This window comes from Photinus pyralis, unplaced genomic scaffold (genome assembly GCF_008802855.1).
Source record: "Photinus pyralis isolate 1611_PpyrPB1 unplaced genomic scaffold, Ppyr1.3 Ppyr1.4_LG6, whole genome shotgun sequence".
NCBI classification, from domain to species: domain Eukaryota; kingdom Metazoa; phylum Arthropoda; class Insecta; order Coleoptera; family Lampyridae; genus Photinus; species Photinus pyralis.
Genome location: NW_022170663.1, coordinates 41971372 through 42043271, shown reverse-complemented (window position 1 = coordinate 42043271; position 71900 = coordinate 41971372). Strand labels below are relative to the sequence as shown.

General features: G+C 35.8%; 6 protein-coding genes and 1 long non-coding RNA gene across 8 annotated transcripts in view; 4 read left to right on the top strand and 3 right to left on the bottom strand.

Moving 5' to 3' along the window:
* The window catches only part of LOC116173264 (dosage compensation regulator), an 18008-nt gene extending 17762 nt beyond the window's left edge, over positions 1–246 (bottom strand). Inside the window, exon 1 of the mRNA XM_031490619.1 lies at positions 1–246. This exon is cut by the window's left edge and continues 164 nt beyond it. Coding sequence (XP_031346479.1) covers positions 1–125 — 125 coding nt within the window. The 5' untranslated portion in view covers positions 126–246.
* Positions 247–5773: 5527 nt separating this feature from the next.
* LOC116174386 lies at positions 5774–7905 on the top strand. The gene is made up of 5 exons (XM_031492304.1): positions 5774–6094; positions 6145–6290; positions 6337–6555; positions 7185–7472; positions 7523–7905. The coding sequence occupies exons 1-5, from the start codon at positions 5902–5904 to the stop codon at positions 7610–7612; spliced, it is 936 nt and encodes a 311-aa protein (XP_031348164.1). The 5' UTR covers positions 5774–5901; the 3' UTR covers positions 7613–7905.
* A 5140-nt stretch (positions 7906–13045) lies between these two features.
* On the bottom strand, positions 13046–14358 carry LOC116174802 (ubiquitin carboxyl-terminal hydrolase isozyme L5). The gene is made up of 4 exons (XM_031492793.1): positions 14154–14358; positions 14040–14103; positions 13499–13990; positions 13046–13448 (listed from the first exon to the last, which is right to left on the bottom strand). The coding sequence occupies exons 1-4, from the start codon at positions 14227–14229 to the stop codon at positions 13112–13114; spliced, it is 969 nt and encodes a 322-aa protein (XP_031348653.1). The 5' UTR covers positions 14230–14358; the 3' UTR covers positions 13046–13111.
* Positions 14359–17788: 3430 nt separating this feature from the next.
* Positions 17789–18204, top strand: LOC116173738. The gene is made up of 2 exons (XR_004145979.1): positions 17789–18060; positions 18113–18204. It is a non-coding gene; the product is annotated as an uncharacterized LOC116173738 (long non-coding RNA).
* Positions 18205–22091: 3887 nt separating this feature from the next.
* LOC116173210 lies at positions 22092–36722 on the bottom strand. 2 transcript variants are annotated; one of them, XM_031490545.1, is made up of 8 exons: positions 36290–36722; positions 36129–36237; positions 29710–29861; positions 28772–29001; positions 23499–23658; positions 23317–23445; positions 23128–23241; positions 22092–23080 (listed from the first exon to the last, which is right to left on the bottom strand). In XM_031490545.1, exons 1-8 carry the CDS (start codon positions 36355–36357, stop codon positions 22867–22869), a joined length of 1176 nt encoding a protein of 391 aa, XP_031346405.1. In that variant the 5' UTR covers positions 36358–36722; the 3' UTR covers positions 22092–22866. The 2 variants fall into 2 exon arrangements, with proteins under 2 accessions (XP_031346405.1, XP_031346407.1); XM_031490547.1 differs by lacking the exons at positions 29710–29861; positions 36129–36237; positions 36290–36722 and adding an exon at positions 29271–29632.
* Positions 36723–42653: 5931 nt separating this feature from the next.
* LOC116173909 lies at positions 42654–45376 on the top strand. The gene is made up of 5 exons (XM_031491651.1): positions 42654–44458; positions 44570–44818; positions 44879–45050; positions 45108–45168; positions 45227–45376. The coding sequence occupies exons 1-5, from the start codon at positions 44441–44443 to the stop codon at positions 45279–45281; spliced, it is 555 nt and encodes a 184-aa protein (XP_031347511.1). The 5' UTR covers positions 42654–44440; the 3' UTR covers positions 45282–45376.
* Positions 45377–64404: 19028 nt separating this feature from the next.
* Positions 64405–67646, top strand: LOC116173908. Its single transcript, XM_031491650.1, has 5 exons — positions 64405–64510; positions 65046–65308; positions 66517–67190; positions 67300–67459; positions 67523–67646. Exons 2-5 carry the CDS (start codon positions 65140–65142, stop codon positions 67636–67638), a joined length of 1119 nt encoding a protein of 372 aa, XP_031347510.1. The 5' UTR covers positions 64405–64510; positions 65046–65139; the 3' UTR covers positions 67639–67646.
* Positions 67647–71900: the final 4254 nt, after the last annotated feature.

The window sequence follows — 71900 nt, the reverse complement described above, 5'->3', positions numbered from 1 at the left end:
CCGGCAACGCGAACCTCGCATAAAAACCGTTGCCGATGTTTTGGTCCTGTAGGTCGAACTTCGAATTGCGGTTCAACTTTATTTTTTTGACAAAACTGATGTAGAAACGATTTAATTTCACTCATTGCGGTTGATTAAATAATTCGCACACTTGTAAATTGTAATTTGTTATTAATATTTGTAACACAAATGATGGCGACGAACGCGTCTTCAGTGTCTCCGCTACGTCTGCCCACCTCTGCGCGCGCTGTTGCTGTGGCTATGTTACCAAATGAGAATTTGTATATCACTACTAAAGTCACTAGATATAGAAAGTACCGCAATCATCCGCCATTTTATTTATTTATTTTATTTAGTGACTTTAATCACTACGAGCAGTACAACCTTTGATTATAGTATGTACAACGGTCTACACTAAACTGAGGTTGCAGTTGCAAACAAATCTTTTGAAGTTAAGCTGACGGAACTTTGGGCGATCCTGACGTGAACAACTCAACGACTGCGTACAGATCGCGAGCGCCGGTGGAAACGCACCTTTAGAAGTAGAACCCTTTTTAAGCCCGCTTGACATGGAGCAAAAGAATTGCAATTGAATGCAAGTTGCAAAGCCAGACCAGCTAATCAATTGCTGTAAGAGACTTGTTTACAATTTTTATGTATCTTTCTTGCATGAACGCGCAATTCCAGGAATAAATCTAGTTGTTATTGCGTCATCTAACGAGTAAAATACAGCGGGGGCAACTACGATGCTGAAGGACGCACTGATTACTGATTAGGATGAATCATTAGACGATGCAATTTATATTGCAATTCTTGAAGCAATTAGTTGCCGCAAGAAATTGCACGAAAAATTGCTTCGCCTATTATCAAAATTGAACGTGCAAGCTCTTGCTCCAAGACATTCTGCAATTTTCTTGTTTAGAACTTGCTATTTTTCTTGTAATTTAGTAATTATTTTAGTAACATATAATTTTTAAATTAATTAAAGTGGTTCCTATGCACTGGAAAACATTTTCTCCCTAGCTATGATCAGGTTTGTTATTTAAAACTGAAATAGATTGTAGTCTACAAAAGGTAAGTTCATAGCTCTCCGTTCATACGTTTCCGTTTGTCCGTTAGCCAATCAGAAGACGGCAAATTTTTAAATCGTATTTCGTCCGTTTACGACGGAATAGTTGATTGAAGTTCAACATTTGCGTTTCCGTTCACACTACAAGAACACGGAAATAAAGTCAACCCGGCAACGTTTAAAATGGCCACCCGAATGACTATTCCCCCTAAAACTAAACAAGATCCCGCTTAAATTTGAAAAGTGGCACACGATAAAACATCTAAGGCAGGGCCCCCTTACGTTAATTGTAAACAACGCTTTGACCTGAAGCACGGTAGGGAAGGAACGTAAAATAAAACATTGAAATTGTGAAAAGTTTGTTTAACAATTATCGTGATGATTGTAAAAGCTCGGAAATTTAAGTCGAAATAAATTACATTGCAAAAATAAACTTTGAAAATGGTAGTTCACCGAATAAAATTGTAAAAAAGAACTTACCAATAAAAAACCAGCCGTCAAAATAATATCAAATTGTGCTGTAAAATTAATTGTTTGTAAATTGTAATGATGTGAATGCGTAACATAAAATTATAACATCACAAAAAGAAGCAAGTTTTGGGAATTATGGGTCAGGTAACCATCAGGTACCAAGATTCTAAGAAAGTGTGAAATACACAGGATGTGACTCATCATTGGTGCAATAAAGTCCTTTTGTTAAAAGCAAGATTGAAAATTACATGGTCTTGTAGGCAAATTTAACTAAAAACAAGATATATGGGAATTATTGAATCGCCACTCATTTATCGCACATAGATTCTAAACTGAAGAGCTTTGATTAGCGTAATCCCGCTCTTGCTAGATAGGTAACCCGCCCTTGGTTTCGGGGTTTCGAGCCTACAGTTGGATGTCGAAATGGTTACAGTTACCACCCCCGTGACTGCTTCATTCACGGAGAAAAATTGTTAATTTCAAACAAGTCAATACATACATCAAACGAATCGGTAATTAATAATTACACCCAAAACGTAAACAATTACAAACACAAGGATAACGGTATAAATTAACATATCATTCTCCATTGCGGTTATACCAAGTAAATTTCAAAAACAAAAATTGCACACAAAAAATATAAAATGTGGCATACAAACCACAAATACGATATAAAGAAATGCAAAAATTACTACCTGCATTAAATAACACAAAATAACAACAAACATTTATGGAGCGACGCGTTCACGACCGCGATTCAAGACAAGATGCTAAACGTAACCCCCTTTCTCACATTGCGCAACGTGTTTTCTTTACCTAAAAGAGAGAAAGAACGTATACCAGTTCTTGGGCATTAATAACAAAGACTATCCTCCTCCAATAGTCTTTGCTAATGATAACGGTTCTAGTATTGATTCCGATTATCATAACGTCTTAAATAACGGTTCCGGTTCCTAGTTGGGGCTTAAATTCAATGGGTTCCGGTACCGGTAAATTCTAATTTGTGATTTGTTAATAAATTTGGTAAGCATTAGTTAAATGTTTACGTTATAACAATAGTATATTTTAGAATATTAGTTTTATGTAAACTATTACATTTATTAGTTTAGATTTTAGAATACTAGAAACATATGGTTTACGGTCAGTCTCTGTGAATCACCCTGTACAACATACGCCTACTGTCAGCATATTACTGGAATTTGACATCAATTTNCCAAAAGTGCAAAATCTTTGACAAATCTTCTAAAGTAAGACACTAGTCCTACAAATCTGTGAACTTCGTGACAATTTTTCGGCAATGGGTAGTTAATTACCGCTTGCACATTTTCAGGGTTAGGACGAATGCCCTCACCGTCTACCAAATATCCTAGATATACTATCTGTTTTTGCATGAACTTACATTTATCCAATCTAATCTCTAACAAATTTCTCACCATCAAGTCAAACACCTCTTTTAAAATTTGAAGATGTTCTTCAATTTCATTAGTGGCTATGAGCAAGTCATCAAAATAAATCAGAATTTTACCTTCACGTAACATATTGGCAAATATTATATTAATAAATCTTTGAAATACATGAGGTGCAGTGCAAATACCAAATGGCATACGTAAAAATTCATATTGGCCAAATGGCGTAACAAAAGAAGTATAACGTACACAGTCTGGGGCAATTTTCACATGGTAAAATCCATTTTTAAGATCTAACGAAGTAAAATAACGTTTGTCCCTCAACGCATCCAAATGATCGTCAATCAGTGGTAAGGGAAAATGATCCCGTACAATTAACTTATTTAACTCTCTGTAATCTACACACATGCGGATCTCGCCCGATTTTTTCTTTACTAATACAATAGGACTACAAAAATCAGAGTGACTAGGTTGAATCACATTCTTGTTCAATAAATCATCAATAATGTTTCTAACTTCACCCTTCTCTACGTGAGACAATCTACGTGGATTAAAATAAAATGGTTGCTCACTTTTCAAAGTAATACGCATCTCATAATCGGTCTCAGGAGAAGATGGTATGAGTGCATTTTTGTAACAATTATTGTACAGTGAAACAACGTCCTCTTTAATCTTATGATCTATGGTGTCATCAATAATAATATCAGGTTCTAACAGTAAAGTAGTTTGTTTGTTACAGGGAATGTCAGGTTTTACATTTGAATCACATTCACTTACATTATCACTTATATCAATTTGTAGAATCTCATTACATGCATCATCTACCATTTTACTTTCCTTTGCAGAGCCTTCAAAATTATTAATCAAACGAATTGGGGTTTTAGATAGCGTAATAAAATCTCTACCAACAATAGCAGGCACATTCATAGTATCATCACCTACGACATAAATCTTAAGGGGCAATTTCTCTTGGTTTACAATCACGGTTTGAGTAAATACTCCTACAATGGTTACTTTTGAATTGTTAATTCCAAAGTAATTATCACATTCAATATCAGTTGTATAACAATAAGCAGGTAAGTACATACTTTTTACAAAACTAATAGGGCTACCTGTATCTAACATGGCGTCCAAAGACAATGATGATTGAGTTGCATCCTCTCCATACTTCAATTCCAGCTGAACCATGATGGGTTGCCCTGGACCCATAACGATTGCAGTAGTAGTGCTGTCCGCAGCTGATTTCGTAACTCGCCTCACTGGAGTAGTCTGCGTGCAATTTTCTATTTTATGGTCTGTGCTGCCACAACGATAACAGGAACCTCTATTCCGTTTTGGTTTGTCGCAATTGATGGATAAATGCCCATATGTGCTACAATTAAAACAACGTACAGTTTTTGTTGATGACTCACCTTCGGATCGCGAGACAGAAGGTGTCGAAGTCACATTTGTTTTTCCTGCAACTGCAACGATACTCGTTCCTTTCACTTGTTGAAGACCCCTGTCACACTGCGTTATTCTGTTCATCTTATTGTAGAATTCGGACAATGATTCAAAATCTTGCAACCGCGCTTGAGATTGTAGCATAGGATTATTGAAACCGTCAATAATATAGTCAATTATATCAGCATCACTTAAATTTAACTTATTTCCCAGTAGCACTTTAGCATGATAATACTCAGAGAATTTTTCATTTCGTCTCCAAATCCGCGATTCAAACTTTTTCATTAAGGCAATCTTGTCCTCCCTCACTTGGAACATGGATTGCAATTTTTGTTTAAAGGCATCGTACGATAGTCCAGCATATTCCGGCTTGGAGTAATACCACTTCAAAGCATTTCCTGTTAATTTACCTATGGAAATGACATGCAATACATCATCTGGAACACGGTACGTATTGCGTACGATTTCAATGCGGTTAAACCAATTTTCGACAGTCTCCTCATCACCACCTCCGAAGTTCGGTATTAAAGCACCAATTTCCGAGTTTTTAAATTTGTGTAAATTTGTTCGTTCGTTTGATACAACAGCTGATTGTAACCCGGCTTGCGATGGCTGTGACTGAGTAACGGCTCGAATGGTAGCTTCAATAACATCTTGCAATGTAATTTGCGATCCCCCTTCTAATGACACAGAATCCCCAGGCAAATTCGATAGATTCTCGTTGGACATGTTGGATATTACAATGTCAATCGGATCAAAAACGTGGTCTTCAAATAATCAAAGTTTATCTCACCAATCGTGTAACAAAACTTGAATCTTTCATGCTTTCATCCCACTTCTGACGCTGTAGGGGGTCCTGCTTACTAATACAATAATCAATAACAATATTCAATAATGTTTATTAAATAAAATGCGGGGAACTGAACCACACAATGTGACTAATACAACACAATTCCATCAAACTGAATATAGTCAACCTCCTGCATGCAACTTAAAAATACATTCTACCAACTATACATAAGTACCAACTTAAACTAAAGGCGCGTAATTTCAAAATTCAAATCTTAGTTTACTAAATAGTATATTTTAGAATATTAGTTTTATGTAAACTATTACATTTATTAGTTTAGATTTTAGAATACTAGAAACATATGGTTTACGGTCAGTCTCTGTGAATCACCCTGTACAACATACGCCTACTGTCAGCATATTACTGGAATTTGACATCAATTTTGCTTAAATTGTTGCTTTATTTTTTCCCACGTCCAACAGTAAAATCAATTTGTTCATTACATTTAGCTAAATAATCTCGCAATTAAATTAATGAACAATTTTTGTCATAAAAGAATTTTCCAGTAACGCACTTGCGCATGCGTCCGCATTCATTTATTTTAGTTCCAAATGCCGTAGAGGAAACGGCGGTAGTGAAAATCCCAAGAGGACGCCAACCGCCATTACTAATTTTAGTAATATTTCTTACTTTTGGTAACTTTAATTTATTTGGCGGGTGAAATGGAAAATCAGGAAGACGAAGAATCTCACCAAAGTTCCCACGGTATAGACGTAATTCAAGTACACTTCAGTCCGACGTACCAAACCACTTTGTCCACATCGCATCAGCAAGCGGAAACTATCGGAAATATTAAAGGAAAGTATTACAAGCAAACGTACAGAACAGCATGGGAAAATATGCCGGATTTTAGAGGTAAATTACTAGGGGGGTTAAAGGTGGGAATGTTAACTTGATGTTACTAGGATGGCTCCGAGGTGTACAAGGAGAACCTACCCGAGCTTACTGTATGTACTGTCAGAAAACGTTACACGCCCATCGTCTCAGTCTTCTTAAACACACCTGCACGATAAGACATCAGAAGGCCGCACAAATACACAACATCCGAAAGGTAAGGTTGCGTATACATTCCTGATTTTATATCGAAGCTTGTGTAGAATAAGGAGATGTCGCAGTCTCAAGAAATTCATATAAGCGGTGCCAACACCACTGGCGAGCACGACGGGCTTAACGCCGAAGAGGAGGCAGAGACCATAGTCGAGTACGCCGAGTTTGAGGACAGCCTTGCCGACGACGAGGAAGGCGAACACGATGAGGATGTGGAAGATGAAGAAGAGAGCATGCCTTTGGATGCTATGTCGACCGAAGTATCAAAAGTGAGTATGTTTAAAAATAAGTGCTTACGGTAAACAAGCAGATAACATTGACCTGTTAATACATTACTCAGTGATATGAACGACATTGACGTGGTTAAGTTTAATAACAGATTGTCTGTTATTGAAAATCATTTGAACGCTTCAACTGTAAGTTTTTATTACTATTTCCATTGACTTTGCGTCTATTTGATTTAGAATTGTGAAGTTTTTTTAATGCCTACTCAATACAGGGTGTTGGTATCTGATGAATAAATAATTTAAGATTTTGGCAGTTGGCATTATCATTGAGTTGTCAAATCCAATAAATATAAGCGACCTCTATTAGAAAGATTGCAAATTACATAAGGAGATTACTTATATACAATTGTTTTTCCTGTAATCACAATCTAATAATAAGGCAACACAAATCGGTACTTATACCTCGACTTTATACACTAAGTTAAGGCTCTCCCCTTGATGAGAATGCGACAAGTACCAAAAGATATGTTCTGTACAGCATCCAAAGACCAGGAGATTTGGAAAACACTTTTAGATGTAGATGTGTTATATTTCCAATTAAACCTACTTTCCTTATGTAATGTACATAAAATTATACTAGCACTAAACTAACGGAATTAATACAATTTCAGCAATTCCGTCAAAATATACCCATTACAATGGCTTCGGCCAAACCGCCAATAACAACTCACGTATTGGATACTTCAAGAGGTACACCTGTAACTGGTCTACAAGTGAGCTTATACAAGTTAATTGACGGCCGGTGGACGTACATCAACGAAGGCGTCACCAATTCTGATGGTAGATTTGGAAACTTCTTGGAGAGGTCGGATTTTACGCCGGGGCGCTACAAGTTGCACTATGATGTTGATAGATTTTTTGAGGCGAGAAAACAGGACACTTTGTACCCGTTTATTGAGGTGCATTGACTTTGTAAGTTTAGGACAGTTAACCTTTATGAATTTTTCAGATTGTCTTTGACTGTAGAGCGCCGAACGACCATTACCATGTGCCTCTTCTGCTGAGTCCGTTCGGGTACACCACATACAGAGGAACTTAACCGCCTTCAGCAATACACTTTAAGTTAGATTAAGTATTGTACTGACTCACTTATCTTTCAGTTTAGTTTAAGTAATGGGATGGGATGATCGCTGTGGTTATTTCACTAATTCTTGAATAGTCTGGAAACCCTTTATTCGCCATTTCAATTAGAGAAAAATGTAGGATTCCTCAATGTTTAATTGGTTGTAATACATTTTATACCTTAAAACTATAGTATTTATGATTTTGTACGATGTAATACCAATGATGAATTAATTATAGAAGTAAAATAAAAAATGTTCTTATTGAAAATTCAAATCGTTAATCTGGGTGGAAACAAATATAGAGAAGCAGGAAAAAGTGAGGTTATATATCTCGTTCAATCACAACTTTATTTTAAAGCCTATGTAATCCTATCAGAATGAGGCAGAATACTTTCATAAAGTATTTGAACACATAACTACTTTTGCGTCCAGCACGAGGAAATACTTCGAAAATAAATACTTTAAAAGATCCATTATCGTGAATATGTAGCTTACAAAGCTGGTCAGTATTGATTGTAAATCAATTACTATACTTTGTAATTTAATACTTGCGACGAACTTCCCCCTTAGCTCGTGCACGAACGGTATTCTAAATGATGGAAAGCACAATTATTTCAAGTTCATTTAATTGTCGAACAATAATATAATTGTACAATTCAATTATTACACCGGGGACGGTCGGTCGGTCACTCGGGCGCCACCAAGACTTAATCTGCACCCCCTAAGTCTTGGGAAAGGGGCGGTCTTGTCGGACGGGGTGGAAAGCCTCCGGGTATCCTCTAGTGGAGAACGGAATCTACCAGGGATCGGTAAGAGTTCACCACAAAATGGCGGCGGTCACTTCCGGATTTTCTAAAACAAAATATGGCCGACGGTAAATTTCCTAAAGGGAATAAAACAATAAATCAATTAGCGGTGTCTAGGGGAAATAAAAGCGGAAAAGCAAGGAGAACAGAATATAATGAAGTTTAACGGAACGGTGGCAAAAGGTTACGGTTGTGCAAAAAAGGGAAACTCAAAACGGTAGTGAAAAGGAAAGGACAACGGCTTGACTTACGGTCGCTCAAACGGTAAAGCGGTAAAACAAAAGGGTTTCGGTGGATTCGGAATGATACGGTTTCGCAAACTAGAGAAATCAAAAGGCGTACTTACAACTCGAAAGTATGAAGCAGAAAAGATCCCTCCCAAATTGAGCATTTTCCTTTTAAAGGAAACCAATTTTGGTAGAAGTGGAACAGTGAATTTCCAAAATAGGGCGGTGCTCGCACCGAGCGCGGTAGAAAATAATTCGGTTTTTAATTAATTGAGGCTCCTGTGATTACCTTAAAAATCTGGGACAACTTGCAAACAACTAGAAAAATTAGAGCGGCTCTGTGGACACCTCTCTCGACGATTTCTGACAAGGTTTACTACTGCCCATTAACATGGCATTAATTAACAGCGCTTACCTAATTAAGCGTAATCAAACCTAAGTACTCATCACTCCAATCTGCAACTAGCTCCTTTGGACTTTTTCTTCTCAAACGGCGCTATCGCTTTAACACTCTTATCGCAACATGCAGGCATACGGACGGGACTGCAAAACTTGTAAACAACTCGATTTGAACTCGTTCTATCCTTGATTTTACTTATTATGGGAATCTAAAACATCTTATAAATAATTAACGGCGCTGAAACCAAAGAATATTAATTGCCCCTCATTTTCGCCAGGACAACATCCTTCGGTGGTTACAAAAAATAACGCGGTCTCCTTGCGTAACGAAGCCCAAACCAATCGTTACATACAGGGTGGTCTTTGTAAACGGCAAACTTAATGGAGAAATTCCGGGTGCTTCGTTACATACTTTAGGGACGAAGTATTTGTAATAATATATTTATTATGCGAAAAAATACCTACAGACTTTCAACAATGGATTCAACATAGCATAACATCATTCAAAAACCAAACGTAAAAAATTCGTCGGAGGGGTGAACCACTGGTGAAGTGTGGTGTACAAGTGTGATGAAGTCCGTGAAGTTCATATGAAGTTTTGGTGAAGTCCATGGAATATTGGTGAAGTACTGATGAAGTTCGTGAAGTACTGATGAAGTCCATGAAGTATTGGTGAAGTTTAAGCGAACTATTGGAAAAATGCATGAAGTTGTGGGGAAGTTTATAATCAAATCCGTTAACAAAAATGTAGTAATTCAATTCTCGGTTGTAACTACTATGCAAAATTAAATTTCTGCGAAATAAAACTGAAAGGTAAAAGTATGTCTATATTTATGAATGACTATGTCCATTTCTACAAAATAAAAGGACAGTTACACAGGCGACAGACGCCCTGATGAGACAGCAACTCGTAAGACGTATTTTTGTGTGCAAAGATCGTAAATTGTTACCTTTTTAAAAATTTAATAAATCCTTTCCCTTATTTCCATCAGGTTCAGGTAGCTAAATAACACTTCCATAACACTTTTATTAGGTATATTTATTAAAATAAAATCGACAGACGGAAAATTTGTCACGCGGATAGCGGCTTTTGTTTTCCTTAAAATTTCAGCACCCTCCACAACTTAGTAGGTACATCAGCCCCTCCCAAATCAAGTTCCTGGCCATTGTATAATGTCAATCCGGAGGTCAATACTATCCCACAAAGAACTTTCTTGAAAATAATCCCCTAAAAAGGATTAAGAGTTGTGGGGGAAGTACTTATTGTGTTCAGCCTGGTAATATGTTACAATACCTTTTACAAGACCTAAGCAATATTTTCCCGCTTATTTTGTTTGTTGAAATGAAATTTTTAAAAGAAGAATTGGACACCTTTACTTATATGGTATAAAAAGCCAGATATCGAATCTGTTAATAAACGTTATATTTTAACAGGACCCATTAGAATTAATTAGGAAGTGAACCATTTCGAAATTCAGAAATTTGATAAGAAAATCTTATACAATCTTAACAAGTAGAAAAGGTGCAAAACTCCTGTCTAGATAAAGATAAAGGGCAATTTTTAAACCGAAATTGCTTAGTTATCGATATTAACTTTCTTAGTAGATGATTAATATGGGGAGGACATTCAAAATCCTTCGACAACCCCGATTGATTTTGCCTTTGAGAGTACTTTTCTCCGATAAACCGTTTTCGAGGATATTCGCTCCACAATGGATATATTTCTTTAAGACGTCCCAATCGCCCTTTGTGGGTACCCTCTTTCGACATTATATTTGTGGAGCTATATGGGAATGTATCCAATTACGGTAAGGAGTTGAAGAGGAGGACTATGGTTTGTAGAAATTAATTCCTTTCATTAGAGTACCATATAGCATTGATAAGGGGCGAGAAAGATGAGCGATAGTTGGCAGAGAACGGTTCCTGTCGTTGAGAACTTTAAATAGAATATCATGACACCCCCCCCCCCCACGTACTGAACTCGAAAAACAGTCGCGTGGTAACGTTATATTTTGTACAAACCAATTTATTTCGATGAGACAATAAAGGGTGGAACGTGTGTACTCCCCCTCCCCCATTTTCAAATTTTTTACTATACCACTAAAGTCATGCGTATGCAAAATCTGAGACCAATTGATGGCTGTATGTAAAAGTAATGTACGTTTTACTTTTACTTTCAAAAACAGCATCTCAGGAAATAATTGATGGGAGGCTACCTCCCTTAAGACGGCGAAATTTGATGGCCGTCTGGCACACCTTCAAGGTTATACCTTTAGGGCTCCCTACTGCACAAAATTCCAGGACTCTAGGACCATTCCCCTAAAAGTAGTTCACAACCGCAGAAGTGGGTCCGGACGAACGGGCAAAACGCAAACAATACCACATTTTTTTAAATTTCTTAAAAACTTGAGTCAATTCAATTTCGTATATGTACTTACCTCGATGTATAAACAAAATATATATATTTGTACTTTGTACTATACCGTTTCGTTTTTTGTTATGCCTCTATTATCAATATTATTATTAGTAATATTATTATCAATACATTCTACATCTTTTACTGCTTTGTTTTAATTGCAAGAACGCTAGAAAAAGGGTAGGATGATGGGATTTTGCCCAGTGCAAAATATCAGTGGAATTCATAAAGTATCAGAGAAGTCCGTGAAGTTTTGGGTGGAATATATGAAGTATCGTGAAGTCCGTGAAGTTCGGTGAAGTATTGGTGAAGTCCTTGAAGTAGGTATTGGTGAAATACGTGAAGTATGAAATTTGGTGTACACGATTTGGCCTAGCGATTTACCCCTCGAAATTGTCTAAATCATACAACTATCCACGCACGCGATTGTTCCTGAATTGGTTTCACATTCAAGTGGAAATCAATTCTCATGTTTTCACTTGGACAAAAATTGTTTGCGGTAGCAAGACCAGAAATTTCGCAGTCTACTGTGTACTGTTGAGAAAATCTAATTTCATTTTTCAGTAAAAGGAGGCTATTGAGAGGTTCCACCCTGTATATAGAACCTACGCTGATGCACACATTTTTGAAAGCTGGCCACCACGCAATTTTTATGAGGGGAAAACTTAGACCATATAGTACATGGACTGCTAATTGTAACTAAAATATGGTCAAGGACATCGCCTGGGTATGTGAGTTTCAGGGTAAACGAGTCTGTCCGAAAAGACGATTTGAGACTGTCAACCTATAAATTAACAAACGTCAATTAATTAATCGCCTAGATATCCCAAAAAAAGCAAACTTATTCTTATTTGTGGACGTATAGCAAATAATGAAGAGCATTTAAAGCTTCCCGTACTAGGCGGTTACTATAAAGCTGCTCTTTAAGCGATCCTAGTGGTGTTTACACTTTAGTTTACCCTGAGATTCACATACCCACGACTACAGTGCCCTCTATCCGTGACCATCCATTTTGTATTGAAAGCATAGGGCGAATAGCAGTCCATGTACTATATGGTCTAAGGGGTAAAAGCTCTCTGCGCCAGTTGGAGAGCACTAACGCGGGTTGCACTTGGTACAATCACGAAAGTATCGCTTGTAAAAGTTTGTTATTTAATCCAGGTAGTAATCTTTGCATTTGTTTATAATGTACCTATTTGCGTTTTGTATGCAGCATTTTATCATTTTGTGTTTCAATCTTTGATTTTGAAGTTGACCTGATTTAACCTAAATGCAGATTCATGTATTTGATACCGTTAACTTTTTGTATAGAATCGAGTTCATTTTTGGTGTAATGTTTGCTTACACAATCTTCATAATAATAACAAAAATTATAAAACATTATTAATTTAAACCAGGTTGTGTCCCTATTTAGACGAGATTTTCGGGAAAAATGAAAATTTACCGATTTCATATCTGGCAAACACTCTAATTTTTCCTATTATGTATGTATTTAGGTGTTTTTCTTTGACAAAGCTGTTACTTTTGCTAATTACATAAGCCCCAAAAGGACCCCCGAAATTCAGGTTCTGCCTTTGGGCTACAGCAACGTTTTATTAGGCACAATAACAATTCAAGACATTTTTTTTAAGACATTTTACTTTTTTGCTTCTTTAAAGTTCTCTCCTTAGCTTTCTCATACAATGGCATAAGTTTCCCTTCCTTAGCTAAAAGTTTCAAAATTTCAACAATTAAAGGTAAATAATTATGCTTTCTTCTTATATTTTCAATTTGGTATTGGCGCTGCTTGTTTTCCTCTTCTTCAATTAGCAACCTTAAGCGCGCCAATTCAGTCTGCTGGCCGTCCGTCTCCATGCCACTATCTTCGACCTGCTTTTGTAATTGTTGAATTTGTCTGTCGTACAGCATTTTTTTATCAGACACTATCGCCATTAAATTAAAATGAATTTCTCCTTCACTATACCTATAAAATATCAATAAAAATCGTACCCAACTCACAACTTATCAACTAACTTTTGTATCCGTTTATCAATGATTGGCCTTACAAAATCCGTCCAGTCAGTATCAGCTGGAATGGGACCCAAATCGAGTGGGCCGGGCTTGAGGCCGTCCAATTCGTATAGTCGTCCGTCTATTGGTATGTACCCCACATAATGAAACACATCATCACTTTTTGCCGTCATGGAATTGTCAAATTCAAACAAAGTTTGACGTGCGAAGGAGTTATGTACCGATCTAATGACGGGAGAATTGCTAATCGTTAAACCCTTCATGTTTGCATCGAAACCTTGGCAAAAATCTCTAAGTTCCGTTAATGTCGTGCCTAATTTCAAGTCGGAATGGCGACAATTCAGCAATACACTGAGAATGGCTTGAGTGGCGCAGGCATTTTCTATAACTTGTTTCGCAAAAAATATTTTATCCAGTCTGCTGTCTTGTACTATCGATCCCGAACATTCGTCATCCTTGGCCCATTTAAAAAGAAATATTAATCCGTGAATTGGTCTGTAAAATAATGAGTGAGGTTATGTACCACAACAAATATCAAATATACTTCAAATTTTCAAATTGTTCGCCATCTAAGCTCCATAATTCTTCTACTTGGACACCTTTTACGCCTTAAAAAAGAGTGTAACCGCCTTGAACTGCTAGAATAAGGGATGCTTACCAAATTCTCTAATTAACTCGCTGAAAACCCCAGGATCACTTTCAATTAAACACCAATTTCCTGCAGGTTCAGACATGATTAAACTTACACTGGACTTCAAAGAAAAATTCGCTGCAAGTACACTTAAATAAAGAAAACTAAAAATACAACAGACTGTTCTCTTTTTAGGTTAGCGTGATTGTACGCAAAATGAAAACGAGAACCACCAACCAAAAGCGCTTAGACATAAAAATCCCTATATAACGCTTTCGCATACAGGGTAGGGCATTGAATTTATAACTATGGGGGGTAAGAAATAGAAATTGGATTGCAGGTTGCTGATGCTGGTAGTCATTTATCTATTTATTATTGTACAGGCGAAAAAGATTAGATTAGAACGATATTTATAAATTCAATGGGTTGGGTATTCAAACTTCAAAAAATTCTCGTCAACTTCACAATTTGTGAACTTAGATCATGTTTATATGATCTAAGTTTGTGAAGGGGCATCTACATTCTACTCGTATATTTCTGTTAGCGGTATTTAAATAACAATAGGTCAAACATCTGTAGTGTACTCAACCCCCAGGTTCTACACTTAACTTCACACTACAAGAACACGGAAATAACGTCAACCCGGCAACGTTTAAAAATGGCCACCCGAATGACTATTCCCTCCAAAACTAAACAAGATCCCGCTTAAATTTGAAAAGTAGCACGTGATAAAACATCTAAGGGAGGGCCCTCTTACGTTAGTTGTAGACAACGCTTTGACCTGAAGCACAGTAGGGAAGGAACTTTAAATAAAACACTGACGGCCGGTTGCAGGAAAGCGAATTATAATCAGTCCTAGATTATTTGTCAAATCCGAGTTTAAACAAGAATTTTGACATTTGATTGGCTACCTACTGCAATATAAAGCTAATCGAATGTCTTAATACGGGATTAAACAATAATCCTGGATTATTTTTTTGTGCAACTGGCCGTGAAATTGTGAAAAGTTTGTTTAATAATGATCGTAGTTATTATGATTATATAAGCCCGGAAATTTAGTTGATGTAATATATACAAAGCAAGCAAAGCCAAAAGGTGTCGTACTTTCGCAAAAATAACTGCCAAGGGTAAAAAGAGTACGACGTAAGAAAAACCTCGCAGTTTGATTAATACAGTCCAAAAGTTTTATTAACAAAATATCTTGTAAAAGTTTAAGCAGTAGTTAACAAAGATAGTAAATGCATATACACCAAGTTGGTTACACTCCAGGTTAAAAGCAAGTTTTTGGGAACAATGGGTCAGGTAGGAGCAGGTACCTAAATTCTGACAAAGGGTTAAGAGTACATGATGTGACTCATTTGGTGCAATAATGTCCTTTTGTTAAAAGCAAGATGGAAAATTACATGGCCTTGTAGGCAAATTTAACTAAAAACAAGATGTGGAAATTATTTGAATCACCACTCATTTATCGCACATAGATTCTAAACTGAAGAGCTTTGATTAGCGTAATCTCGCTACTGCAAGTAGCCCGCCCCTGGTTTCGGGGTTTCGAGCCTAGTTGGATGTCAAAGACAATCACGGAATTAGGTGTCGTACTTCAAATTTTGACTACAGCTTTTTTACCACCCCCATGACTGCTTCATTCACGGGGAAAATTGTTAGTAACAAACAACAAGTCCGTACATACCTCAAACGAATCGGTAATTTCCACATATTAAAATAAAATTATCAAAACTTACATGAATGTTACTTCAGTTCCAAGACCAAGTAATCAACATCAATAAACATAAATTAAGCAAACATTACATCAAAAACGTAAACAATTACAAACAATAGCATAACGGTATCACACACGTGATTCTGCATTACGGTTAAACCAAGTAAATTTCAAAAATAAAAATTGAAACATAAAAAATTTAAAATGTGGCATACAAAACACAAATACGATATAAAGAAATGCAAAAATTAATACCTGCATTAAATAACGCAAAATAACAACAAACATTTATGGAGCGAGACGCGTTCACGACCGCCATTCAACTTTCAAGACAAGATGCCAAACGTAACCCCCGTTCGTGCTTTCTAGGTGGCGCAGGGAGCTTCTCCCCACCTAGAAATTGCATGGTTGCCAACTCTCAAAAATGTATGTGTCGTCGTAAGTTGTATATACAGGGTGGAACCTCTCGACGTATTCTAAACGGCCCTTGATGTTCCTCATTGGGATAACTGAAAACGCATTAGTTTGTTCCATGTTTTATATTTAATATTATTTATTATGCCTTGTTGAAACAAATTGTTTTACATAAGACACTAAATATAACTACCTATTCACATTGATTTCAGACCAAGTACGCCATCAAGAAATAAAATACGCGCGCATTCTCACCTGGGTATAATTTTAATCATCTTGAGCAATCTTACCTCTACTTAACTCCTCCTCTTAATAACTCTTTGGTAATAAGTACACACGTACTCGGTCTACAAATATGCCTATACACACAGTTTAAGCAAACAAATCGAGAGATTTTTACTTCTACATGCACATGTATAATATATTGTTAAAAAATATGAATTTACCATGTTCTCTAAACAGTCATAAAAGATAATCTGTAATCTATAAAATTTTGAGGTAAAATGTATTCCAAAAATATACTTACAATTATCGAACATTTTACGTCTATGAAGAAACAATCATTATTATTAGTAACATTAAACATCATCCAACTTTAACAGAAATCTTAGCTTGCAAAAAGAAGCTTTTGATATGGTGGAAGCATTAACACTGAAGCTATATGGAATATTTTAGTCACAACAATTTCTGTTCAAGCTGGTTATATGTAATTTTGTTGAACCATATGATGAAACGTCACCCTGTAGTAAGACTAATTTTCATGAAGCCACCAAACTCTCACATAACTCCTCCGCCTCCTACACGAAATTGCACCCATTTTTGGATCCAAACTGATGATTGATACTCATGAGTTCACAAACCTTTACAATTAACAAAACCGAAATTGGACCCAGAGTTGTGTTGGACCGATGTTTCTTGTTTGTTACTTATACTGTGTATAGCAGTAGGTATTTTCGAGTGACATAAACATAAAGAAAAGCAAAAGCAGAAAGTTTCACATTCAAAAAATGTATTTCTCTAATTTAGTGAATACCTACACCCAATTTTTACCTTTGTCTACCCTGCAATAATTTACATTTAGCAACCTCAGGAAAAAAAAAGTAAATAATTGAAGTTTTAGTAGAAATGCTGTGCTCCCTGCTACCCCGCTTGTGGGCCGTATTTGGCGGTATGTTGCGCCCCCTACTGCACGTCATGTGCACCCTGCCATCCGACGGTACAAATATTGTTCTCAATTACCTAACTTAAGTAACTGTTCGTTATTTACAGTGCTAGCATCGCTACGATTAGACCCCATTAAAAGTCGAGGCAATTTTGCAATGTACTTTATATAAATGAGGGTTTAGAATTATTTCTTGTGTTCTTTAGTCTAATGACTGTAATCAGTACCTAGGCATTCTAATAAAAATTAAGGACAAAGGTATATTTACTGACTGAGAGAGATTATTATCGTCCTTGAAAGGAATTACGTCCTAACAAGGTAGGATTGTTGTTTCCCCAAGTATGGGTTGCCATTTACTGTTTGATGACAGATGATCTGATTAACTGAAAATTTAAATCTCCTCATTTGTTTCTGTTCTTATAGCAACCATAAACAAACAAATAAAAATTTTGGCAACACACAAATTTTGCTCCTTAAATTCTTTGTAAACTTCCAACCCAAGAAGAAATATGCCTTGCTCACCTTGCTGTGCACCCTGCTACCCATGTTTCTACCCTGTTTGCGCGCCATGTTATCCTGTCTATTGCGCTCCGGTTGTGTGCGCACCCTGCTGCCCCCCTTGCGGACCCTGCCCTCCTAAGGTAGTACAAGTGCTATTTTACAAATTCCTGCTTAACCTTTGAATTTTTGTAGTGCTAGCAATGTTACGGAGTGGATTCTTCAGTACATTTTAGAGACTAAGGCAATGTAACAACATAAATTAATAAATATTTGCAACTAGAAAAGTTTGAATTTTAAAGTTTTTAATTTCCAAAACCCATGATGCCTCACGAAATGGATGTCGGCTGAGACCAGGAGCGAGTTTCTGGTTCGAATCCAGGTTTGCACATGGAAGTTTTGTAAGTGTACATAGTGTTCATTGGGTTGGTATAGCAGTGGTATCGGATAACACCTTGCTCACTGAAAAATAACGGTCAAAAGTAAAATAAATCGACTGGAGAGTTACGCGAAAAATCTGTTTGTATGATCTAAGAAAACAACCCATTTTTAAAATGCAGATAAGTGGTTTGTTACCTAAAGAACATAGGAGATTCAAAGTTAAAAACAAAATTTAATGAATAGCTACGTGGTATATTTAGGAAAGTGATCTTAAAGGTGCACAGATAACTATCAAACAAGGAAATGAAACATACAGTTACCAGGAAAAAAACTTTAAAAGTAGTTCAAGAAACTTTCTCAAAGTTTGCACCTGCATTTTGTAGAATGTGAAACAGCACCCCATGACTGTTCGTCGAGAATATGACATTATAGTAGGTATTACCTTTGAATGTAATAACCTGACGGCATACCTCTCGGACTTCTCTTCTAAACAAGAATGGCACGCGGCTGGTTTTATAACTTCGCTAAAAATTCAATTTCAGTGCACTTAAATAACGGTAGAAAAAAATTCATGGAGAGTGTACGTGATCGCTCGCAAATTGGTTTCAAATCTAATTTTTAACGCAGCCAAATAGTACGTTTTGACTTACGAACTTAAAACGAGAATCTCTCACTCTCCCACTTCTTTCCCTATTTGAATCTCGACCAGTAGAAATACAGAACGAAACCACCTCGACTAGCGTACCCTTTTAAACGAATGGTAAACCTGCATTTTTGTCACGTGTTCGGCTTTAAACAGAACGGAACTAAACTTTTAGATCCTAAAAGATCGTGGCCACCATGATCGCTTTTCGAAATACACTTTCTGTTATCGCTGGTTATCACCAGACATACTTTCGTTCACGTTCGCTATGAAGCGGCACATGTGTCAGTTTTCCTATACTGAACGAAATATAAATTCGAAAAACTTAGTTAATTCTAAAGCGACCACCTGTTACAGTCCATCTTTAAAAACAGCTGAGATACACTGCAGTCTCCACCAAAATATGACACACTGTACAGGGTGAGTCAACGATTGCGCGGAGTAACTTAATACCTTGAAGATAAGATTTTTCGATAGAATGCTTTTGTATTATGATATGGGTTCTCCACATTTTAAAAATATTTGGAATTATACAGGGTGCGCCCACAAAGTAGGGCGCCCAAATGGTACATTTTTTTTTAAATAGAACCTTCTGTATTTGAATGCATTTTTGAATTCTACATGTAATTGTACGTCTTTTTTATTATATGGTTAATATCCGAAAAGCTAGTAATTTTAAAAATAATTCGATTTTTAAGAAAAATTTGGCATTTGCAAGCGTCAGTATATACTGTCAAAATTATTACTTAAATTTTGATTCCAGGTTTTCTATCTTTTATCCTGGGTTAAGTAAAAGTCAAATAAATACATCTACTATGAAACATTAAAAAAAATAACTTACAGGGTATTTTTTCTAGATCCAAAGTTACAAAACTTCATATTAAAAATCTCACTGTTTTTAAATGGAACACCCCGTATATTTTTCTGTCATATTTTAGCTCCTCCAAATGCAGATAAATATTGCCTTTTTTTGCATGGCCACCTCACTATTATTTAATTACATAAAACTTATTTAAGATTAGAATATAAAACCCAGGAAAACCAAGATATTTCGAAAACTATCAGAGATAGGTATAGGACATCACTATCAAAAGTTGAAGGTTTTTGGAGGAGCTAAATGATGACAGAAAAATATACAGGGTGTTCCATTTAAAGTGAGATTTTTAATATGAAGTTTTGCAGATTTGGACCTACCAAAAAAACACCCTGTAAGCTATATTTTTAATGTTTTATAGTAGATTCCATTTAAAAAAGTGCGATTTTTCAATATGAAGTTAAATCCCAGTACTTGAAGGACCGACGACCTTAAGGATTCTGGTTTACAGAATGGCTCCTATATTTCAAACACATTTGCACATGTACCGCTTCATAGCGAACGTGAACGGGAGTGTGTCTGGAAATGAAAAGGGATAACAACACGAATTAGTCGCTTCTATCCCGAGGTCGCCGGAAGAATTTCTTCAACCTCGTGAAACTTGCGCAAACTATCCCTACCGACCCCAGCCGGAGCTTCGAATTTTTAAACTCGCACGCGCACCTCAACGGTCACGCTACCCAGCCACTCAGGCGAACTTCCCAGAAGCCATTCTCTCAGAATCGATGTGTATTTACTTAAAGAACGTCGCATAAAAATTTCATCAAAATTGGTGCGTTTTAAAAGAAATTAAACATAAAAAACGATAACTTGCCTGAGCCTAAAAGGCAACTGACGTCACAAGGCTAGCACCGTTTTCTAGCCTCTTTCAATCCCATTACTCAGCAAATTCATTTTTTTTTCAATTTTTTTATTTGTGTGACGTGTTAGTGATTAAGTAATTAAGTCTGCCGAATTATAAGTAAAACAGAATAGAGAAAATAAATGACCCTTTCCCTAGAATCATCATGGGATTATCTGTATCCTCATATAAACAAAGTGCTCATATGTAGGGGGGTATTTCATACCCCCCGGTGGTATGTTCGATGGCACTTTACTGAAATCTGTAATGACAGTGGTGAAACAAGACAGTTTTGGCAGAGAAGGCAACACCGGGGGGTCTGGAATACCCCCCAGCGAAGGGAAAATGAATGACCCTTTCCCTAGAATCATCATGGGATTATCCGTATCCTCATATAAACAAAGTGCTCATATGCAGGGGGGATTCCATAGCCCCCACACCCCCGGTGGTACGTTCGATGGCACTTTATTAAAATCTGTAATGAGAGTGGTGAAGCAAGACAGTTTTGGCAGAGAAGGCATCACCGGGGGTCTGGGGGTATGGAATACCCCCCAGCGAAGAGAAAATGAATGACCCTTTCCCTAGAATCATCATGGGATTATCCGTATCCTCATATAAACAAAGTGTTCATATGCTGGGGGGTATTCGCTGGGGGGTATTCCATACCCCCCACACCCTGCGATGGTACGTTCGATGGCATTTTACTGAAATCTGTAATAAGAGTGGTGAAGCAAGACAGTTTTGGCAGAGAAGGCAACACCGGGGGGTCTGGTGGAGTATGGAATACCCCCCAGCGAAGGGGAAATGAATGACCCTTTCCCTAGAAATATCCAGCACTGCAAATGGAAATAAATCAAACGATTGCACGCTTGGATCTTTGACAGTAACAGCTAATGACAGTTCGACAGTTTAGTTGGCAATACAACCTACGGGCTTACAAAATTCGACATTTGACATTTGTCAATAATTGATTATTTTGGTGACTTTCTTGTTCGTTGCATTATCCTGCCGAGTTACACTCAAGGTTTGTATTTAAACAGAGTAAATTTGTGTTGTTGAAATTCAAATATGTTTCCTTTAGCAATTTGACTCGAAAATCATCTAAAAATGCTCCACCATGTTTATTAAAGTGCGTTGGCACCTCCAGATGCAGTACAGGGTCTTATCGACTCAATGGCCCATATGAATAAAAGTAAGCAAATGCTTATACTTGCAAAATTCAAAGTAAATACTCGTAACTGCCCCTTCATACTGGTCTGTTTAGCATGGTTTAGCAGCGCTGCACTGCGTCCTGTCCTTCTGCTTAGAATCGCTGCTAAGTCGCCCAGTGTGAAGGAGTACTTACAAGTATTTACTTTGAATTTTGAAAGTATAAGCATTTGCTTACTTTTATTCATACGGGCCATTGTCTCTCTTACTAATTTACGTCATTCTGCGATAACGCTATCCTTGTTCCTCACTACAATGATGCCAAACCGATATATGATTGAATCGAAATATAAAAAAAACAACATAATCTCCTTGTGCTGTCATTGTCACATTTGGTACGTATGTACTGTATGTCTATAAGCACCATATTGTATCTGGAGATGTGAACGCGCTACAGTTGACAGTTTTTCTCGTCCAATTGCTAGGCAACAGATTTTCTATAGACACCCAAATTTACTCAGTAAAATACAAACCTATTTCCCAAGTAACACAGTTTTTAGCAATTTTTTTTTAAGATAAAATGGTAACTTTGAAAAATGGAATAACAGAATAAGGGCACCTTCCTTTTGTACAGTACCGCTTAGCTTTTTCATTAGTATGGCAGAATACTCTTTTAATACGAAAATAAAGCTCAAAAAAACATGTCTAAATTAATGTAAGACTACAAATTATAATTTAGAAGTATTTCAAATCTAAGCAGTCACAATTTACTAAAAAAGGTACAAGATTGCGTTTGTATAAATAGACATCAGTTTGGATCCGATTGTATAACAGAGAACGATTTAAAAACTTCACAATGATCATACACCATAACCTAACTACAAACAAAAAATTGCTTTAACAATCATCGTCCGTCAACACAATGAACATTACAAAACATTTAAAACAATAAATTGCCCTAACCATGTAACTAATAACAATCAACAAAGATAAAAATTTAAGGAAACAAAAGTATTTGACAAAAATCAATAGTAAAGTTATAAAATACTGCACGAATATTGCTATTTACCCCGAGATTCGCCACTGACAACACCTTTTATTTGCGAAAAAATACTCCCCTTAGCCAATCCAAACTTCGGGCCCTTTCGCAATGCCGCGTTCGGCCCGCACGCTTGATAGGTACGCGCCTGACGCAAGTAGGGATTTGGCCCTTTCGCCAAACCTTTCGTCGGCCCTTGATACAAAGAGGGACCTTGCCACTTCACATAGTCCTCCCTATGACAACGAAAAGTGATAACCTCCGATTACGTCGGAATACTTACAAGAGCAGTTCTTGATCGGCTCCTTTGGCCAATCGGCGATTGGCGCCTGTCGGAAGTGAAGCATTTGAAGACCTGTACTCGCCGCCCATGTCATCTGTTCTCTCCTCGATTATTCTAAAAGTGACGCGGTTTGTTGACATTCATTTTAGAAGAATAATCAATGGGATTATTGATTTTATACAAACTGACCTACTAAAACTCGAACTTCCTTTGATAGAATAGTCGCTTTTTTCGCTCTTAAGCAAGGACTTCAGGGACTGTCGACTTTGAGATATGGGTATTGTTCCAGATAACAGGTCAGTGGCTGTATCTTCCGTGCTGTAAAACGTATTTCGCTTAGAAAGTACAAATTAGAAGACGATCTTTGTCACCTCTCAGTTTGTATTTCCGGAACAACCTTGTCGTTTTCTTCTTTAACCATTATCTCTAAAATTTGATTTGCCCGGTGCTCATCGAAGTTTACGCTCTCCAAAGCGATAGTTACAACCTGACCGGGGATGTCATTGTACTTTTCCTCAAGTGTACTTTGAACTATAAGAAAACTATATCAGTACGTCGGTCAGAAATGAAGTGGGTAGTTTCGCATTGCATAATACACACTAAATGGGAACAGTCGAAAATCGCCCGATCCGGATTTGGAAAACCCACCCATCTCAAGTTTTTCGTGTACTTGCTGTTATATAATTTCTCTAGTAATTAAAAATAAAAACACTCGAGCTCGTTCTTAACAAAATTTTACGTGTATTTTCAGAGGTATCTACAAAAATTCGGTACAACTGAAAACCGAATGATCCTCGAGATCTTCACACATCCATCAATTTTACAACACACCTTAAGGGGTTAATTCTGTCCCACCAGATCAGCATAGTTTGAAAAACAAACATTTTTTTAATCGTCATTAGTTTTACTTTTATTCGATGTGCGTACATACAAAATTTCATTTAAATATCTTAACAAATATCAAATGTAAGATTGCGCATGCGCAAAACTCATTTTTTGATTCGGCATTAGTTTTACTTTTATTCGAGGTGCGTACATGTGAAATTTCATTTAAATACCCCAACAAATAAGAAAATTGGCGTTGCGCAGATACAAAAGTTGGGTTGCGCATGCGCAATTTTTTTAAAATTCATCTGCATTGTTGTCTGCGGTTTGGGGAACTTTTTACTAAGTGTGGTGTCACACTATGCGTTTTTACCGCTCCTGCTAAAACGCTCCTGTTTGACGGGATGATAATATCACACGTTATTAAATGGTACTAGTCACATATATGCGTTTTCGCCGCACCAACCAGATGCAACCGCATCCTGCTGCCGCTGCGCAGGATGACATGACAACCCCAATGACATGAAACCACGTGTTGTTGCACGTTGGTTGTCATCAGTTGTCACACTGAGCGTTGCAACCGGGTGTCTTGTTAGGTTTACAATGTTTGATGTCGGTTTATTCATCGAGTGCGTGCATGCAAAAACTGCACTGTGGGAAAAACAATCTAAAGAGTATGTAGATAAAAGCTGTAGGGAGAAATCATGGGTAGAAATTGAATTTTTGGACATTCGGTAATATACAAAAAAATTTTTCTTGTTCATTCGAATTTTTTCATAAAACTTCGCGAACCTATTATTAGATTCTCGTCCTGAATTAAAAGGATCAATCTAATATTGACAATATATCTGCTTTCGCAATAGCCTCTCCGCCTCAAGCGCACAAACCATCTTTAACAATAATTGAGACATGACATTACTTAGACTGCCAAAATATAGCAAAAACGCATCCCGTTAAACCGGAATAGTGTGACAAGTAGATCTCATCCTGTCAAACCGCATCCGTTTTAGCGGGAGCGGTAAAAACGCATAGTGTGACACCACACTTACTCAGAAAACCGGACATTCATCTGTTCTTTGTAAAAGAATTCTAAAAGAAACCCTTTTTTGGAGGTTTGGGCACTTTTTGGGCTGTAACTTTTTGTCTCGTTAGTCTATGTAGCCCAAAAAGAATAGGGACCTTTCTTATATCCTGAAGAACATGTGTATCCAATTTCAAAGGGATCGGACGTTTCTACACAGTTATCGTGCGCACGGACAGACAGACGAACAGCAACACAAAATTATAGACAATCTCTAGGATCGTCAATAATTAATTAGAGTGTAACAAAGCACCCGTTGTCGTATATGTCAGCTTTTATGCACACCCGGTACATGCATGGAATCGAACCGGCGAAATTTGTAGCCGCCGATAAGGAAACCAAGATGCTGTATCTAATTATTCAGTTTTCTAATTGTTCCCTTAAGAACCATTTTAATTATTCTTGCCGCCTCCGAAAGCTCCCGTCATTTGGAAGACGAGGGAAAATTAATATTTTGTGATTACCGTTCCGTATATTAATTATTAGAAGATTTTAGTTTTCCAATACCAATTTAAAACCAGAATCACAACTAGCAAGGTGCTAACTGGACTACCGAATTTTGGAATTTCAATCCGGTCAATTAAGTAAGCATAATTACTGGTAGCGAAATCAGTCATGTGTTTGGTGCCAAATGAAGCGCGCTTAAAAACATGAATTTTAAGCCGTTTTCTAGATTTTTGGGCTGAGAGGAAACCGAGCAAATAATTAAAGAAGTTTTAATTTTTGAACATTATCACCCGAGTTAGCCATGCTGTTTGGGAAACCCATCGTTCCCTTTCCGAAATTGCATAATTTTATTAAAGGGAAGAACGTCATTTAGAGGGGATACTTTTGCTTCGTGTGCAGTTAGGCTTTGTCAAGTTTCTTTATTTATCTAACCGTACCGTATAATTTCAAGATAGGTGTTTGACACTTTTTATTACCGTTCTTAAAAAGGAGTCTATTTCTTGGTTTCGGTATTCGGGCTCGGCGAGTACATAGGTAAAAAGTATAAATTGTGGGCAACTCTTGAACAGATAAAGTGCATTTGACATTTTGACATCACCAATGGATATATTTCTTGCAGACGTCCCAATCGCCCTTTATGAGTACCCCCTTTCGACAATCCGTTCTTGAGGTATAAGGGAATATACCCGATCACGATAAGAGGTCGAGGAGGAGGGATATGGTTGGTAGAAATTAATACCTTTCGTTGAGATCTTTCAACCTTCAAACTAGTTCCACTCCCCCCCCCCCTCCTCACCGTACTTTGATAAGAGGACAGAAAGAAGGGCAGTAGTTGGTAGAGAACGGTTCATTTCGTTGAGACCTTTAATTAGAATACAATAAGCGATAAAATTAATTTTTAACCCCCCCCCCCCCTCAGGCCCCGTCGCTCACTGATCTCGAAAAAGAATCGCACGAGAAAGTTGTAGATTGTACAAACCAATTTATTTCGATGAGACCTTTCATTAGAATACCATGAAGGGTAGAACATGTATTTAACCCCCCCCCCCCCATTTTCTAAAATTTAACTTGGCACCACTAAAGGCATGCGCATGTAAAATGGTATTAGACCCTATTAGTGTGACGTCAAATTTGAGCGGGAAATTCGAAATGCTGGACTTGGCTGTTTTACTGTCGAAGATATTGACCCCTATCGCCCCATACATTAAGTATCACTTTTAAATAGGTGCTCTTTACGGGCTTATACTGACCTTATGCGCATTAAATAAGCATATCGGCCCTCTTATCTGAGACCAATTGGTTGTCGTATGTAAAAGTTATGCACGTTTTACTATCAAAATCAGCATCTCAGGAAATAATTCGTGGGGGGGGGGCCTTTTAGATAGCGAAATTTGATGGCCCTCTGCCACACCTTCAAGATGTAGGCTACCTACTGGAAAAAATTCCAGGACTCTAGGACCATTCCCCTAGAAGTACTTCGCAACGGCAGAAGTGGATCCGGACGGACAGACAAAACGCAAACAATAGCACATTTTTTTTAATTCTTAAAAAATGCGCTAAAAATAATGGGTAAACAATTTCGAATTTAAACATTTGCCAGTATAGGAAATTTTATACATGTACCACTACATAGTGAAAAAGAACGGAACTAAATTGCAAGAGAATGAAGCGCTTTCCGTAAAGCAGCGAGTGTACAGGGTGGCCAACTAAGAATGCGAGGTACTGTATCTGAGAATAACAAAACTTCAATGTAGCCGCAGAATAACTCTTTTCAATTAACCCGAGTTTTTTAAAATCGGCTCAGCCGTTTTGAAAGATACAGGGTGTTCTTTACGGAAACCTTTGAATACCCCCCACCAATTCACAAAAAAAGGTTAAGATTATCGTCGTCTTCAAAGATCGGACATTTTTTTGTTAGGTTAATATACCGGAATTCACAGAAAAATCACTTTTTTAGATTCCGGATTGCCCCCTAGCGGCCATTGCAGAAACTTAAAAATATTTTCCAGGTTTTTCTCGTGGCCGTTTTAGTAATAAATTTTTTTACCGCAGGCCTCTACGATGGACAGGTTCACAGATACAGTACCTCGCATTCTTATTTGGACACCCTGTACAATCAGAGAAGACTCAAAACGCCACAGTGTTGCCGGTTCTCAAGACCGCTCTGATGGAGCATAAGGAACGGTTTTTCTGCTATACCTTTGCATGTTTAAAAAAACAGGGTCAAAACTTGTTTTGCGTTGGGGCGTTTCAGTATTGGGTTGGGGATCGGCGAGTACGTAATTCGAGCGCATTTTAGAACGCGTAATATCAGATTCTTCGATGAACTTTCGAAGCGGATCTATGCAACTCAAGCGCGGCATTTTAAGAGCGCGTAACATTTTACGCTGAAAGTTTCAAGACGTATTCGTATAATCGAGGTACACGGAAGATTTAAACAGCCGTGTAATCGTACGTGACATTTTGCTTGCGGAAGTTGAAGTAATTGCCGAATAAAAAGGGAAAACTGTGCCACCATTTGCATAACACGAAAAGGACCTTGAATTTAAAAAAAAACACGCAATTCCAAAATGCTAAAACCTATTAAAATAGTGTATTTGTGCGAAAAAGTGGTACTTCATTGCGTAGTGAAAGAAGTAATCGGACGCATTATTGGTTTACGGTGTTCGCGCTTAAATAGATTGTTACTACCAAAGCGTTGGGGTCCAAGGTGCAAAACATTCCGTTGCGCCAGATACACAGTGGCGTAAAAAAACAATTTAGTAAACAAAGTTGTGCATCCAATTTATTTATATGAAGTGCGAACGATATTTTGAACAAGATGACTACCGGTAAAAAGGTTAAAGATAAGTAATTCAAGTTTTTGTTTGTTGTTAAAACCTTAAGTTACAAGGGAACATTGTTTCATATTTACAAAATGCGAAACATCGGTAATTTATTACTGTAAATAACTCAATGTACCTCGTAGGGTATCGGTAACAGTTGGGGTCTTATGTCACGTTCCCTACTTTGACATATGTAGCGCTACTAAAAATGGCCGACTGCTCCGTAAAGAGCGTAAAAGAAGCGACGTAATTATAAGATGTTTCGGTAACTGTGCCACAACATTTGTGTCTTATGAACGCGCCCATTGTATCGATAAAAGTAAGTTTTTTTTGTAAAACCATTTTTGCTAGAAGTCAATTGTATATTCCCGAAGAGGTCGAACCATTATACTTTTCAAATTAAACCTAAACAAGGAAAATCTACAGAAAGTGTTTAATAGCATTACTTTAGCTTTTTTCAACTTACTAATTTTTTTCTCCGCAACAGACTTGATGGCCGGTACAACATCAGGTTCGGCATGCTGCACCTTTGCCGGCTCAGGTTTAGATAATACGGATTGCTTCTTGGCATTGTCCCTCTTTTCGAAACCCATTTCAATGAGAATTTCGGACGCCTTCTGTATGTTGTTATCGTTGCCGCTTAGTATGTCCAAAATCATGGTCTCCTCAGCCTTCGGAAATATGAACTTCATGTACCTGTCGAAAAAACAATGTCAATAATCACACTTTCTTTAACGGGCGCGAGTACAATCATGCAGTCGCTATTGTCAAGCAGGGACGACTCCAATTCAACCATGCACGGTAACTGACAGAAAGTGAGGTGCACGTAACTTTAGCAAAACTTGATTCTCCGCACCTCAATAAAAATTCCGAGACAATCAAGCATACCAAAACTCTACTGTGCAGTCTCCTTCTACGTCATTATCACTGACAATACTGGTGACTCTAATATAACAATTAAAAACCTTAATTTCAATTTAGGCGAGTGAGGTTTGGGTGAGTTCCGATAAGTCTCGTTGCTACCGCCAGAGCCCGATCTTAAAATCGGACTCCCGCCCCTAGAGCAGAACCTTAGACCTAGAGGCGGAGTCATTTGCAAATGGGCATAGTTATTTGTTTGAATATTGCGGACGGGAGGTGGTGTGGTAAAAGGTCCCGGAGTCGTTATCGGATGCTTTTCCACTTGCAAAGCGCTTATCACCAAAGCTTCCCGATTGTGGTACCTAAAAATGTTAAGAAAAATGCGTAGCGAACGAAGTGTTAGCATAAGCTTAGTTACGCGACTGTAATAAGTGTTAGTGTCATTTACAGCGTCAAGAGATGCATGCAAGTGCAGATTAGTGTCGATAAAGAAGACGTGTTATCGATGATATAAAAATTGCTACACAGATTTTGTTAACTCACTTCTTGAGAAGTAATCGAATGTGAGTATCGGACACCGTCGGAAACATGGTACTGATTTTAGTCACTGCTTCCTCGGTGTTTGCGGCCGCGCTCAAGGTCGTATCTTGGAGTCTGCTAGTGCGCGGACTACCACGAGTTACGTGGCTTAGATCCTATAAGAAATTGCCATAGTAAGCAAATAGGAGCCGAAGTATATCATGCAAGCATCTTCACTAACAACTGCACTGCACTAATAGCCTACTTTTATTTAAGAGAGTTGCTAGGATACGCAATTACATGTGACAGAACACAATTTATTCATCAGAACTTTGTACTTCACATGCAGACTAACAGAAACATGCACTAGTTAGACCACTTTGTCTTAACTATAGCACAAGTTCTTGTGGTGGTTCAATTTATGATCTTCAACAATCATTACATCATAGCTAACACATTAGTCATCAAACTGATTAACAACAAGATACCAAAGCTCACCTCAGGTGGCGTGCATATGAATTTAAAAGTTCACATTTTAGCTTTTAAAAAACTACATGGCGCATCCTGGATTTCCTGCAATGCCCACCCTGAATACTTTTCCAATATGTTGTCTAACCGCAAGATTAAAGTATATTTAACGGTTCAGACGTAACAGAGTATCAAAGAATGAAACGCTATTTTTATATTGCATTTTAAAAGTTATAAAACTCCATTAAAGCAGGTAATTGGCAATACAGCGATTAATGAGAGACCTACCTACCTACTTCCGAGGGTGTATCCACTTTCGAAATGCAGAAAGCCCAAAGTCACGTGTAAATGTAGCTACGTTTGTTTCCGAGATACAGGGTGAAAACCAAAAGTTTGAATTTTTGGGATGTTTTCATTTACTACCCATGTAAGATAGAAACAAGTAAAAAGGTTTTCGCCCTAAGGCGATTAACTTCAGCGCATTTTTCATGAATGATCAGTACTTCCCAATAGACCATAGCTATATATAGAGAGAGAGAGATTTTCTAAGAATATTTTCTCTCGCAGGTGTGCCTCCATTTATTGGATTTATCCCTAAATAAAAAAGTTGTCATTTTGCAGTCTGCGCATGCGTGGATTTGATTTTTGCTACATGTGATTTGTTTTTCTTTACTAGAAGCATATATGGTATAAATTTCAAAGAAATATCTTGATAAACAAAGAAGTTGGCACTGACTGCGCATGCGCACATCTAATTTTTGCAATATCATTCCTTTAACAGAAGCATCTGTGATTAAAATTTCAAAAAGATATCTCGATAAATAACAGTTGATATCGCGCATCCTGCGCATGCGCACATTAATCTGATGTTTACAATATGCGATACGTTTGCTTAAACTAAAGGCAACTTTGGTTAACATTTCAAAGAAATATCTCCATAAATAAGAAAGTTGCCATTGCGCATGCGTACATCTGATTTTTGCACCAGAAACATCTGTAGTTAAAATTTCAACAAAATATATTAATAAATAAAGAAGTTGACATTGCGCAGTCTGCGCATGCGCAGTTTAATCGGCAAGATTTTCCTTGGTTCAGGTGCTAGAGCTATACGCTACCGAATGCAAAAAGAACGAACTTAATACCTTGAAAACTGTAGTAGTTAAGGCCTCGGACAGACGAACGGTCAGAGAAAGTGGCTGCAATAGCCCACCCAACTTCGTTGCAAATTGCGCAAAGGTAAAAACTGCCTATTTTAGATATTTTTACGTAGAATTCAGAAGTCATTTCTAAAATTGGATTCAAATTTGGAATTTTTTAATGCAACACCCTGTATATCTTAAGGTCAATTTTTTTACATTCAAAAAGTATAGGATGTGATATATCAATACAAGCGAGTAAAAAAATGCAAAAAATTGACGTTAAGATATACTGTGTGTTTTAATTAAAAAATACCAACTTTGGGTCAAATCTCAGAAACTATAGTGCAAAAATTTTTTGACTGTCGCGGGATTCTACGTACAAATATCAAAAATAGGCATTTTTTACCTTTTTCTATTTTACATGGGTAGTAAAGTGTGATACCATACGAAAAAGTCAAGCTTTTGGTCTTCACCCTGTATTTCAGAAACAAACGCGGCTAGATTGATTTTGTTTGTGTTATTAAGTTCCAAAATTTAACAAAATCCGTTGAACCGTTTTCTCGGAAAATTGTCTACGTACCGGGTGACCCAATAAAACTGTTACTCAGCCATATCTCGAGAACCGTTCGTCATATGACTTAGGGGTAAAAAAAAATTATTGGGTAAATCGGTCATGAAGAATATCTGGAAAATTGACCAACAGAGGGCGTAACTGCAATCTTAAATTTTAAAATTGGATTTTCTTTAAATTTCGCATAATTATTTTTTCGCATTTTTAAAGAGAACCAGTTTATCTATCATTTTCGTAAAAACAAAAACTCAGTTATTTCAAAAACAAAGATGGTGTGGGGCGTTCAATTGGTTTTGCAATAACCTGTTTTAACTTCTTAACCGTTTGACCGATTTTAACAAATTTGGTATGGTTGAAAAGAGCATTCCTTGGGCAATGAGAATCAAAAATATAGTTAATTTAGTTGAATTCTTCTCCGCCAGGGGGCTAGTTTTGACACTAGGATCCAAAATCCTAAAAAAATCAAATAGAATGATATGACTTTTTCTTTATGAAAAAGTAGCCAAATAACATCCAAAGAGGCCAGTGAAAACCGTTTTTAAAATCTCGTTCCTAACCTCAAATATTGGGAAAATGAGATTAATTAATTATTTAATAAAAATGCTTAATTTGTATCTTACTTACTTTTTACATATTTCCGATATTTGTCGATGGCGCGAAAGAAAAGCACCCTACACTTTTAGGTAGGCGTTGGAAAATTAAACAAATGAAACACGATGCATTATAAAATAATAACAGTCGTAATTTGTAAATTATTCTGCTGTGTTTACATTCAGAAAGTGCAGTTTTTTGAATTTGTAATCTTTTCTAAAATGCCGATTTCTAACCAAGAAGCATTATGGCTGTTATTATTATATAATGCATCGTGTTTCATTTGTTTAATTTTCCAAGGCATACCTAAAAGTGTAGGTAGGGTCCTTTTTCAAACAAACTTTCGCGCCATCGACAAATACCGGAAATACGTTAAATAAGATACAATTTAAGCATTTTTATTAATTAATTAATGAACTAAATCTGATTTTCCCAATATATGAGGTTAGGAACGATATTTTGAAAAACGGTTTTCACTGGCCTCGTTGGGTGTCATTTGGCTACTTTTTCATAAAGAAAAAGTGATATCATTCCATTTGATTTTTTTAGGATGTTGGATCATAGTGTCAAAACTAGCCCCCTGGCGGAGAAGGATTCAACTAAATTGCCCAAGGAATACTCTTTTCAACGATACCAAATTTGTTACAATCGGTCAAACGGTTAAGAAGTTAAAGAAGGTTATTGCAAAAACAATTGAACACCATCTTTGTTTTTGAAATAACTGAGTTTTTGTTTTTACTAAAATGATAGGTCCTCTTTAAAAATGTGAAAAAAGAATGTTTAGTTTATTTATTATGCGAAATTTAAAGAAAATGCACTTTTAAAATTTAAGATGACAGTTACGCTCTCTGGTGTCATTTTTAGAACATGAAACTATTTTCCTAAGTCATACGACGAACGGTTCCCGATATATGGCCGAGGAACAATCTTATTGGGTCACCCGGTACATATGTTGCTTAAAATGATCCAAATTCCGAATTTTTGACATATCCAAAAAACGGTGATCCCAATATATGTATTCTACAGGGCGTTCTAAATTGCTTGTTTTCGATGTTTTTTGGGTATATTTTGAGAACTAAAAGAGACAAGAGTGATGCGGAGTTACTTCCAAAGCTGCCTAGATTGACGATGTCAATTTTGACGTATGACTAGCGCGAACGTGGCAACGGCGCAAAAGTCCAAAAATGTAATAAAACGTTTCTGCTTTATAACTCAGGTATATTAGTGAGAGTATCAAAAAAGTAGAAAAAATAAACCTTATATAAAAATAGTTTCTTAATAAAGGGGTATTTTTATAGTTTCCATAGCATGCTTTGTTTTTAAGATACAGCATCAAAGTTATGGTTTATTCAAATGGAATGTAGCATAATATTTTTGCGCCAATAAATTCCGTTTTTTTTAACTAAAAAATCAGTATGTTTGATAAGAACAAATTTGAGATAAAGCATTGAGCAAATTCTATTAAAATACTGTTATTTTGGGCATTTCCTGAAGTATGAACTATATGTTTGCCGGCCTGTGTGGCGCAGTTTAGTTGAAGCTGGTTGGGTTGGTAGAGCAGCCTTGGCTGAAACCCCGCCGACTCAAAAATAAAGGTTAAATAAATAAATATTTCACGACCTACCGGTATTTAATCCTCATTTTCAAGACAGTTTTCCCTATTTATCTCAATTTTTTTTATTCAAATGTAATGTAGTGGATTTTACCTAAGGTGATAACGGTCTTCGCCGTACACCTCACTATGAGATGACAACTGTTTATAGTAACATGCTTGTTTTACTTCTCTGGCCCCGTGTGAATACAACATCGAACATACTCATTGTGATTACTAAAAGGTGTTTTTTTTTTTCGAGGCGGAGAACTTTAGATTGGCAACACTGTTTTTTATGACAGCTAATTTGAATGTCAACGAAATTTTGTATCTGGGGTATTTTTGAAAATTAAAAAATTTTCAACTATTTAGCATAACAAAAAAATCTTTTCTATTTATAATAATCAGCCCACTTAATTAGTGTATAACATCAACATGATTTCATTATATGTTCCTTATCTTTAAATTACAGGTATAATTAAAAAATACTATAAGAAACGCGTGTATAATTGGTCTTTAAAGCACTTGCAACGTTTAAAGGCACTCCGCTGCGCGTCGTGCCCTTAAACTCGTTGCGCGTGCTTTAAAGACTTGATTATACACTTGTTTCTTAATATACTATAAGAGTATGCCGCCACTGCCTTTGATCTAAATTTGACTTGTGCACTTTTTGGCGGGTGCATCATTTTGTGGTAAAAATTTAGGAAAGCTTTTTACAAAATCAAAAATCTAGATAAGCCGCAAGTTAACCTATCTGTTATGGTTCCTAGAATAAATTTAGCTCTTCCAAACAATTCATTGCGAAGAAATGCTTGCTTTGGTCCCCTCTATCACCAAATTTTTTGTTGATATACAGGTGTTTAAAGTGGGCGTGGTTTAGCGAGCCGAGGTAGTGAGGTTACGGAAGGGGTTTCACTTTACTTCTTTTACTGTGTTTAGAAATAAAAAAAAAGAAGAAAAGAGATTTTCTCAACAATTTTAAAGTTTGATTTAATTGTCCCAGTTCGAGAAATAAATAATTGTTTAAACTAATACTTAATCCAAAGAATTTTAAGTATATGACATGCAATACAATTTTTTCATAAATGCTCAATAAATTTTTTTTACAAAAATCTAAGCAAAGGATAATTTGTTTGCGAAACAGGCCAAAATTTATAACGCTAATCAAAATCGCTATTGAAATTGGTAATGCACTGATTTTCGTGATATAACTTCTTGAAAATTGACCACTAGCGCCACCTGGCGGCGAAACCTTTAAACCGAGATATCTGGAGAACGGGGCGATCGAAGGGGCGACGTAGAAAGGTGCTTAAGTGTGGCGTAGGAACGGTCTCGACCTAACCTAACCAGTGGTCATGGAACAGAAAAGGTATTTGAAAATCCAAGAATAGGTACATTTTTTTATAGATTTTTACGATATCATTTCATTTAAAATCTTCCATTTTGGAGGACTTCCTTCGCCCCCTAGCGATGATGTAGAAAACTCTTAGAGCATTCTTATTGGACCACCCTCAGTAGGTTTTTGCACAACTTTCTTAGGTGTTCACTGTGTTCATTCGAGTATTGTTTATAGTTTTAGTAGCAATTAAAATGTAAAATAACAATTACAATGTAAGCTTTTCTCCTATCTCAAGCAAATTCCTTGTAAATCATACGCTGCACATATATACTACACACTATGACGACACTGGACTATCTAGAGAACATGCAAATGGATGAACATCTTTCATCACTATACCTGCAGTTGGGGTACAAATTTTGGACTACAATGTGGCGGTATTTGAAAAGCAGGTATGGGAGTAGTCTGACTGGGATACACATAGTTCCTTCGAAATTCTGGCGAACCATGCTGATTTATCGAACACAATAATCCAAAGCAGCATGTGTAGAGAGGTGGAAATGAATTTAAAATCAGTTGGTAACCGAACAATCAGCCAACTGGTACATTTAAAGTTAAAAGCGGATTAGATTGACCGGGAACCTAAATAACATATTTGTTTACTACATGCACGTCGAGTGAATAAATTGAAATGCCTTTAACTTCAAATTATCGGTTTCAATGTTGTAAATCTAAACATATTACCTGCATCACGATATGTTCAACAGGTACAATGGGTGCGGGATGTCTTGGTTTATGTTGAAGTCTCGGATCATCCCAAGTTGTTGTCTTTGTAAGGTGGTTGACGTAGTAACTGCAATTTGCGATTAAAGGTAACGGTAAGGAAACAAATATGTGATATTTACTATCTTCCAGACTTCCTGTCGCACTGGCAATCCCATCCGGGAGGTAGAGGATTTTGAAGCTCCGCCATTGTTCAAGTTTCGTTTCAATAAAAAAGTTCCTTACATTTGTCGAATCTTTGTGTATTTTGGAAAGTATTTAGATTTTCAATACTTATTGATTTGATTTGTGTCTATAAATGTCATGTGAAGTACTCAATCAAAATTCAGGGATACCACCTGAATAAAATTTACAATCTACCAACTGTAAAGTTAGTTGTAATTGTAATTCGTCCATAGTCGTCCCCATGGTATATTTCATAGGGAAAGTGGTTTGTCGAAAATTGATGTAAATTTTGCACATATTAAATCAAAAATTTGAATAAAAACAAAACCTAAAAAAAGTATTGTAGTCTCGTAGCGTGATTACTGCATCTTTTATTTACCACCCCATGCAGAGGAAAAAGTAATAAATGAGTAATTTTTTTGCTATAATCTTTCAGAAATATTCATTTTCCAAGTCGACTTTCTATGAATTTTAGTGATATATTTTTTCACTATGCCTCTTGGTAAAATCAAAATGCTTTACTATTATTTTCCTTATTTTTGCCAGCTCTCCAGGCTCATTCAGAAGTTATAAATTTTTCAATGGATCTAAACCAAGTTGGTTTTGTATGAGTTTCAGAGACTTTTTTTCTAGTTTTGCCTCTGCACCTCTTAATAAGCACAATCAAAGTAGCCTAATTTTTTCAGTTTTTCCAGCAAAGGCGGACTGGCTACTTATAGGTCAGGTGGTATCGTGATGATAGGGATCTTTTGTACCTCACCACAAGAAATTAAAAAATTTCCTTTTAAATCGAATGTTAAAATGAACAATTAATTAATACATGACATAAAAAGTAGTGGGTAATAATTTATAATCCTAAGAAACTATGTTTTAAAAGATGTCATTTGAAGTTGCATTTAACCATTGAATAAAATGCTTATTCAATGATTTAACATTTGTCACATAATCACGATTAGCACATTTAAAATCAATTAGAAACTCTATGTCTTAAAAGATGTCGTTTGAAGCCAAGTTTATTATTTGTCCCATAATCACAAGTAGCACAATTAAAATCCTTAGAAACTGTATGTTTTACACGGTGTTTTTTAAGATCGAATTTAAAATTTGTCTCATAGTTACAGTTAGGACATTTAAAATCTTTAGAAACTTTATGTTTTAAAAGATGTCGTTTGAACTGGTATTTATCATTTGTACCATAATCACAAACAGTACATTTAAAATCCTTCGACACTTTATGCATTAAAATATGTCGTTTGTAATCCCATTTAACATTTGTGCCATAATCACAATCAGCACATTTAAAATCTTTAGAAACTTTGTGTTTTAAAATGTGTCGTTTGAAGTCGCTATTAAGATTTGTTCCATAATCACAATCAGCACATTTAAAATCCTTCGAAACTTTATGTGTTAAAAGATGTCGATTGAAAAAGTGTTTTTTATTTGTCCCATAATCACAATCATCACATTTAAAGTCCTTTGAAACCTTATGTTTTAAAAGATGTTGGTTAAAGGTGAATTTGTTGTTTGTCCCATAATCACATTCAGCACATTTAAAATTTTTAGAAACTGTATGTTTTAAAAGGTGCTGTTTAAGATAGCTGTTATATTTCGTCCCAAAATTACAATAAGTACATTTAAAATCTTTAGAAGCTTTATGTTTTATAAGATGTCGTTTGAAGTCACTTTTATGATTTGTCCCATAATTACAAGTAGCACATTTATGCTCCTTTGAAACCTTATGTGTTAAAACATGTTGTTTAATGAGGTATTTACGATTTGTCCCATAATCACAAATAGCGCATTTAAAATCCTTAGAAACTTTATGTTTAAAAAGATGTCGTTTGAAGTTTGATTTAATATTTGTCTCATAATTGCAATGACATTTCAAATAGTCTGTTTTACACCGAGTTAAAAGGTCAGGTTGAAAGTCAGAATGTTGCTGTAAATCTTCATTATCAAAAGTACATGGTGTACTGATGGTAACTTCGTCCTTTATTTCCACCAAAATTTCGTTGTTCACTGAAATGTGGCCCTGAAGAAAGGAATGGATTTCGTCTTCTTGTTTTGGTTCGATTTTAATAAGTATTGTGTCATTATCTCCATCCATACCTAACAATGTCCCATGTGTTAAAAATCTATTATTGGTGTTAAATAATTACTTTGTTAATTACAGAATTTGTTGAAGAATTATACCACCTCACTAGTAAATTAAACACTCGACGCACTCCATTCGAGAATTGATTGATATAACCTTAAAGAAGGAAGATCATATAGATCTATAGCCCAAAAAAGCCCATCACACAATGAAAAAAATAAGGAATAACAATTTTCAATCTACCTGATCTTTATGGATTTGCACACAGCACTGAAATATGAAATAAGCCTAGGAAATAAGAAATAATAATTTCGTTCACTGGAATTATTCATATTGCGAACCAATGACATTAGAAGAGACGCGCATGCGTAGGTATTCTATATTTGTTATTTTATTGTTTACCTAAAAATAAAAAAGTATGAGTTGTTGTCTTTGTGAAGTTATGAACTTGGAATTACATTTGATGGCGGTGCAATTAGCCTGCTATTACCTTACTTTTAGCTGCCATTATAATATAAATTCAAACGACATGAGTGTTCTGATTGGCTTATAGTCTGTTGCTATTTGTTTGTTGTGTTTTGCGTGTACGACGTTACTATTTCTTATTCCTTATTTTTTTGATTGTGTGATGGGCTTTGTATGTCTATGGTAGGAACTCTGACACAAATTTACGGGTGGCGGTCATTGGTTGCCAAAACTGTGTTGTGTTTACTTTTGAAGGAAAGAGGTTTCAGTTACGGTTTTTTCAGCAGCTGTTTGGTTCGTGATTCTTGGCATTCATCAAATCCTGTTGTCAGAAAGTGTAGTAACTAAGATTTGAATTTTGAAATTACGCGCCTTTAGTTTAAGTTGGTACTTATGTATAGTTGGTAGAATGTATTTTTAAGTTGGCATGCAGGAGGTTGACTATATTCAGTTTGATGGAATTGTGTTGTATTAGTCACATTGTGTGGTTCAGTTCCCCGCATTTTATACATATATATCTCTTATATATATGATTTTATATAATAAACATTATTGAATATTGTTATTGATTATTGTATTAGTAAGCAGGACCCCTACAGCGTCAGAAGTGGGATGAAAGCATGAAAGATTCAAGTTTTGTTACACGATTGGTGAGATAAACTTTGATATATTGAAGACCACGTTTTTGATCCGATTGACATTACCGTAGTGAAGGTAGCAGCCAGAAAGTAGCAGCCGAATTAATATGTGGCAACAGTGTGTAGTCACTGCAAACAGGCCACTCCCCTGAAAACCACGCCCTATTTTGAATAGAAACTATTAAATCGGCTGCTCCTTTTTGGCTGCTAGCTTCACTACATCCCTAAGTATTTCACTACATCCCTATACAGTGTATAATTCTATTAATACAGCTGCTTACTTTTTGGCTGCTAGCTTCACTACATCCCTAAAGTGTAGAAATTCAAATAAATCGGCTGTCAGATTCACTATATTCCTATGTATATATATAGTACCTACAAATTCCTATCAAAATGGCCCTAAAGGTACAGGAGCGACTTATTATACGAAAACACCTATTCGAAATTGCTCTCAAAACGGCCTTAATCGAGAGTGTTACGCGATGCAATTGATACACAATTTTGATAATGTAATGCCCTTTTAGAAAAAACAAAAAAATTGGAAAGTCTATGTCGGGAAGGTGTTTAAAAATGGCCCTAAAGGTACAGGAGCGACTTATTATACGAAAACACCTATTCGAAATTCCTCTCAAAACGGCCTTAAACGAGAGTGTTACGCGATGCAATTGATACACAATTTTGATAACGTAATGCCCTTTTAGAAAAAACAAAAAAATTGGAAAGTCTATGTCGGGAAGGTGTGTAAAAATGGCCCTAAAGGTATACTTATTATACGAAAACACCTATTCGAAATTGCTCTCAAAACGGCCTTAATCGAGAGTGTTACGCGATGCAATTGATACACAATTTTGATAACGTAATGCCCTTTTAGAAAAAACAAAAAAATTGGAAAGTCTATGTCGGGAAGGTGTTTAAAAATGGCCCTAAAGGTACAGGAGCGACTTATTATACGAAAACACCTATTCGAAATTGCTCTCAAAACGGCCTTAAACGAGAGTGTTACGCGATGCAATTGATACACAATTTTGATAATGTAATGCCCTTTTAGAAAAAACAAAAAAATTGGAAAGTCTATGTCGGGAAGGTGTTTAAAAATGGCCCTAAAGGTACAGGAGCGACTTATTATACGAAAACACCTATTCGAAATTGCTCTCAAAACGGCCTTAAACGAGAGTGTTACGCGATGCAATTGATACACAATTTTGATAATGTAATGCCCTTTTAGAAAAAACAAAAAAATTGGAAAGTCTATGTCGGGAAGGTGTTTAAAAATGGCCCTAAAGGTACAGGAGCGACTTATTATACGAAAACACCTATTCGAAATTGCTCTCAAAACGGCCTTAATCGAGAGTGTTACGCGATGCAATTGATACACAATTTTGATAATGTAATGCCCTTTTAGAAAAAACAAAAAAATTGGAAAGTCTATGTCGGGAAGGTGTTTAAAAATGGCCCTAAAGGTACAGGAGCGACTTATTATACGAAAACACCTATTCGAAATTGCTCTCAAAACGGCCTTAATCGAGAGTGTTACGCGATGCAATTGATACACAATTTTGATAATGTAATGCCCTTTTAGAAAAAACAAAAAAATTGGAAAGTCTATGTCGGGAAGGTGTTTAAAAATGGCCCTAAAGGTACAGGAGCGACTTATTATACGAAAACACCTATTCGAAATTGCTCTCAAAACGGCCTTAATCGAGAGTGTTACGCGATGCAATTGATACACAATTTTGATAATGTAATGCCCTTTTAGAAAAAACAAAAAAATTGGAAAGTCTATGTCGGGAAGGTGTTTAAAAATGGCCCTAAAGGTACAGGAGCGACTTATTATACGAAAACACCTATTCGAAATTGCTCTCAAAACGGCCTTAAACGAGAGTGTTACGCGATGCAATTGATACACAATTTTGATATCTATAATTTATTTATAATGATCTTTGCATTAGTGTGATTAGTGGATAAAATTAGCAATTATTAACATGTTCGAATAGATTTTTAATGACAGCTATTTTCATGTAATTAATTGTAATCAATTTCACTGTTCTAATAAATTACATATTATTATGGTGGACATAATTAGCAATTGTTTGTTAACAGATTCAAATACAGTTTTAATGTCATCGCGATTATTCTAATTCTCATCAAATCCACTGGTCACATTTTTTGAATTCTGACACCAAAAAAATTGTATATCCGAAAACTGGTACTTTTAAGAAATGGTAGTATGATATTAAACATATAGATTCAAAAATATGTACATCTCGAGTAATTTTCGTACTGCTTGGAATTGGACGATCCGGGTATTTTGCGCTGAAAGTGAACAACGCATTTACTTAACATTTCTAGAATAGAACCACTTTACCGTTTTTTACCTATGCTGCAGTTGAATACATTTTGTAGATAATAAAACTTAATAATTACTTATAGTAATATTCCACTATGCAGATAATTTTGACTTGCAAATGGTGGTGTAAAAGATTTTATTGTTTTAAATGGTCCATTTGGGTCCAAATAACATGTATTTGAAGAGTGCACACAAATTTTTTTCCGGACCAACTTTTGCAGCCAAAAAAACCTTAATGTTCGGTATTTTTTCAGATTTTCGCTTAAACCTCGAAAACGGTCCATATGTTATGAATAACACTTCTTTATAGTAAATTAAAGAAAACAACATTCTGCGTCGATAAAAAAAAAACAAACAAAATCGGTCCAATAAAAAATTTTTTGGCTGCCAAAGGTTGTGTGTGCACTCTTCAAATCATGTTATTTGGACCCAAATGGACAATTTAAAACGAAAAAATCGTTTACCCCAAAACGTCAAAATAATGGAAAATGTAGGCGCTTTTGTTTGATTTCACAATTCCATGGCATTACCGACTTTCTAAACGCCACAGTTTTTAATTTTTCGGTTTCTCATTTTATAAAATAGAAAACAAAATAACTCTCGCCAGGAAAGATTGCCGGTCACAGCACACCTTGTGTTGATCTGAAATCTATGTTTTTCTTAAGATGCGAGCGACTTCCGGAATAGGATGGGCCAATGTTGAACGAAAGGTCTTTTTGTTCAACATTAACACGATACTATCCCGGAAGTCGCTCACATCTTTAGAAAAACATAGATTGTAGACCAGGATCAAGTGTTTTGTGACCGTCAATCTTTCCTGGCGAGAGGTTTACCTATGGTATGTACGGATATACTTTGTTTCTAAAATTATTAGGGAATCCAATAATCGGAAATTAAAAAATTACTATTGAAGATATAGATAAGTGTTTTATTTAAAAGTATGACAGATGAACTAATTTATTTGCTTACTTATGTACCTAGATCCTGATAAAGCCATATTTCCAACCTTCAAAATAAATTATACAATATGTACAAAAACCAACATGTATTATCGTATCGGAGTATATTACCATAACTTTTAACTCGAAAACAGTGCAATATAGCAAAGACCCAAAGCAAACTACAGTGTTGATACAGATATACACATGTGTTTTTCATTAAATAATTGTATACTCTTAGAGATAATATTACAGCGTTAAACGGACAATGCCCAATAATGTTTATGACAATACCGTCAAACAAAATGATCGCAACCTATATTAAAGGTATATGGTATATGGTGACAACCCTTTACTGTTTTTCTCATTATTGCCCTTAGGTTTTTAATAACCAAGTACATTCATATCTATAAACATCCAATTTACTACTGATTGGATACAGCATCTATGTATCCACAAACGGCAAGGCATTATAAGCATGATGCCACAAAAATTTATGCATGTATTATCTGTACTCAATAAGCCCGTTTTGACTAAAATATTTTCAAATGTATACGACCTTTAGTTGTATACTGGAGGTTTGACTCGCATGGATGCCCTAATTTTTTCTCACTTTCTCAATTTACGCAAAATTGCGAGTAATTCACTTATAAATTTCCTTTTATAAAGCAAATAAGACATTTTTTCAGGGTTTAAGTCAATAAGACTTTACTTATATAATATGTAACAATTGCAATTGTTACCAAATGTATACCGTGTGCTCTGGAGTTCACGGTAATTTTCGCAGATGTTTAATTGAGAAACCTTAATTTTTTGAATGAACCCCCTTTTTTCTGTTCGACAATGGATTGAACACAGAAAATTGAGGGTAGTATCTACAATAGCTGCACAAATTCGCCGAGCTCTTCCGTTTCTACAAAATTTGTTCGTTTTAGGTATCGGGATGTAGGTACATAATTGAAAACTCATAGTTTTCTGTACGAAATCCATTGCTGAACAAGAAAAATGGTTTTTCAGTTAAAGAAATGAAGCCATCGCATTTTTTATAACTGCAAACAGTATTAGGTATAAACAAAGAACAGTTACTCATGGTTAAAAAGGGATTTATTATCTAAATGAGTATATTTCCTAAAAATTTCGAAAAAACGCACAAATCATTGAAAAAAAAATGATAGTAAAAGAGAAAAGGGTATATAATTATAAAACTAACACCGATAATCTAACTTTTTTCAAGTACCTACCTACAGATGTTGTTTTCATCATTGCAATTACTGCAAAGGATATCAACTCTATTGATAGCAACTTTTTATAAGGTACCTAATGCCTCTTAGAAAAACAAATAAAATATGATAGTCTATGTCGGGAAGGTGTTAATGGCCCTAAATGCAGAGGAGCATGTCACAAAAAACATCGTAATCTCCAGCAATGCAATTAAAGACCTTTTCACTTTCACTAATTGTGCAGTAATTAATAGCTTCCAAATCGTAATCACGTTTATTGTTAGTATTTGGTATAAATAGGCGGCCTAAATTACTTTAATTCATTCAGTTCTTCATAGTCTGACCGGTACGTACCTGCCTATAAAATTGTAAATTGTGTGGAATTGGAGCCTGGAGGAACGAACGATGCTTGTCATTAATAACGTAAGTACTATTATACACTTTCTTAATATGTTGTTTTTACGTCTTGTGTAATTTACCACACACTAAATAACCCCCTGTTTTATATCTAACTCATGGTTTATTTTGTTTCAGAACGAAGTGACCTTGTTGGGAGATTCTAACCTCAGGAGACTGGCCACTGCCCAGTTGGGCCGAAGAGCCTCGACCTATACCTCTGTAAGTTCCAACCGCAGAAGGGTTTTTGTCGAGCTGGCCATAGGTGGTCAAACGATTGGCCAGCTCCGGAAGAGAGTCCTTCGAATCCTGCGGCAGGGCGAGGAGTATAGGTACCAGCTGGGCCGAGAGGTGATCGTGCTGATTGGCGGAAATGATATACGCAGGGTAAGTACATATCTGCTGTTGTATATAAACATTTATAAACGGGGTTCTTTTTGATTACAGAATGCAAAAATCCGCAGCATTCGCGTAGGGATGCACAGGTTGTTGCAAGATTTGAAAAGGTGCAAGATTCGAGTCAATCTGTGCACTTACCCCACTATAAAACTCCCTCCACTGCAGCAAGACGTTGCTATCCAATTCAACGAGTTTTTAAGGAGTGTGGCGAATAAAAATGGTAAGTTAATGAATATGATTAATATTTTTGTGTATTTATTTCATTTTTGCTTTGCAGTTCACATAAGACTCATCGATATTGCTGTGGTGGTGGGAGACCAAGAGCAGTACTTTGAAGAGTAAGTACACCAGGATTGTATTAAATCATTTGTTTTAAATGCAATTTTTTTGTTACAGGGACGGAATTCACCTTAATATGGCGGGCTTAACTTTATTTAATTGTTTATTGTAAATACGCACATATTGTAAAAATTGGTGATGGGTAGTTTTAGTTATTATTATTGTAGTATAGGTATTGTTAATTGGTGATGGTGGTGTATATGTGTAAATAAACGTATTTTATAACATTGTATATATTGTATTATTGTACTATATGTTTGTAACAAAATAAAAACAAAAAACACATTTGTACCTATAGGTATTTTTCATCGTGCATAAAGGTGACACCAAATTCTCTCATTGACTTATAAGCAGTTATATGCACTCGTTCAATTTTCAGAAAGTCGTGCTATCACCGATAATAATTGTACGACTAGACCACCAGAATGTATTATCCTAAAGTTTTGTTTTTTAACCCAAGTAAGAATGGAAAGTGGATATACGAAAGCTGATAGCAACAATCTGCCAAAAATTGATGTTGGGAATGTTTCTTGCATCAAACAAAGATTTTTGCTCATAAGCAAAGCCCTAACACATTTAAATGTTCGGATACGTTCTACAACAATCCGATTCTCCACCCTGACATGATTTTCTTTTTGGGATATGTTTGTTTGTTTCCTAATAGCGCGGGGAAGCTTCAGTTTTTGTAACAACTTAGAAATTATATTTGTGTTTTTTATTTTTGCGGGTTGTGGATCAATACCACAGTTGGCGGTTAGGGCCAATGAGGAATGAGCTTATGCCCACCCGCTTTGGTGGTGGCCTTTAGAGCTCTAAACATCTACATCTACATTACTTATAGTAAACAATAATTATTTGGATTGGACAACTCATATAATCACGATCAATTTTCACAGGTTCAATTGATCGTTAAATTATGCAGGAACTCACTGGCAAATAGATTCGCAACTTGTTAAAATCCACCTAGATGTTTAAGTATATCAGCGACTTCGTAATCGTAAAGTACTTCCCGATTCCTTTCTGCACAGCTTCCATCCGTCCCCAAGCGAGAGGAAGAGCTCACGAACGGGTACCTCGTCGTACCTATACTAATAGTAAGTTATTACAGTAAATCTTAAATTATTTCTCTAAAATGTGGTAAATTTAATCCCTTTATGGCTTAACATAGGGTCGGCCTCAGATTCTCAAAGGGATACAGGTTGGAATTAATCGCGGCAAACCTTGCCTGTTTGATAAATAGAATTTGAAGATTAAAGCAGGGTAAGTAGGTAGTTACGAATTTATATTTTATATCGATTATTTTCATAAATTAATTAGTAACGAAGTGGATGATCCATATTTTTATATTTGATAATTAAGAAATCTTTGTCTTTCCCAAATATATTTTTCGTACTTCCGAGACTAAAGTGACAACTTCACTCCATTATGACAAGTACTGAAGTGTCACTTTTTGTCCCACCGCGGGATTAAATTTGGACGAAAATCCCGGAAGGATTAAATTACTAACAAGGCAATTTCAGTAGGTTATTCCACATTTTGAATGCGGCACCACTTTTTAAACGCATTGTACTGCTGCTGATATAGTTTTTTGGATTTCGGTGGTATTAATTCTTTACCTAGTTTGGCTGCTTTTTATCAATATCAAATACACCTTTGTCACCCATCGCCAAAATTATGACACTAGCAATGACAGTTTCCAAATTATTTTAGTTACCATAGCATAGGGATTGTCGTACCAACGCAACGTTCCTATGGTAACTTGTTAAGCAGCGATTTTTTGAAAGAACGCGTTCTATAACTCCATATATATTAAGTGTTTCAGTTTCGGAAGTACAAAAAATATCGTATATACCTTGCGACTGAAGTAGTGGTCTTAAAGGTTGATTCTCACGTTTCCATACCATATCCTTTCCATAAGCATTCCAAATTATTATACCTATGAAATTGACCAGTGATATGTGCGTAAGACATTCAGCCGTACGCTAATACACATTCGCCTTCCATATGTGAACGGAAGAGAAAATAAATCTCTTATTAGGCTTCTTAAACTGTTACGAGCACTATACCGCAATTGACAATATCAACGTTTCCTTCAGTTGAATACATCACACACGAACGAGAATAAACATACGGAAGCCAAAACGACAATATTCGGAATGGCAAATGAAGTTGTCTGAATTACACACGACTGAAGAGAAAGTATTGATGAATAAAAATAGTATTATCAAGGAAATAGTTATCGACAGATATCAGACATGTTTGCTGCTCAGTAGGTAGGTACCTGAACAGACCGATACCCACAAAATCAATAGTTGATAGAATTATCAAAAAAATGCGGATTTTAATGCTATTCAAATACCCTAAATAGATTTTCCTCCAAAATAATTAGGGAAGCCAATAATTAACCTCCTTTAAATTTCCATGGAATTTCATATGTCCCGCCTGTCGATGCAACGCGCTGTATGTTCCGTTGTTCCGGAAAACCACAAAAGTGTCCTGTTTTTTCGACACATAGATAGTAAAAAAATGCGGTGTAGGGATGGAAATCAAAAATATTGCAACACACAATCACACATGAACTGAGATGCTTCAAAAAATAAAACCATGATTCTACAAAATTGTTTCCCGTTTTAGCGTTGAGTGAATGATGATGATTCTCAATGGTCTAGGACGTTCTCTGCATACGACTAGGGAAGCGCTTCAATAGAAATTATATGAGTCGAATAGCGTGTAGAGGTGTGGGATTTAGTATAAAATTTTGAGTAAATTGTATTGTTAGGTACCACAGTAAAGATAAAGGACACATCTATGCCTCTATTGTAACAGATTTTTGATTTAATCCAATTTTGCATAAATAATTGTAGAAGTAAGTAAGTACTTGATATTTATGGTATTTTCGGGTGCCGTAGTTATTAATATTTACAAAATATCAAAAATCTGTTACAAGAGAAAGTACCTAAGTATAGAAAAAAGTTTTAGAATCCAACGTGACTGTGATGATGTTACTAACTAACACTGTTTTTGCAAAAATTGCTAAGAGCTGAACCAAAATGCGTAACTATATTTCATGTGCGTACGACGGCCTCTTAACACAGGGAGTAGGGCTTCCAAGTTAAAATTTTTGAGTTTAGAGACCAACCGGGGATATAATGGGATATAATCGTTGAATATTTGAAATTGAATATTAACATTAAATGACTGCAATTTTGGTGGTAAAAATGTAGTAGTACAACCTAAACATAGGAAATCAAGCTTCAACCAAAGAGGAACTTCAACCTTCAAGGCTAATAAGAATATGAAAACGGGCCAACTCTTTCTTACTCAGCATTTTAGATATACAGGGTGACACCCGTTTCTTGGAATTTAGCGACCAAATCTTGATCATAGGCATGGCTTACATTTATTTCTCCCGGGATGACTATCATTAAACGTTCTAGCTGTTCTAAAAGATGATCGATTTTCGGAGCCGCATAAATGAATATTATTTCCACACGTTCAGCTGTAGGTACTGTAAGTCAATAAAAAAGAAAGCAACCAAGATTGCTTAATGAAACAGTTCAGGTTGAAGTTCTTGGCCAATTTGCCATAAATCCCTCAATGTCAACATTTAGTTTTTTTTGTTAATTATTACATTTTTGTTGTTAAATTGTCTTAATGAATATCGACTTTATTGGTACCACTGGAAAGTATTTTTCAGTAGCTTTCCAAGGATGTGTCACAAGTATAGGGTTATACCATTTAGGATTTTTGAAGAGGGGGGGGGGGCTGGGGGGTTAATGGGGGGGTGTTGTTACTCATAACGTCATTCTGGTTCCCCCTCGATATCCCCGAAACGGTTTTGCGCGATTTTAAATACCTTCTTTACTTTGGAAAATATGGCCGATTGCAAGTTTTAAAATTGACACCCCGTAGGTACTCGTAATTCTGACTTGACTTCAAATGAAATTTAATATTAATTTTCCCCTTGAACAAAAAGACGACATTCTGGCGTCACTATTCATTGTTTTAAAATGTTGCAATGTAATTAAGTGAATCTAGTTGAAAACGTAAGTGTATTAAATTCAAACTTTCATTCAACTTCAACAATTAAGATAGGGATAGTAAAATTTAATTACATTCAATTAGAAAATTTCCCTTCGCCATTATATTTGGAAGATTTGAATAGGATTTAGATCGATTAAACTAATTACAGGAAATAGGTACATAATGAATCGCTTAACCCTAATGACGATGAGAGCAATTAGTCTTCCAAAGAAGGTGTATTGGAACATGAATGAAAGAATTTGTTTATTATACTCGAAGTCTTCAGTCGTGTAGTGTGTGGTATCAGAGCTTACAGAGTGTTTTAAAGAAATTTTTTTTCCGAAAGAGTGAGTAGTATCACTACTTTGTTAAGTACTGCTACCTATATCATATCACGTGAGTAGAATTTTTGTACTAGATAATTTTTTTAAATCTAAAATGCCTTTTCAAAAGCAAACCAGTAATTTAAATAGAAGTGTTTTAATAAATTGTATAGTGGAGTCTTTCAAATCAGAGGAAGATATACAATTTCATTTAGGTAACCCCAGTTGTAGAATATTTATTGATAAATTGTTAAACTCAAACGCTATACCCCGCAATTCGAAGATCAACAAAATTCACCGCCGTCAATTTATTTATAATTTGTTACAAAAGGTGGAACGTATTTGGGAACATGATGTAAATGTTAAGTATGAGGTTCGTTCACGTTATAAAATTACCCACTTATCTACAAGGGAAAACATATGTAATGTGCTACATACTGATTTATTTCCTGATCAATCTTTCAATGAGATACATACTCAACTTCCTGATACACCTATTTCCGATAACTTTCAATTATCTGTTCCTAAATCTAGTAACTACGTTCAAGAAATGAATACATCAGCTCCTTGTGTTTCAATTCGTGAAAAGGACGATGTAATTAATGAATATGATCATATTTATATACCTCCTTTAAAAAAATCTTTTCCCAAAAAAACAGGAGTTTTAACAGAAGATACTAAAATATCGTTGAACAAATCAAACTCCCACCACACAGATGAGATTGTAATACCTTTCGCAATATGGACCACAATGTACGATTGTAAAGATGGTGTAATGAAGAAGGGATGGACCGACGAAATAAATAAATTTTTTGAAAAAATATATCCTCTATGTGTGTTATCTTTTAAGTACCATAAAATGAGCGTCAAAGTACCTTTTAAGGCTAAAGCAAAGTGTAAACATTCTACATGTGCAACATTTAATTTTATTTGCAAACAAAATTTAAATTTGCAACATGATAAAGTAATTAAAATTGTCAGAGTAGGAAAAATTCATCATACCAACGAAATTCATCGAAGATTTATTAAGGGATCTGAGAGAGCTAAAATCGCCACGGAACTTTTATATACAGCACCGAGTATTTTAAAATTAAAAAAACTGGGGGCCTGTGACTACAATGCTTTGTTAGCTGGTAATTTGAATAACGCCCCTGACAGTAACATATTGAGAAAAATTTCCAGCGAACAAAATAAGAAAAAAGACCTAGATAGGGATCTATTTGCCCATCTTCAAAAACTTCAAATTTATTTTCGGAAAACCATGAAAGGAAGTAAACTACTAGGTTATATTCAATCTTTAAGTTTTGATCCATTTTTCGTTCGGCTTGTAACGGAAGAGCAGTTGAAACATTTGCGAGCTACCGCGGTAAAAAATAGAAAACCGGTATCATTATACTTAGATGCTACGGGAACCTTGATCGCCAAACCCAAATGGATTAAAAAAAAAATTTTATATTATGCCTTAGTAATTAGAAGCCAAAAGGCGGAATCTCCAATCCCGATTTGTGAATTTCTTACTTCTTCACAAAACATTCCGTCACTGACTTATTTCTTAAACTCGTTTCTTCTTGATGTAATAACAGTTTCCGGCAGCCCCTATTTTCAACATAAAAAATCCAAGAGACACATAATTGGTAAAATTGAAACAGATTTCAGTTTAGCACTAATTCAAGCAGCTTTATTGACTTTTAATAAAATAGATTTAAAACAATATATTATAGAATGTTGGTATTCCATTGGTCCCGCTGCTCAGTCCTTCTATTTTGACAATAATCTAGTTAAAATTCATGTTTGTTCCTCTCATTTTTATCATTTGAGCATAACGAACAGTAAAAAATTTTCAAAATTATTTATAGTCAGGGACTTATTCAAAAAGGTGTTTAGTATTATTATAAATAGTACCAGTTTAAAAGACATGGTTGAATTATTTAAGCATTTTTATGTTATTTTCGCACTTCCAAAGCAATGCACCTATTTTCAAGAATCTTATTCATATATAAATTCATTCACGCGCAAGTCCCAAAGAAAGTTTATCATACCTGAGATTAAATACTGTTGGAAGTATGAAATGGCAGTACGCGATGGTACCACAATAAAACAATGTTCCCCTTTCTATAAGCATTTTCTTCACTTGTGGGAATGTTTGAACCGCGTTAATTTTGAAACAGGTGAAATCCTAAAAGAAAATGTGTTTTATAATATTATCTTCTTTAAATATGTGGTCGAATCCGTGTTAACATACTATCCGATTGTATCTGGGGTAGTTATAAAGAAGCTAGGCTACGTTCGTGACAATAATGGCGTGGTTGAGAGTTGGTTCAGAATTGTTAAGAAAGATATACTGTTAGGAAAGATGAGGAATTTGGCACCAAGATACATTCGTATGATGTCCGAATTAATTACGCCGCGATTGCGCCATGAAAATATATCCCTTAAAACTACAAAGAAAAAACGGAATACTATAAAATGTAAAACTATTAAAGTAGATAATGCCAAAACAAATACTAACGAAGTCAAGGATGAATCTTCTTCTCTAACTACAAAAGAGGAACAATGGGGTAAACGTTCCGAAAATATTAACAAATTTTTCAGCAAATTCTCTGTCGCGCCCCAAGCGATTAATCTAAACAAATCTATTCTTTCTAGTACTGCTAATTTGGACAAATCACCGTCGTTAGCGGAATGGGATCAATCCACTATTTATCCAGAAAGCCTCTGTCCTAAGGATAGTTCTTTCGAAAATACACCTCATTTTGATAAAAGTGTTCTTACCGCTGAACAATGTGACTTGATCAGAGACCATAAAGGTACAGAAGCTACAAACCCTAACACCATTTATTCAAATTGGCAATTATCCGGAATTAAAAACACAACAGTAAACCAATTACCCATTCTAGATAATCATTTAATAGGGGATATAAATTATTATACTGATCGTGATTTTCGATATACAGTGGGTGACTATGCTGGGAAAACCAACAGCATACTGCACGAAATTGATTCAGTAGATTTTGCAACGCTCAATTCCGGTAAATGGATTACCAATCAGGTTATCGATATTTGCTTGGATTTAATCATTGGAAAAAGGACTGATGTGCAATATGTAAATTCCCAAATAGATATATTCCATAATGAGGGCACGAAAATTGATGGAAAAGTAGAGAAATTTTTGTATTTAATTCACCAGAATCAAAACCACTGGTGCTTATTATACGGTGATCTTGTAAATAAAATATTTTACTACATAGACCCTTTAAAATGTAGAGAATTAGAGAAAAGTAGAACGTACTGGCGAAAGTTTAGAAAAATATTAAAGCGAAATGATATATCTCTCACAAATTGGACATGTGGTGTAATGGAACATTTTCAACAAACCGATAGTTCTAATTGCGGTCCAATATGTATCTATATAGCTTGTTGTATTGTTAATAACGAAACACCTACGTTGTATCCTGATCAGTACCGCGATTTCTTGAAAATGTTCTTGTTAATAAATTCAAATTCGATGATCAATATATGTATACACTGCTCACGAGAAACAGCTCCAAAATCTGTTGAACAAGGAATGGTCGAATGTGCTTCTTGTCGTAGATGGACTCATTTTAATTGTGTATTATCAAATTTTAAAATTTATAACATTAATGACGCGTCCCAATTCAGAAACATTACATTTAGATGTAGATTGTGCGATCTAAATTAAAACAGCCACGTAGTATATTTTCCAAATTTGTAGGACAAATGCGAGGGCTGTTGCCCATGCCCATTGAGAGGGTCCGCATTTTTAGGGTGAACTTCCTCCCTGCTCTCAAGACCGTGTTTTTTTCCAAATTTGTAGGACAAATGCATTTTTAGGGTGAACTTCCTCCCTGCTCTCAAGACCGTGTTTTTTTTCCAAATTTGTAGGACAAATGCGAGGGCTGTTGCCCATGCCCATTGAGAGGGTCCGCATTTTTAGGGTGAACTTCCTCCCTGCTCTCAAGACCGTGTTTTTTTTCCAAATTTGTAGGACAAATGCGAGGGCTGTTGCCCATGCCCATTGAGAGGGTCCGCATTTTTAGGGTACATTTCCTCCTCTGCTCTCAAGACCGTGTTTTTTTCCAAATTTGTAGGACAAATGCGAGGGCTGTTGCCCATGCCCATTGAGAGGGTCCGCATTTTTAGGGTGAACTTCCTCCCTGCTCTCAAGACCGTGTTTTTTTTCCAAATTTGTAGGACAAATGCGAGGGCTGTTGCCCATGCCCATTGAGAGGGTCCGCATTTTTAGGGTAACTTCCTCCCTGCTCTCAAGACCGTGTTTTTTTTCCAAATTTGTAGGACAAATGCGAGGGCTATTGCCCATGCCCATTGAGAGGGTCCGCATTTTTAGGGTACATTTCCCCTCTGCTCTCAAGACCGTGTTTTTTTCCAAATTTGTAGGACAAATGCGAGGGCTGTTGCCCATGCCCATTGAGAGGGTCCGCATTTTTAGGGTACATTTCCCCTCTGCTCTCAAGACCGTGTTTTTTCCAAATTTGTAGGACAAATGCGAGGGCTGTTGCCCATGCCCATTGAGAGGGTCCGCATTTTTAGGGTGAACTTCCTCCCTGCTCTCAAGACCGTGTTTTTTTCCAAATTTGTAGGACAAATGCGAGGGCTGTTGCCCATGCCCATTGAGAGGGTCCGCATTTTTAGGGTGAACTTCCTCCCTGCTCTCAAGACCGTGTATTTTTTCCAAATTTGTAGGACAAATGCGAGGGCAGTTGCCCATGCCCATTGAGAGGGTCCGCATTTTTAGGGTACATTTCGCCTCTGCTCTCAAGACCGTGTTTTTTTCCAAATTTGTAGGACAAATGCGAGGGCAGTTGCCCATGCCCATTGAGAGGGTCCGCATTTTTAGGGTAAATATCTTCACTGTTTAGAACAAAATTTGTATAGTGGAATAGGCCTACTGGGGATACCACTTAAAAAAAACGCGCCTAATACTCAACCTCAATGGTGGTGTGGAATAGAGTACAATAGTAATTATTTGTGCGTATAGGTGGGCGTTATAGCGGTAACGATTTGCTATAATGTTATTAAATCGTTATTATTATTATGGTCGGTGTTCCTTGTGAGAACTCAGGTCTAGCGTGGTTAACTAATCGCACGGATTAAAATCAAGTAACGATTAGTGTCTGTGTCTGTGTCTAGTGAAGTTATGTAGGGTTCTAAAAAAAAAAAATTGGACACGCACATTAAAAATCTAGGGATAGTATGTAATTCATACTTACCAACATACCTATTGATGGCCACAATAGTCAACGCTATCAGGAAAGAGGAAAACAAAAGAAAAAAATCATTATAATAATTCCTGTAATTTTATTAAGTAGAGTTTATTGTGTAAGTGTTTCTTTGGCTTTGCGTTTGGGTTGAATACGAGTGGGTTGTGATAACGTGGTGTGTTTCTGTGAAGGAGTTTTGTGTTGTTTGTGTTGAGTAGTGCTGCAATTTCGTGCCTGATTTGTTCCTGTGTGTCTAATGTAAGGAGTGTATTTTTAATGATAACTCTACGTTGGTCTGCAATGCGTTGTTCTGTTAAATGCGCTAAATGTGGGTATTGTGTAATGAAAGCGTGATGTAGTTTCCCTCTGTATGCTGTCCTGTCCGTTTCCAACTTCGTGATCTCCAGATACGTACCGAAAATGAAGCGATTCATCCCTTCGTCCCATTTCATACGTCTTTTGGAGGTTTCCTTTGCGCTGGTCCCATCCACAAGCGGTTGAGAAGCAGGCACAAAGGTCTCTTCATGGCGGTCCTCTTCACGTGGTCGTTGTCCTCTTCGTAGTCTTCTTTCGGCTGTAGAGGTTTCGGGTATCCCGACGAGCGGCCGCCTGTTCACCAACTCGTCACTATCGGCTCGCATGCTGCAACGCCCAGCGATAGCTCCAGACGTGCCCTGACGCTCCTCAGGTAGCGGCATTTTTCCGAGGCTTTGTTTAAACTCCATTTTCATAAGAATATGGGGTGACTAGGAACACGTGAAGGCGTCACTCTTCAAGATATTCGCGCAAGCGAATATCCACCTGCGTGTTGTGTATAATGTACGGGAATTGGGAACATGGGCGTGGTTATTATTATTATGGTCGGTGTTTCTTGTGAGAACTCAGGTCTAGCCTGGTTAACTAATCGCACGGATTAAAATCAAGTAACGATTAGGGTTTATTATTATTATTATTATCGTCAAATTATCGAATTTTTTATCGGGCACTATGATTTGTTAGTTCCTCTTGAGAACGCAACGTTCTCGTCAAATAATGAGTTACCGACCTTAGGGTCATTTGAAATCACCTTCCCGACATAGACTTTCCAATTTTTTGGGAATTACAATATCAAAATTGTGTACCAATTGCATCGCGTAACACTCTCGTTTAAGGCCGTTTTGAGAGCAATTTCGAATAGGTGTTTTCGTATAATAAGTCGCTCCTGTACCTTTAGGGCCATTTTTAAACACCTTCCCGACATAGACTTTCCAATTTTTTTGTTTTTTCTAAAAGGGCATTACATATCAAAATTGTGTATCAATTGCATCGCGTAACACTCTCGTTTAAGGCCGTTTTGAGAGCAATTTCGAATAGGTGTTTTCGTATAATAAGTCGCTCCTGTACCTTTAGGGCCATTTTTAAACACCTTCCCGACATAGACTTTCCAATTTTTTTGTTTTTTCTAAAAGGGCATTACATTATCAAAATTGTGTATCAATTGCATCGCGTAACACTCTCGTTTAAGGCCGTTTTGAGAGCAATTTCGAATAGGTGTTTTCGTATAATAAGTCGCTCCTGTACCTTTAGGGCCATTTTTAAACACCTTCCCGACATAGACTTTCCAATTTTTTTGTTTTTTCTAAAAGGGCATTACATTATCAAAATTGTGTATCAATTGCATCGCGTAACACTCTCGATTAAGGCCGTTTTGAGAGCAATTTCGAATAGGTGTTTTCGTATAATAAGTCGCTCCTGTACCTTTAGGGCCATTTTGATAGGAATTTGTAGGTACTATATATATAGGAATATAGTGAATCTGACAGCCGATTTATTTGAATTTCTACACTTTAGGGATGTAGTGAAGCTAGCAGCCAAAAAGTAAGCAGCCGATTTAATAGTTTCTATTCAAAATAGGGCGTGGTTTTCAGGGGAGTGGCCTGTTTGCAGTGACTACACACTGTTGCCACATATTAATTCGGCTGCTACTTTCTGGCTGCTACCTTCACTACGGTCTTCCAATGCGAAGAAAATTTGTACACCATTTGAACAATGCAAAACTAATAATCGAATCTCATCTAATAATGTATGTATGATGCTCTCCCATGTTTATAAAAATATCTAGTATGTCAGTAGCAAGAGTTCATTCAAACCGACGTGACGCCTTACAATTTTTTCATCGTAGTGGTCTAGACCACAATAAGCACACCGGCTTTAAGAATTTCAGATGACTGATGTATACTTTGATTTTTTAAATAAAAAAATCATGGATGGAGTATTTTGTAATATATGTATTTACCTTTCAGATAAATGACGTAATATGCAACTACATCGTTCAGGAAATGTTGCCTGTTGTTACTGTTGAGAAGGATTCCTTTAAAAAATTAATATCTGGATTGAGGGATGGTTACCCACCTTGTCGACAAACTATTATGAACAAGATCCGTAACAAAAAGGACGAATTTGTTGAAAAGTTGAAGGACGAATTAAAATCTATTCCGTATGTTTGCACAAAGCCTGATATTTGGAGCGCCAATAACAAATCCTACTTTGGTGTTACGTGCCATTATTTGGATAATAACCTACTTCGCCATTCGACTGTGTTAGCATGCAGGCGCATATATTCATTACCAGAAGATATGGACAGCACCGAAAGGTGTGACAATTCACGATATTGCTGACTTCTCTGACATATTACAAGATGTTGAAGTAGTTGATGAAGATGAAGATTTGGGAATATCATTACCTCCACATTATCGTTGTGCATCACACACCCTCAACTTAGTAGCTACTAAGGATAGTGAAGCAGCATTAAAAGATGGTGCCTTTAAAAAGATTCACAACTCATCTTTTGCAAAGTTGACGGCTTTGTGAAATTATGTTCATCGGTCCACTTTAGCTTCAGATGAAGTGGAACAAATTTGTGGGAAAAAACTGTTAGTGCCTTCTCCTACTAGGTGGAACTCTTTCTATGACAGTGTGCAACGTGTTTTATATTTAAAGGAACATTTACCTGCAATTTCTGACAAACTAGGGAAAGTACGTTTTAAGAACGTAGAGTTGGAATTTATGCATGAATATGTTACGGTTATGAAGTCACTTGCATTGGGCATTGATGTGTTACAAGGTGAATCAAATTGTTATTTAGGGTATATTCTTCCAACACTTTTTCAAATCAAATCAAGTTTAAATAGTTTGACTCACTTGAGGTATTGTGCACCTTTAAGAGATGCAATACTAAATGGTATTAATATTAGATATAAGTCTATATTAGATTTTAGAACTAGCGCTTCAAAACCATACATTTTAGCAACAATTTCAATACCAAAATTTAAATTAAGATGGCTAAATAGTTCAAGTGATGAAACTCATAGCTGTAACGAGCGTATAAAGTCCTTATTTGTGAACGAATGTCAAAAAATTTATGATGCCAATTTTAAAAATAGTGAATATGCTGGCGATGATTCCTCAGATAGTCATAGTAAAGACGATTTTTTTACTATTTTAAAGAAAGAAAGTTTCAATGAGACAGATGATGGTAACCAAAATCAAGTACAAATGCAATGCTTGCAATATTTCGATGATAAGTCAAAAGATTTAAGATCTTTAATGCATTACGATATTATTTTAACTATGTTTAAAATGTATAATACTATTTTACCTTCCTCTGCGGCTGTTGAACGCCTATTTAGTGCAGGGGGGCAAATATTGACGCCAAGGCGTAACCTATCTTTACCTAGGTACTTTATCAAAAATGTACCTGTAATTGTATCTAGGTATGTTTTTAATGTGATACCTGTATCTGTATCTAGTAGATACTAAAAAAATAACTATTACAACACTGAATAAGTGTTGTAAAACACAACTTCCTTATCCTTCAAAATGACAATTATGAGACTGATTACAATATGATCGTGAATAAAAGAAATTTCGCGACTGATATTCCCACACCGCATTCGATGCGCGAATTTTTTCAAGAAAAATAAATGCCAGGCAAATAATTGTATATTCAGCCATGAAAAATTCACCGAAAGTGACATTATGACGTGCCCCGTGTGCATCGAGTATTTTGAACAAAACAATTTCGTTTTACGAAATGTAACCATGTTATCTGCCGGAGCTGCGAAAACAATTTACCCATTCACATTCAGGACAAAGACGGTACCTTCTACAAACATTGCTCCTTGTGCCGGAAAGTGTCCACATTACAGGAAATATCATAGGGAACTAAGTACCGGTAAGTTATTTTTATATTACTTTTTTGGGTCAATGTATCTACGGGATGCATATACGTAATTAATGGTACTTATCGTATTAGCCTTAACAATTAGTAATTTCAAAATGCATGCAATGCACATTCACATGACCTTCAAAACAGAACAAAGAGAATTGGTATTTATCCACAGAGTTGTATACACCTACACCTGTTTTGAAATGTGACAACAGCTGGTACCTCTTTCTCTGTTTCTTTTCTAGTCCTAACTAGAGCTGTGTAGGTCGTGAGCGAACTAGTTCAAAAGATTGGATCTTACAAGTGAACTAAAAGATTCGATCACTATGAATAAAAAGATCGAATCCGCATGAACTAAACTAAACGCAGCTCGCGAGGTACGATTGTATCAACTATTCAACTTGATCTTGAACTTGAACGCAGTGCTGATGCAATCATACTCCGGGACCATTATCATCGGCATGAGCTAGACGGAGACGGACCGATTCAATCCTCGCAGCGCGAGAATTATAGTTACAATTACAACAAAATTAGCGAGCCGAGCGTTCCGTTCACCACTGACTATTTTTAGTAGGAGACTTGCTAGTATTGCTGACACGTCGGAATTTTCGCACGCTGTTATTATGGGCGCCAGACACTTTAATCTTAGTTAGTTAGTCTTGCGTTGAATGTACTAACTTGTACTCAGGTCATTTTTGTTTATAAAACTGTTATTTGTGACACGTTGAAATGGCCCCACAAAGAAGTGAAATATGGTTTCACTTTGAGGTTTTAGTCGACAAAGTTTCTGCTAAATGTTTATACTGTAAACAAGTTTTATCAACGAAAAACGGGTCAATGGGGAATTTAAATCGGCATATAAAAACAAAGCATCCTACTATAAGCATCGCTAGAGGATCCACCCCATCATCGAGCACTCATTCACAGACAGCAGAACCATCATCAAGCTGTTCCCAAATTACAAAAACAACAGCAATTCAAGAAGAAGAAAGCGTGAGTGCCAGTGCTAGTAACGCTGGTACTAGCATAAATATTGGTGCTAGTAGCAGTTCTGCTTCTGTTAATTCCAAAGCTAATACTCAAAAAATCCAGTCTGATATTAGCCATTTTACATATTCAAACAAACCTTTATCCGTGATAAAAAATAAAGAAATAGATAAACAGTTACTGCGCTGGGTAGTTAAAGGCTATCATGCTTTTAGAGTCGTTGAGGAGAAAGAGTTCCAAAAATTTTGTGAAATGCTTTGTCCGAACTATAAAGTGCCATCTAGAAAAACTTTGAGTAATAATTTACTAGAGCAATTGTACCAAGCATCGCGAGAGGCTATTCAAGAAGAACTAGTTCACGTTAATTCTGTTTGTATAACAACTAGGGATGCCACCTTTTGCGAAATTGAAGTAAGGACAAGCAGTTTTGTGGTGGGGCCCGGGGGGGGGGGGCAAGGATAAAATAATGATTAAACAATTTTGAAACTTTATTTTCATGTTTACTTAAATTTAAATGTATATTTTTCGTTTCCTTTAGCAGCTATTAAGAGGTTACTATCATTTTTGGCGTATTCATAAAATTGTTCGCAGTTGTACTTAAAATTAAAATATATTAATAGTTCTGCGCGAATTAAATCAACAGAACACCTGTTTCTTTCATCTCTCCATTTCACATTCATAACAGAGAAACATCTCTCTGAAAATGCTGAACTGGCAGGTATGCTAAGAAGAAATGACACAATAGAAAATATATTTCTTGAATTCTCAATTCCTACTTCATTAAAAATTTTTTTCCATTTAGTAGCAGTATTTAGGTTAGAAAAATCTGGACTTTGTAAAATAAGTACGAAATTTTCAGAAATTAATGAAACTTCATTAAATAATGTATCCATATTTACATCTAGATTTGGATTCGCTATTTTTTCAACAATATTTTCAAAATCCTCATATTTGGGAAACGCACTTTTCAAATTTAGATGAGAAATTTCCGCTAGCCAACTTTCTTGAGAAAAATCAAAATGATTTTCAAGATAATAAAGCGACTTTTGAAAAAAAAATTAAATTCGTCGTGTAATTTAGTTTGTATTTCACTATTCAGTTGTTTTAATTTTTGTTTTGTTTCAAATCCGTAAAACCGATTTTCCATTCTTGATGTAATTTTTTTTTTCAATTCCGTCATAATCGTAAAAATATCAAGAGATGTGGTTTCGTTACATTCTAGTACTTTAATAGTTTCTTGGAAAACGTTTAAAATGTGATTACAAAAAAGTAAATAAATTTCTATTTCACCAGGTACACTATCAGAGTTTGTTTCAATTTTTAGTAACCGTTTAATGTGTAATGGACAATTTTCTAAACTCAAAAAATAACTGCATAATGCTAAATAACTTTGCAAAATTCTTTCAATACATGGGTTTAATGAAAGCCATCTAGTTCCAACGTGTCGAATTAATTCACGCCATTCGCAATTTACAAAGTCGTAAAATGATTTTAATTCTTCTCTGCGTTTAGCAGAAATTGAAAAATGGGAATATATTTTTAGTATTAAATTTTCAACATCTAATCCTAAAGACTCCATTGCATATTTAACGCAATTATGAATAATGTGTGCATGACAGTTACCTTTTAATATATGCTTGTTAACAGCAGTCATGTTTGTATAAAGACTGTGATGTTTGCCAAAATTGGAGTTTGTATTATCAGCGCTTAAACAAGAAACATTGTTCCAATCAAGTTTTAACATTTTCATACAGTTGTCTGCCATCATGAACATTCCGTCTGCGGATTCATCACTATTTTCACAAAAATGAAGCAAATAATTTTGCAAACCGTCTTTAAAGGTAAAAACTTGAATTGAAATTGGAAACAATTTAATATTTTTTCTATTAGATGCATCTAATTGAACAGTAAAAAAGAGACGGGGTACATGATTGTTTACCAATTCAATAACATTATCTAAAGCTTTTTTACCTAAAACATTTTTTGCAATCATTTCGCTTTTGGTTCGTCCGCATGATAATTTTGACGTAATACTTGAGTCAGGATAAATAATTTTATCTAACTTTATACAACAATCTAATCCATTGTAAGACTGATTATGTTTTACCGTATGGTAAATTTTACAGATTTCGGCTAAAATAATTTTTAATTCCTCTTTTGTGTCTTTTTTTACCACAAATTTATCCAGAAGCTGTGATCTTGTTCCTGCGGATAATTTCTTCGTATGCAAGCTGCAAGGAGGTTTGACTGTGTTTGATAACAGCCGATATTCCCATAAAACTCACTGTAAAAGAGTTGCAACAAATTTTGCAATATGCATCAGTGTTACTAGATGCTGGTTTTATCCATGAAAACTTCTTTTGCCATTCCTTATTGAAATAACAACGTCGTTTAAGATTTCTAGTCTTGGGAGGGGTTTGGGGATCAAGTCGACTAGTACCAGACTAAAATTATATCTATTAACTATAAAATATTTGACATATTTTAATTTTCATACCATTATTGGTCCCGTTTCAGCCACAGAATCGAAATCTGACATTTCTATTTCTACCTCTTGCTCTTCATGCTCCAAATCCCCTCTGGAATTGCTGGCAGTTGATAACTGGTCCAAAGGCGTAGGTTTCCTTTTCCCATCACACTGATTTCTCCAATCTGGATGATCCATTCTTTCTTGATGCTTGCAAAAATAAATTCATTAATCTGTATCAAAACTGCATTTTTATTATTTATAAGTAAGCATTTGACGTTGATTGGTTCATGGTTGAATACATTAATTTATAGAAATTATTCACCATGATTCATGATACGACACCCTGGCAGAGTGGTAACAGGTAAGGGTTAATTAAGCGTAACGTAAATTTAAATGTTTTCGTGTTTATATGATTGCGGAATGCGGAATAATTAATACTTAAATACTAACTTTTGCTTTAACTTTAGATTAGTATTAAATTAAACATTGAACACTTACCTGTTGGCTGTTATATATAAATTATAATAACAGCTACCGCTACGCTAAGTAAAAAAAACAACACAATGCAATGCAAAAACGAGAACTAGAGTGCAACCTGCAACCTGCAACTGACTCACGTAAACATCGCATAAATTATCCTTTCATATCTAAAAATAGAAAAAAGAGGCGGCGACGGTGAGCGCGAAAAGCAAGAGGATTGCTTCAACTAAACGAACGCAACCGACGCGACGCGAAGGTCGTAAATATCAAAACAAAACAATAAATTAGCGTGTAAGGACGTTTGAAGAGAAAATAAGGACAGGTGGCAACCCTAATAACAACTGATAGCTGGACCTCCTCAAACAATGACAACTTCACTGCCATAACTGCTCATTATTTAAGTGAGGAAAAATCGCAGTTAGTTTTAAAGTCGCGTCTGTTGGATTGTTTTCAATATGATGGTAAACATACTGCAGAAAATATTTCCAGAATTTTGACTGAGAAGTTTCGCGAGTGGAATATCCAAGAAAAAATTGTGTGTGTCGTTAGTGACAATGCAGCTAACATAATTGCAGCTGTACGAGAGGGTGGATGGAAATCTCAACGATGCCTTGCTCATTCAATAAACCTGTTGGTTCAGAATGGTTTAAAAACAATCGATCCTGTTTTAGAAAAACTAATAGCAATTGTAGCTTTTTTCCAACGTAGCTCTACAGCGCTTGCCAAATTAAGAAAAATTCAAATCCAAATGGGTTTACCAGAAGTGAAACTTAAACAAGACGTGCGTACCCGATGGAATTCTACTCTAGATATGGTTAGTCGTGCGTGTCAAATAAAAGATCCCATTATTTCGACTTTGGCATTGGACTCACCCACTTTAAACGTGTTAACTGCAGAAGAATGGTCAATGTTGGAGCAGCTAGTTGAAGTACTAGAGATATTCAAAGATATGACTGATGAGATAAGTGCAGAAAAATCAGTCGCCTCGTCAAAAATTTTCATTTTTGTTAAAGCTATATATTTCCATTTAAAAGATTTATCAATAAAACTAAATTTTCCAAACGAATTAAAATGTGTAGTGACAGAAATGCTAAATCAATTCTATAAGCGGTTTGGTGACATTGAAAATAATAATCTTCTGGCAGAAGCAACAATTTTAGATCCGAGGTTTAAAAAATACGGATTTAAAGACGAAAGTAAATATTTAGCCGCGGTTGCGAATTTGCGAAAAAGGTTAGTGCTAATCGAACTCTTCACGCAAGTGAAAATAAATCTTCTGAAACGCAGCATCAATGTGAGGAATCAATTCCGTCTTCAAAAAAATCAAAACTGTGGTGCGAATTTGATGAAAACATCAGCAACGTGTTACCCGACCAGAATGCTACTGCTGCGGTTATTATTGAATTAGATCGATATTTAAGTGAGCCTCTCCTTAAAAGAGACGGAAATCCCTTGGATTGGTGAATATCACGGCAACACGTATACCCCAATTTGTTTGAATACATGAAAAAACGATTGTGTATTCAAGCTACTTCCGTTCCATGTGAACGAACCTTTTCTAAAGCTGACCTAGTGTTGAATGAAAAACGATTATCCTTAAAAAGTTCTAGAGTGAGTAAGATTCTATTTTTGAATGCAAATTTAAAGTATAGATAGTGGTATACCTACAATTAAGTTTTTATTTGTCGTTAGAATTTATTTTAAGTTGTGAATGTTTTTTGAATTAGGTGCCTATCGCTAGTTCAATTCTATTATTTCTATTTTTTATCTATGAAGAAATATTTAGTTTACAAAAATGTCGTTTATTTTTCTTTTTTTTCTATTGTAAATGAATTCCTTTAATTAAAGATCAGTTATATTATTTTTTGTCCCAATAAAACAACGTGCTTGTACTGCTTTTTCGATCCAGTTCGCTAAAAAATACCAGCAGACTAGCATAAGAACAAGTGAACTAAATGAACTAAACTTTTGTACTATTCACTTGTCTGATCGAGATCGAAATCGGTAAAGTGAACTAAAGTTCCCAGCTCTAGTCCTAACCACTTTAGAGAAAGCCTCTTTGCACTTACCACAGTTTTTGTTTAATTTTATAATCCTAACTTAGAATGCCCATGTGTGTTGATTTTTTGTTTGCTGTTTGTTGCAGAGCTACATGCAAGAATTTCCATTGTTTTAAGCTGTGCAGGCAGAATTGCGGGCGGAATAACTGTAAATTTTTCCATTTAAGTTCCAATGACTTAATGGACCTAATTATGCAGGCCAGGCCTTTTAATCGAATTTTACAAGGAGAAGTGGATCGAGTAGCACATATTTACACGGCCAATGACACCACGGGGAAATACTGTGCCGCAATTTTGTGGGGAGGAGAATGCAAAAGCGATTTCTGCAAGAGGTGCGCACCACAACCAAGTAAGTGAAACAGTATTATACCGAGTGCTCTTTTTTTTCAAATGTTCGATCGGTCACTAAGTTAACCAGCTGTAAAAATCTAAACTTTTTGTATTTCTGTAACATTTCCTTTCACATTCTACCTATTTCTCTACATAGTCGCCAGTCCGATTTAGGCACTTGTAGCATGGTGCAGACTTTATAAAACAGTCCTTATAGAACGCAGCCTCTAAGGCGCGGTTCCCACTGGAGCGATCCCGTATAACCATGCGATATAGGTTTTCGTGAACTGTATAGAATAGTCTATATGCTATAAAGATTTCTCGATAAAGATCTTAACTGTATATCATATTTATTATAGAGTATAACTAAAGATATTCTTTAAAGATGTATGTTTTATTTAATCTATACAGCGATTATACAGCACTATCTGTATATATTTTTCTGAATAGAATATATGCTGTAAATTTATCGCACATATAAAGTATTCTTATATACACAACGACATTTCAGTACAGGTCATGGGTAAAAACACTTTACTGTTGTGGAAGATATATGCCTACTTTATTAAATCTATGTGTATTCTATACGAATAGCTATAATTATCCTCTACTAAATAGGTATTAATTCTTTACCTAATCGATACTATATTTCGCCATTTGTACACAAATCTTTAGTAACGTTGAATTATAGACGGGGTAACTAACTCATTAGTGTAGGAAAATAGGATAGTATAGATTCTGTTCAGTTTCCTTTACTGAATCTGTATAAAAGTTGCCTTTCGGAGTTGCGCGTGACAAGCTTAGCGAGGTTATGTCATTTTGTTATTGATAGACAAGTCTCATTTCACGTGCGAAACGAGTGTAATTACAAATTACCTAGTGCCGAAGGAATATGGAGACGTACACTGTGTACCAGTTTATTGGAACTAGCGACACGTGTGTGTTAGCTACAAGTTGGGTTAAAGAAGGGCAGGTAAAGTTTTCGAAAATCCATTATGATATATCTATATGTGTTTAATTTTTTAAGGTAAAATACGATAGCAAAAAAGCATCTGATTATGCCAAAAAGGGAAAAACACCTTACAAAAAATGGACTAGCTATAAAGTTGAGCCAATTTGTACTAAATTGTTCGGTAAAGTAACTATATGTACATCTAATTTCTAACTTACTTTCAAATACGAGTACCTATGTACCTACCCTTGATAAATAAAATTCCTCTTTGGCAGATTCTTATGATGCTGCTTATAGGGCAGAATCTGTTTTATTGGAAAAATCTGACTTAGAATCAACCGACATAGAAGCGATCAACAACCCCACACAGGTATTAGATATAAAAAGACGAAAAAATAAACGTGTAATTCCAAATTGTACCAGTGCTAGAGATGAAAGTGAGCTATCTTCTAGTGAAGATGAGAGTGCCGTTATTGGTCTTAATCTACCCCCTGCACCTGATACAACACTAATAACTATTAACGAAACTGTATCAACTGAAGATCCAGCGAATTATATTCCCGTATACGTGAATAATAATGAGCCTGAAACGGATTTAGGTAATAATGGCATTTACAAAGAAACACCCTCCGAAACACGCATTGAAACAAACTCAATTGATATAACTGACATCAATGATGTTCCATTGTCGTTAGCCACTGAAAGACAAGTTAATGATATAAAAGAATTAATTATTGTACAAAATACCAAAATAGAAAATCTTATAGCACTGGTAAATGATATGTCTAAATCTAAACAATTTAAACAACTTAAACGGGGTAATGAGAAAAATACTGATGCTAATGTGACAACAGCAACGAGATGGAATTTTCCAATGCAGACCATTGATGATATTAAGAAGCTTGACGAAAGTTTGAAAAGTGGAGATGATGATAGTGTGAAAGAATTTGTAAGTAGTACTTGATACCATTGTGCAGAAACAGAAACTGTTTTTGGGTGTATTACCTTTATAATAGTATATACCTACCTGTATATTTATTACTATTATTTGTTTTCAGAAATGTTTTATTCTTCAACTTGGGGGAACTACTTTAAAAACAACAATTAAATTTATAATCAAAGAACTATATTCTATAGAATTACAACAAAATCTAAATTACTCTGGACGGGAGAATAAGTTTTCTACAAAAGATTTAGTTCAAACAAAATTAATCCTTGGTGAGTAGCCAACATTTAAAATGATGAGCTGTACAAATTAATGTTTTATTTTTTATTTTACAGAAGCAGTGCAACACAATACACGTAGAACTCAGGTTGAGGCTATCAACGAATACATGTATCACATGCAGCATGTAACTGATCGGGTTCGAGCTATGATGAAGAAAAATAATAAATAAAAAAAATACGTGTATTTTCTTTTAATAAAAATACTTCAGTTCAGTTCAGTTTCAGTTTAATTCTTTTCCTTTGGCATACAACAGTACATAGGACGCGTCATACATAAAAAAACATTAACTCACGTGACACAACATATAGATAAGTTAAAATTATGTAGATGAGTATCACAGGTTCTTACATTAGACATTCACGTAACAACATAAAAAAGTTAAAATATCACAGGGTTTTACAATCATCAACGTATTCGTTGATGGTGTAGTAACATCTTGTTGTTAAAATTTTTTTTGTTTTTCTGCTGAACTGTTGGGCCGTTGAGCATGATTTGAAGTGTTCTGGAAGCAAGTTGTAAAAGTGAATACCGGCATATACAGGAGATCGTTGCTTATAAACGTAGCAAAGTGTGATTTATAGGTACAACAAAAAAATTGTTTGCATCTTCATTAGGAAGGCAGCACATTTTGCATATGATTGGGTCTTTTGTTAATGAAATTATCGAAATTTTATCTTCAAAATGACCAAGGAAGAAATAAAATTGTTTATAAATTTCTGTGTTGATTTTTGAGAACACACTTGAATTTATAAAAATTTGTCCTTCAATCACAATAGTACCATTTTGTTTTTAAAAAAAAATCACCTTAATAACTCTTAGTGCTCAACATTACACAATTATCACTTTTCCGATTGGTATGAATTTTAAAATTGTGAAATGATGCTTTTATAAATTTGTTGCCTCCAATAGGATGTGTCAACGTTGGTATATTATGTATTGTTTGCAATTTCCTGATTCTATTTTCACATTCAGAATTAGTCGGATGTATTTGTTTAAATTCACTCATTCTATTGGAGCACTGCTGTAATGGACGATTAAAACTGTGCAGTTTCTTTTTTATTACTGTTATAAAGGCTTCATATAGGTAGCAACTGTTTTCATCTAAAGGGCCAAGATATTTTGCATCTTCTGCCAAATGCAAAAGTCCGTGAAAATTGTAGGTAGCATTTTGTTTACCATAGAGCGTAATAAAATGTTTAACAAAATATTCCAGAAGTGAATGGGCATATGCATTGTATTTATTATGATATAATGGCGATGTCAATATTCGAATTGCCAGGCTTAAGGACATAAAATGCTCAAATGTTTCTTTAGATAAAACATTTTTTAGCACTATAGGTCCTGTGTAAAGCAATAGAACTCTACATTCTGATGCCTTAAAATAATGAGCATATTTGAAACTCCTTGGTTTCCGTTGAAAGTCATTAGGAGTATACGAGTAACACTTTTCAAGGTGTTGGTTAATAGCAATAACTCTAGAAGCTTGTAATTTCTGGGTACCTGGTTTACCTAACCATATATTCACTATTTTCTTTACAACGCCTTCATCAACCAAATGCATTTTATCAACAGGAAATCAGGTCTTTATCATATCAATGGGTAGTCGTTGTAAGACACTCCGTTCTTTGTTCATATGATGTCCAGTATCATCTTCCCCAGATGGTATTACCTTCCTAGTTCTAAAAGCTTCGTCGGTTCTTTGTTCAGACCGAAGATTGGGATAAACAATTTTAGTTTTATTTCCAGAAGACACTGGTTCCCCCTTGATATAACATTTTGAACAACAGTAGTAGCCACCATGACTTTTAGTAATAATAATAATAATAATAATAATAATGGTTTTTATTGGTTAAATAATGGTTCCTACACCATAACCAATGGGCACAAGGTCAGGTAAACCCGTTGATATGGTCACCTGTTCTTCCCCTTGAAACCCCCTTGTGTAAATACAAATAAATAAAGTTATTCTGCAATAGTTAAAGTTATTTGTAAAGTAAACAATTATTGACAGGCAGCTTATCGTTTGGAGATGCAACGGAAACATCGTTGTGGTTTCAATTACGTTCGCATTAACATTCGCTCTCTAATGATTCGATGTTTGATGTTTCTTTTGAAGACTGCAGCAGGCAGATACAGTAATTTTGTATTTTTAGGGTTGTTGCAAAATTTACAGATGTTGAATAAGAAAGATCGTTTGAATAATGATAATTTAAACATAGGAACAGATAGAAGTCTCCTGTGTCTCAAATTTAAGTGCTGCACGTCTGTACGAAAGTTAATTTTGCGGTACAGATACGGGGGAATTTTACTGTTTAATATTTTATGAAAAAATAAAGAAGAGTGAACTAGCCTTCTTTCCATCATATTGAGCCAGCCTAGCATTGGTAAGGTATGTGAAATCCGTTCGAACTTCCTAATTCCAAATATGAAGCGCAAGCATAAATTTTGGACACGCTGGATTCTATCACAGTCTTTGAGTAATAAGCACGGTCCATATACCACGTCACAATAATTGAACCGTGATAGAACCAGTGCATCACAAAGAACAGCCTTCTGCTTGATGCCAAGGATGTGACGACTAGAATACAAGCATATTAACTGATAATAAGCCGAAGCAATAAGGTTGTCAATGTGCTTAGTAAACCTTAATTTACAATCAATAGAAATGCCCAAATTTTTTACACAATCGGCTATTGGGACAGGTTGGTTACCAAGTTGCAAGATTATTTTGCCTTGAATGTGCTTTTTAAGTTTATCGCTACAAAACACGATGAAGCAAGATTTAGTTGCATTTATTTTCAAAGAGTGATTGTCCGATGCCTTGGCTACCCTTGCAAGATCTTCGTTGATCTTTGCCACAGAGGAATTCAATTCACTAAAAGGAAACGAATGATATAGCTGTACATCATCAGCATAGAGATGATACTTACAAAGGTTTAAACCAGTCAACAAGTTAAAGGTGTAAAGAGTGTATAACAAGGGTCCAAGGATAGATCCCTGAGGAACACCCCCTGTAACAGGCACAAGATCAGAATGCACGTGATTTAAAATCACTCTCTGGCATCTACCAACGAGATAGTTTTGTATAAGGACCACTGCCCCATCGCCCAGTCCCACAAACCTCAGTATAGCCTTAAGCACCTCATGACTAAGCAAGTCAAACGCTTTTGAGTAGTCAAGGAGTACCAATACTGATATGTTTCCACAATCAGTTTCCGTAATGATATCATCGAGTACGTTGTACACTGCAGTAGCACAACTATATCCCTTACGAAAACCTGATTGAAGTACGGGTAGTATGCTACGTGAATTTAAAAATTGTCGTAATTGACTTTCCAATACTTTCTCTAGCACTTTAGATAACGTGAGTAATATGGTGATGGGTCGAAGATCGTTATAACTTTCAGCATGTGCTTTTTTTGGAATAGGTATAACCCATCCTTCTTTCCACACAGTAGGAAATATTGAAAACTCAATGCAATAATTGACTATGTGCACTATGTGAGGCAATAAGTGCGGGGAACACAATTTCAAAATATCAATATTTATACCGTCACAACCACTGGCTTTTACAAAAGCCATGGCTGGAGCATCACATATAAGTAATAGCTTTTAACTTAACTGGATAAACTACTTCATTCCACAGAAAACCATTTTCTATTAAATCTTTCATTTCTTCAACAAATTCTGATAAATAATTATTGTAAGATTCGGGTTTTTGCAATCCATTAAATATTCCTACCATAAAGACATCAGGCTGTCCATTAAATACATTTGAGAGGCTACCTAAGATTGGCCAAAAAGTTGCTCCACCGCTTGAGGTGATGGGCGTTCCGTCCATGTTAAACGAAAACTGCAAGTATGGTAATTTTAATCTAAGCATATTGGCTCCAAAGCATTCAAAATGCGTATTGAGATAGTCTTTGATTCCCAAGTCAACATAATATCCATTATCCATACGACGAACGTTTACAGCTCTAGGTGTTCTAAGTAATGTTCTTGCATCCAATGGGAGCTCAACATGATTCCCGTCGTATACCAAAATTCGTAATAATTTAGAAATTTCAGTTAATTGAATATTCCCATTTATTGCCCATTCACGTAATTTATCAGAAAACGATTTATCGGTCCGCAAATGTTCATCAATTTCTTCAACGTTTTCATCAGACAATGAACCTGATGTGTCTCCTGAATTAGATGCATACTCATCGTCAATACTTGAATTTTCTTCGAGAATTTCACTTGCTATAGTACCACACTGATCGGCACTGATTACATTTGTTGCTTCTACATCTCGAACCAGTGTTTCTATAAAATAATCTTATTGTATTGAGTATTGGATAGGTTAGGTGTCCATTATAATCTTAGTACCTGTAATTGTCTTGTTTCGACGAGTTTGATATCCTCTCGACGTATCAGTTCGTACTTCTG

Coding starts and splice junctions, on each gene's coding strand:
- LOC116174386 (XM_031492304.1), top strand. CDS start 5,902: ATGGAAAATCAGGAAGACGAAGAATCTCACCAAAGTTCCCACGGTATA. Junction 6,095..6,144: donor AAATATGCCGGATTTTAGAG/GTAAATTACTAG, acceptor TGATGTTACTAG/GATGGCTCCGAGGTGTACAA. Junction 6,556..7,184: donor TGTCGACCGAAGTATCAAAA/GTGAGTATGTTT, acceptor ATACAATTTCAG/CAATTCCGTCAAAATATACC.
- LOC116174802 (XM_031492793.1), bottom strand. CDS start 14,229: ATGTCTGAACCTGCAGGAAATTGGTGTTTAATTGAAAGTGATCCTGGG. Junction 14,104..14,153: donor CGAGTTAATTAGAGAATTTG/GTAAGCATCCCT, acceptor CTCTTTTTTAAG/GCGTAAAAGGTGTCCAAGTA. Junction 13,991..14,039: donor GAACAATTTGAAAATTTGAA/GTATATTTGATA, acceptor ATTATTTTACAG/ACCAATTCACGGATTAATAT.
- LOC116173210 (XM_031490545.1), bottom strand. CDS start 36,357: ATGGCGGAGCTTCAAAATCCTCTACCTCCCGGATGGGATTGCCAGTGC. Junction 36,238..36,289: donor GACAGGAAGTCTGGAAGATA/GTAAATATCACA, acceptor CGCAAATTGCAG/TTACTACGTCAACCACCTTA. Junction 23,242..23,316: donor GGAAGTTCGAGTTTTAGTAG/GTCAGTTTGTAT, acceptor CGTCACTTTTAG/AATAATCGAGGAGAGAACAG.
- LOC116173909 (XM_031491651.1), top strand. Junction 44,819..44,878: donor GCGGAAATGATATACGCAGG/GTAAGTACATAT, acceptor TTTTGATTACAG/AATGCAAAAATCCGCAGCAT. Junction 45,169..45,226: donor CAAGAGCAGTACTTTGAAGA/GTAAGTACACCA, acceptor TTTTTGTTACAG/GGACGGAATTCACCTTAATA.
- LOC116173908 (XM_031491650.1), top strand. CDS start 65,140: ATGGACCTAATTATGCAGGCCAGGCCTTTTAATCGAATTTTACAAGGA. Junction 65,309..66,516: donor GAGGTGCGCACCACAACCAA/GTAAGTGAAACA, acceptor CCTCTTTGGCAG/ATTCTTATGATGCTGCTTAT. Junction 67,191..67,299: donor ATGATAGTGTGAAAGAATTT/GTAAGTAGTACT, acceptor ATTTGTTTTCAG/AAATGTTTTATTCTTCAACT.